At 33.7% G+C, this 72,089-nt stretch overlaps 3 protein-coding genes across 3 annotated transcripts; all 3 read left to right on the top strand.

Annotated features, from left to right (window-relative positions):
• The first annotated feature begins 1,699 nt into the window (after positions 1–1,699).
• Positions 1,700–5,442, top strand: LOC128556973 (uncharacterized). Its single transcript, XM_053543225.1, has 4 exons — positions 1,700–2,325; positions 3,461–3,553; positions 3,692–3,758; positions 4,103–5,442. The coding sequence occupies exons 1-4, from the start codon at positions 1,934–1,936 to the stop codon at positions 4,121–4,123; spliced, it is 573 nt and encodes a 190-aa protein (XP_053399200.1). The 5' UTR covers positions 1,700–1,933; the 3' UTR covers positions 4,124–5,442.
• Positions 5,443–5,587: 145 nt separating this feature from the next.
• Positions 5,588–9,624, top strand: LOC128556972 (uncharacterized). Its single transcript, XM_053543224.1, has 2 exons — positions 5,588–7,851; positions 8,152–9,624. Exons 1-2 carry the CDS (start codon positions 6,158–6,160, stop codon positions 8,228–8,230), a joined length of 1,773 nt encoding a protein of 590 aa, XP_053399199.1. The 5' UTR covers positions 5,588–6,157; the 3' UTR covers positions 8,231–9,624.
• Positions 9,625–16,242: 6,618 nt separating this feature from the next.
• On the top strand, positions 16,243–55,143 carry LOC128556971 (uncharacterized). The gene is made up of 2 exons (XM_053543222.1): positions 16,243–22,942; positions 54,832–55,143. Exon 1 carries the CDS (start codon positions 16,405–16,407, stop codon positions 18,160–18,162), a length of 1,758 nt encoding a protein of 585 aa, XP_053399197.1. The 5' UTR covers positions 16,243–16,404; the 3' UTR covers positions 18,163–22,942; positions 54,832–55,143.
• Positions 55,144–72,089: the final 16,946 nt, after the last annotated feature.

Here is a 72,089-nt window from a genome sequence, read left to right as displayed (position 1 = left end):
GGGGTCAAAAACTAGGTCATCCTGTCAATTCAATGGAAAAGCTTGTGAACACTCTAGAGGCCACAGTTGTGATTCAATCTTCTTGAAACTTGGTCAGAATATTTGTCTTGATGATCAAGTTTGAATCTGGGTCATGCAGGGTCAAAAACTAGGTCACCAAGTCAAATCAAAGAATAAGCCTGTTTACACCCTAAGGGGCACATTTTTTGCTCTATCTTCATAAAACTTGGTCAGAATGTTTATTGTCATGAATTCTTGGATGATTTCAAATCTGGGTCACGTGGGGTCAAAAACTAGGTCCCTAGGTCAAATCAAAAGAAAAGCCTGTATACACTCTAGAGGCCACTTTTTTGCTCCAATCTTCCCGTAACTTTGTCAGAATGTTTGTTTTCAGAATGTATAAATCTGGGTCATGTGGGGTTAAAAACTAGGTCACTAGGTCTAATCAAAGAAAATGCTTGTTTATACTTAAGAGGCTACGTTTTTTGTCCAATCTTATTGAAAACTGGTCAGAATATTTGTCTCCATGAAATCACCGTGATTTAGTAGGTAAAACATGTTTACACTGTTATGGTATGTTACTCAGGTGAGCGACCTAGGGCCATCTTGGCCCTCTTGTTCTCATATAAAAGTTTCTCCCTGACTTTCTTGTGTCCTTTGAAGATCACCGCGTTATTTAATTTTGTATGAACCCGTATACTGTATAGTTGTTGACCTTCCAAATTTCGGGCAGCAGCCTCAAAACAACCCAAAACTTCTCAGTCCTACCCACAACTAAATAGCTCTTCCACCAAATTACTCAACATTCTTAAAAACTACTCGGCACTACCAAAAACCTACCTCAAAAAACTACAACACATTACTACAAAACTACACAACACTACTTAAAAATACTCAACACCTCCTAAAACTACATAACACTACATAAAAACTACTCAACACTACCTTAAACTATATAACACAACCATAGAACTAGCCAACACTACTTAACACTACCCAAAACTACAGAACACTACCACAATACTACCCAACACTACTTAAAACTACCTACTCAACACTACCTAAGAAACTACTCAACACTACCTTAAACTACATAACACAACCATAGAACTAGCCAACACTACTTAACACTACCCAGAACTACAGAACACTACCACAATACTACCCAACACTACTTAAAACTACCTACGCAACACTACCTAAGAAACTACTCAAGAGTAATTAAAACTACATAATACAACCATAGAAACAACGCTACCCAAAATTACAGAACACTGCCACAAATGACCTAACACAACGTAAATATCTGTTCGTACTTATTTTGTTTAATACATTTTTTCCAGGATTTTATATGTAATAATATAATAAAAAAAGTCATTTTGAAATTGATTCAAAATTCATTAATCCCATGGCAATCTTTAAAATATTCCGCATTAAATATAAATAAACCTTTGGCTCGGTTCCTTCTGTGTTAAACTTTATGAATGAATTTACAGTGTTTACAAACATAAAGATACTCTTTTAACAATAAACTCTGTAACAATGTATCATCATTTAAAAAGGGGGGAACTTGAAACACATTAGTGTCTATTTGTATTGAATTTAATTTGAAACGGTCGCAAATATATTTTGAAATAATCCACAAACACAATGACAATGTCCGTGACGTAACTGATCTAATCAAACTGTAAACAAACTTTGCCAAATCTTAGTTCTTTTACAAACTTCTATTTATCATGATAGCTTTATTTTGTTTTATTGAAATCGGAGGATATCGTGAAACTAATCATATATATTTTACAGGAAGTAATCGTCGACAATCTGTCAGTGAAATATAATATTTTGCGGTAGAAAGCTGAGAACGAGAAGATATAATCATTGTTAGAACTAGTAAAAGACTGATTTATTGCTGATATAAATTACAAAACTAAAAATGGATATCTACAACCTACCCCGGGACCGTGTTAAAGACACGCTGAAGAGCCCACCAGCGAGACATGTGTCAGTGAGTGATTCCTACACTGTGTCAATGTTAAGTGTGAGGGATCCTGTCGCAGACGACGAATCGGATGTGAGTGTAACAGAAAGCGGAGACGACACGGAGTATCTAGCGGAAGCCTCGTTTGCAGGGGACGCGGATGAACACATCAAAGACCCTTGTGCAATTTGTTTTACAAATCGTAACTACTCTAAGAAAGCTACACATTTCTGCAGCGACTGCGGACTTCTTGGGCACTTCCTGTGCGAGCAGTGTTTGGGATTTCATAAGAAGTTTACCAACCACAAGGCTGTTAAATCGTTTGTAGCCGCAAAATACAAAAGAGGGTATGTTGCTAAATGAGTTTGATATCTTAACTGTTTGTGGAAATGCGACTTCAATGGAACTGGACGGGCAATTAACCTTAAGCCTGCTGGCGGCAAGTGATTCTGCCTTTGCGATCAGTGCAGACCAAGATCAGCCTGCACTTCTATGCAGTCTGATCATGGTTTGCACTGTTTGCTATTCAGTCACTAAATTTTCAGTGAACACCCCTAGTAATAATAAATGGTATTGTCCAAATTGAAAGATGGACAATGTCATTATAGAAATTTAGCAGGATAAGGGTTAATACATGTAGTTACATAATTATGTAATAGTTCCATATCAAAATCTGTTTCAGTAGGTGCGGAAATTTAAATGAATCAATGACAATATAAATACAATGTTCCTGCTTCCATATCAAGTACTAAAGTAATTCCTTTGTGTACTTACTATGTTATATGTTTACAAAAACAATAAAATCTGATTTAATAAAAAAAGAAAATATAAATAAGAAAAACACTCAGTCAAACGGACGGGTTCTGTTGTGTAACTTAGATAAGGGACAAATGTTTATCTTAAATTACTAAGATTTATAAAAGGAATTAAAACTGCTGGCAACTGGTACACCGCGTGCTAAATCCTTGCCAAAATTTCTTTCAAGGTTCTGTTTACTCTGCGTGAGAATGACTAACTTAAATCTAAATACGCAGTTAAAGTTTATCTTTTGTTCTTTTGGTTTTAATCCAGTCATCACTGTTCATGTTTCCTCTATTCCCGTGCGATTAATTTAGTAGTTAACACTACCGCATGTATGTTCTCATGCAACTGAGATACCCAAATTTAGAGAAAAAGGTGCAATAACAACATCTTCACCCAGATCAGTATATTATTGGAATAGAATACGCTTCTTTCTGCAGAAAATTATTTTTAAGTTCCTTTAAACAATTGTTTTCAACAAATATAGAAGAAAGATCCGTCCCATTTAGAGGTATACACTGGCAAGGATCTTAGCAGACTCCGAATACTAGAGGATATTGAAAATGTTATTGAACAGCTGTAAGTCTGGTATCAAAATTATTGTGTATACAATACATCATTTTTATGAGTGCTGCATTTTTATACAGTTTAAATCTGTAGTATTTTCTTGTTTTGTTTCAGTGGTAATATGACAGACACTCAGAAAGAGCTTGATAATGAAAGAGAAAGTGTTAAGGTCGCCAAACGGGAAGTTAGTGAAAGGAACACAAAAATGTAAGATACATTCATTTTATTTGATAATTATAACAGCGTCATTCGTTTTACTTTACGGAAGGTCTAGTTAGTCCAGTAATCAAGCATTTTCAACTACGGATCTATATACTTAGTAACATAATTATTCTATTTTTTCAGCAAAGAATTAGCAGTGGACCTGCAAACAGCCAATGTTCAGTTGAAAGTATTGCGTTTTAAGCTACAGGTAAGTTTTTATTACAATAGATCCAATAGATTCACTGTTTCCCTTTTTTTCTTTTTCTTTCAACGGCTTTCTTTCTTTTTGTTTACTTTTTATATGCGGATGAAGGTAAATATTGCGGAGACAACAACATTTGTGATGTGCAATAAATTATTGTTTTTACGCTATATCTTGTGCTTTCATTGTATTTAAAACGACCAAAATCAGTATTTATAAATAAATATTTGGTAAAAAATAAAAATGTTATATATTAGATTCAGAAACAAAAGTAAAACTACAGTATGGTGGTATTATATGCCTTCATTGAGCGGATTTTTTTACAACTGATTCTAACAAATATTTTACAGTTGACAGAAGACATGAAATAAAGAAGCCTGACTTAAAGGAAGAGTGGGCTTCTTCAAGAATTTACAGAGGATGGTGTTGTTTTACTGACACAAAATGGCAATTCATTTGATCTCCTATGATGAAGACTTAGTTCTATGAGAATGTAAACTGTTTAGCGTGCTGTTATTACCGCTGTTGCGGTAACTTATACGACATTAACCTACACAAAAATATATAATCGAAACCTGTAACGCCCCCTCGATACTTTATAAAATTATTTTTGATATTACATTTAGTACATTCATGAAATTTCCTACATTTGTACGAAAACAATGTTGTAAATCAAATGTTAAAATTTCAGCAAAATTGAATAGTGCAATGATATCATCTTATTTATTCGGCGACCACTACCCATTTTAAGTCAGGAGAAGGCTTTACAGGTGTAGATCTTGAATTTCCTCTGGTGTTTGGTCAAACCAAATCTAAAATACGATAGAAAAAAGAAGTAATTTTATACGCTGGTGTAACGGGACGTATTATGGAACACCTGCGGCGGCGGGCGGCGTGCTTCAACACAAATTGTCCGCTCTCTAATTTGAGCAGTTTTTGTTCAATTTTCACAAACCTTGGTTTGATTACCGGCTGGATATTACAAGTCTCTCTGGAGTTATGACCTTTGAAATACGCAAAATTGCGAAAATTAGAATTGGCCGCTCTCTAACTTAGCAATTCTTGTCCAGATTTCACCAAAATGACTCATGTTTATAGACATAATATGTTGGCCAGGTTCGACAACCATCCGGATTGTCCCAGCGGCTCTAGAATTATGGCCCGTGAGTTAGTAAATATTGCGAGAAATTGACAATGGTCTCCTGTGGCCCTCTAGAACTTGAGTAGTTCTTATTCGATGTTCACCAAACTTGGTCACAATGTTTATGGGCATAATATCTCTGACAAGTTCAATTATCAGCTGATTAGTCCAAGTCACTTTTTGAGTTATTACACCTGAATTACCCCAAACTGTGAGAATTGACAGTGCAGTCAAATAACTTAATCTAGTGTTCACCAAATTTAGTCACAAAGCTTACGGGCCTATGATTTTAGCCCAGTACGATAACCAGTCAGATCGTCTTTGTCGAAATTGAGAAAACTTATAACTAGGTTGCTTAATAAGCAGAGTATTTTTAAAGTCAAAAGTAACTTGCTGTAAGGGAGGTATATTGTGATAGATTGTTTTATGATTTTCTTGCCGTGTAAAAAAATTCGTTCGTTGTAAAATTTTAGACATTTTTTTTTATATTTGTGTGGCCTTTTAAAATAGGGTTGAGATCGTAAAGTGAATAAAATTTTATCTTAGCAATTATACTTTAGATTTTGTTAACATTTTTACATGTTATTTACAACAAATTGTTTTAAATGATAAAATTGAGAAATTTCATAAATGTACAGTATGTAAAATCACAGACAATTGCCAGTGTAGTGTACCAGTGTGTCTGGATATTGCATTTATTTTTATGCATATTTAAACGCCACACTATCATATTACTTATCAAATATATGTAATTCATTCGCTCAAATGTCTAGTAGTAAGGGTAAAATTTGTCAGCTTGCCAATTCAGGTGATATCCAATGTTTTATATGTATACTTGTCACATTGAATTCAAATTCCTCCTCGAAAATAGGCGCTAATGAAATTCATTATTTTTTGAAAGTGTTCCTGCTCCAATTCAATAATATCTGTTACTTCCTGCTCCAATTCAATAACAAGAACATAAATTATGCAGCTTGCAAAAAGTCCAGTATCAAATTTCAAATAAAGCGCATGCGTGAACAGATAAGAGATTAAACTATCGTCTTACCGTCGTAAAATATTTCAAAATGTTAATGTGTTTACACTGTGCAGATTTCAATAAAGTATATTTTATAGAAAACATTTGTTTCGATCATACGCTATACTCGTTTAATTGGTTGCATCATTGGACAATCGTTCGTTACCCGTGTTAAGATCGAAATTAATACCGCCGGATAAATTAATACCGTTGGAATTTTGTTGTTTTGACACGGATATTAAGGATATGGCAACTGCCGAAGTAGACGGGGCCAGATCGTCAGAAAGGACCATCAGCTTGGAGAACAAAGAGGAAAAGTTTGAGGATACTGAAAATGTAGGTACATTTTTGGACCACCACTGTCAACCTTGTTTTACTGAAGACATGACAGTCAAATCATCTAAGTTTTGTGTAGACTGCAATGAATTCCTCTGCAAAGACTGCATTAGAGTTCACAGAAAATTAAACTGCACAAGACACCATCAAATTGTGGACAACAGAGATGACATAAGCAACTTTCCTACAATGACGAGTGCAGGAATATGTTTTTATCACTCTGGTAAGCAATTAGATAGGTTTTGTGAACAACATGATGAATTTTGTTGCGTTTCATGTTTGAAAACCAGACATACGGCATGTAAGGCTAAATCGACCATAAACGAAGTTTCATCAAAACTTTCAGAGGAAGAAATTAATGACGTTGAAGAGAAAATAGAAAAGGTCATAGTAAAGTTGCAAGAAGTCAAAGCAACTCGCTCAAAAGACATGGATTTGCTGGTTACTCAGAGGCAAGACATCCTGAATTCCCTCGGATCAATAAAGCTTGATTTGCAGAATGTATTTGAGCAACTGCACCAAAAACATACAGAAACAGTTGAAAGGAAATGTGTGAAACTTCGAGGAAAATTAGAAAATGATATTCAAACATGCGTCGAAATGGAAGAAAGTTTAAAGAAATCTGAACTGGCACTGAAATGTGAAGATAAAACAAAGCAGTTTGTAACTATGAAACAACTCTTAAAACAACTTGTCATTGTCGAAACTACAGCAAATGCAATGGTAAATGAAGTTCCGGAAAAGAGTTTGGAGTTGAAGAGAACACCGCTTTGTTCAAGAGTACTGAATCAACCAGAACTTCTCATTGATTTCTCCGAGGATGTACGTTTATACAAAACAATTGGCGAAGCAGACACTGTATGCCAACGGGAATTAAATATTGCATCTTACAAATACGATGGGATACGTTTCACATGCATATATCGGGGACCGTCAGAGTTGGTATTTTCTGATAACTCATCAATTTCCATACATGACACAATGAGAAATCAAACTAAGCAAACGAGATTCCCTGTAAAGATTTCTGCTATAGCTGTGGAGAAAGATAAAATTTTCATCGCTCTGCAAGATCAAGGTTTGGTCGTCACTCCTGGGGTAAATGACGAAATGAAAACTGTTCTTAAAACTGTTGAGCCATGTGTTGGTATCATTAAATCATCCAACATGTTTTATGTCACAGTTGTGAGCAACCATGCAGGCCAGCTGCGGGAATATACCATTAAGGGAAATCTGAATAATGTTTTGAAAACAAACGATAAGGGAAAAAACATATTTACCGACGGTATCGGAGAAGTTAAAATATCTAAGCAAGAAAAGAAGTTGTATGTAGTAGATAGGAACGCTGGTGTCGTCATTGCATCTGTAGTTACATTCAAGATACTTAAGATCATTTCAAATCTCAACGGTCCAAAGGGAATTTCTCTAGTGGATGATATGTCTCTCTTTGTTCTGTTTGAAACTGGAGAAGTCAGACAAACTATAGATGAGGGAGAAACGTGGAATATTGTATTTAAGGAAGAGCCAGAGCCAAAAGGAAGAATGAAAGTTAGAACGCGTGAGAAAACAATATATCATTCTATCTGTTGGGATGGATACTCCTCAATGTACGTATCATGCATATTTAGAAAGTGCCTGAAAGTCATGCAATATCGCCTGGAATTCAGCCATATGTAATTGGTAGAATTACTATATACACATGTACATGTCTATCATGTATTTATCATTACTATCGTTCGAATTAAAATGTCATATATAAAGACAGGCAATGCGCACAACATTAACTGTAATAAAAATAACAAAGATCTATTATAGATGCTCAAAACCTCGGATATTCATATCAATAGATGACAATTTATAAGTGTAAGAAATGACATTTGTGTTGTCTAGTATCTTTTTTACCACAGTGCAAGGACTATCTATAGTGATCATCAGTTTGCTGTGTGGCCATCGTCTGTCCAACACATTACAAATCTCATTTCTTGAAACTAACTAGCCACAACTTAAGATGGCGGGTGGTGAAGTTCGTTAATAAGAGATTAAGATACAGTTTGGTTGTACCTTCTTGCTAGGTGTGCCATTTTTGCTAGAAGGTACACACCTGCTATTTATTGACCTTTTTATTATAGCTTCTCTTTATATGTTTCTTGTTATTTTCATTTTTCATATTTTCCACAAGCTAAAGTATCATTTGTATTGTTTTATTTTTCATTAATAATTCCTTCATTATTTGAGAATCGATCAGAAAACGATTCAGCACCCATTCGCATGCCATTATGATGTAAATACGTGATGTCAAAGTTAGAACACATGGATGTTCCAGTTCCTGCTATAATGACCTTGCTAAATGATGTCAACGCGGACATTCTAGTTCCTCGGGGTCATTATAAACATGGTGCATGAGGCACACTGTACCATGGTGTATCCTTAACAGCTTCCTTAATGACCGTTTTCAATGCCGTTTTTTTCTAACTATTTATAATAAAGTACAGATCTATAACGATATACAAAGTTCGTCCAGTAATGCTAGAGTATTTGCCATTGCATTAGTCAAAACGAGGTTAATTTACGGCATGGTTGTACCTTTTTGCCATAATGACACACCTGCAAAGTTTAGTGTCATAGATTTCCGCGGGCCGTAATGAAACTAGATGTGCCAATCTGGCTAGAAGGCATACAAGAGCCATTTATTGGCATTTTTATTATCCGATAGAGACTAAGAAACTTAATCTGTTACATTCAAATTAAAGATATGAGGCTTCTTGGTATTGTGGATTCTATTTATTTGATATAAATATATTTTAGTCAAATGATTCAAAATGACAGTATCTTCAGTCTTTGATGTTAATATCATAGATGTAATATATGCGCCTCTGTTCATTTTGTAATGAATTGATTTATTTTCTAGTGTTTAATTTTGACTGCACAGAGTCGTTTTAGAAAAATATGTGTAACAATGATTAAAAAATTCCCAGTCTGTTGTCAAAGGACATTTAAACTTCTTAAAACCTCATTTCTGCAAATCAAATTATTTGATATTTCATAGACATACTACTTAATTAACGTTAACATTTTAGTTATTAACGATAGCCTTTTAAGTGTTTGAGGGCTAGAATGAACGTTTGGTCATTTTATGCTACGCTTGCATGGTTTTATGTATTTGTTTAAATAGTTGCCAGCAAATCATGTTTGAATAATCCCTTCGTATTTGTGAAAAACGTTTTTGAATTGACTTTGTTATATAACTGTATACCTGACTTTTGTTAATGTTGATTAATACAAATTCAAAATAAAACGATAAATTAATACTGAACATTCAAATTCTTTGGATATATATCTGGTTTTGTAAGATTTTTACAATAAAAGTTTTTTTTCTTCTATATCGTATAAGAGTTATTTTTTTGTTTTCATTTTAAATGGGTGTAGGGGTTTCCGTTGTCAAGCGGTTAAGGTCGCTGACTTCAAATCTATTCAAATTTATTCCTCACCGATACGAGTTCGAGCCTGACTTGTGGTGTAGAATTCTCCATGATAGAAAGCCATCCAACTCGCTTACGGAAGGTCAATTGGTTCTTAGCAGGTGCCCGTCCGTGATAAAATAATGCCCGGAAGTGCAACTAGGGTCTTCCCTCACTATCAAAAGCTGGAAAGTTACCATAATTATTAGAACCTATAATTGTGTCGGTTTAAACACAGCAAAAACAGAATAAAACACAGTGTTAATTAAAGTGCTGTAGAATATCTGTAGTAAGATTGTATGTTTTAACTATAAGCAAACAATTCTTCCAGTTTTGCCACGATTCCTTTCTAAACGTAATTTTGAGACCATTTGAAAGAATACTCGAAACATTTGATAGTAAAAAGAAGAACTGTGATGCTATTTGTATCAAAGTGGCTTAAACCAAGTTGCTTTAGAATCAATTTATTTCTCCTTTCTCCTTAAAACCAACTAAAATGTATTTCAAAATGAAGGAGCGCGAGTTGTCATGCTTGAATAAAACCGATGAACAAGGAAGCTCGACAAAACAACAAGATTAAGTGAACATTGCATCCATTTGAAAGTAAATGGAGTCTAGAATCTATCCAGTAAAATATATATTCTTTTTTTGATAAATATACATGTATGTAGTAATTGGTTAGTGCAATGTTTGTAGAGGAAGATAATTTATTGCAATGAAGTTTACAATACATATATATTCTTGAATTACTAGTAAACTTGAAAACATAGACTGATAGTTTTAGGCCAAACAATGTTGCAAACGGTACAATCTTCTGTTTGAAAACGAATTTACAACATTATAGAGATAATAAATTAGTTATTAAGCGAGAGATTATAGTTATGAATTTCTGCATCGCAACTGGAGTATTGGACTTGTACAGAGGTCTAAATCCTCATATTCATGAACTGATGTATTTCACTGTAAACAAGTAACATAAGGAAACTATGTCAGGCCGTCGTCGTCTAGAATTATTAGCCTATTTGCATTCAGAATTTCTGTATTTGCCAAAGCTTTAAAATAATTACTGCTTATTTTATGAAGAAGACATTCTGAGTCGTAACTGTACAAGAACTTGACGTTTTATAAGATACCATGAAAAGTGGTTCCCTGCGATGGTAACGCAGCGTGTGGGAGACATTTCTATTTATCATCATACTGTTGCCTTTTGCTTTTAAAATGATGTGCAATAAAAAAGGTCATTATCGTCTCTGTATTTGACATAGAAGTTCAGTTGGTAAATCTGGTCCCTTTTAAGGTAAGGAAGTTATGTTGACGTGATTCCTGGTACATTCGGTAATTATGCAACAATCCTTTCGACATGGCGACGAGGAGCAGACGGTCGAAGTAGGGCAAGAAGGTATGTTGTCTCGTCGCCATCCCTTACAGATGTCTATAAAATCTGGAAAGTAGATCCATCGGAAGCACCGAAAACAATGCAAACAGTGAAAATTGCAGACTCGGTTTGATTGAGTCTGTTCGTGAGCAGTAATGGAAAATGCAACACTACCCACGCCCCCTAGCACCGGCTTAAGCAGTATTCAGTCTTCAAATCTAAATGAGTTGAAATGGGGAAAATTTACAATACTAAAATTAAAATCATCCCTCTTGTCATAAATTTTGGTATGTATAATATTGTCATAAATAGAGAGATGTAAATCTATAACACCACTTCTGAGTATGTCATCTGAGATGAATGTACTGTTGTCTATCAATGTATTTTGGTTGCTAACATTGTAATCAATAAAAATTATATTATCAAAAATATGTTAATTTAACGCTGGCAGAAAAAAATGTTACGAACCTTTGTTACCATTTGATCTTTGAAGTTTTATAAGCGCATATTTAATATTAAATACAAAACGCCTGTTGATACCAAAGGTATAACTGGTTAGTTGGATACTGACAATAATTGTGTGCATTCTGAATGAATGGCTATTTTATATAACTAGAAGACCAGAATAATTCTTTTATAAAATGACCACGGCGAAACATGAGCTATTTTCGACATTTTTATCTCTGCTGTGGTGAAACGAGAACAAGTATTCCATATTATTGAAGTGTGAATTTGTCATATTGTCTATAATCGGGTTCGAAACTTGAATTAATCGTTAAAAGTTTCTATATGAAAATATGATGCGTTACTAAGCAACTCGATACATGTTGACTGAATAGACTGATTTCCGAAAACAGTTGGGCAATAGATAAATGCCAATAGTCATGTTTGCGTAGAAAATGTACAGAAATATAAGAATATAATAAACTTGAATTAGATTGGGAATTAGATAATAGATATAATACCAAAACAGAACCCTGTCACTTTAACAACTTGGGCGCATTTTACTTTCAAACAATTATTGTTTTAAAAGTTCAAAGTGTGTGTGTGTGTGTGTTGGGGTTTGACGTCTTTTTCAACAATTTTTCAGTCATATAAACGACGGTGTCTACTTGTAGAAGTGAGCAAAATGCCCAACTTTATAGTGCTGCATCACTGGAATATCACGCCGTAGACACGTGGCATGATATCACACCCAGTCACATTATACTGACACCGTGCTGACCAGTCCTAGCGCTATCCCCTTAATGCTGAGCGCCAAGCGAGGAAGCTGCTAGTACCAGTTTTTACGTCTTTGGTATGACGCGGCCGGGGATCGAACCCACGACCTCCCTCACTCGAAGCGGACGCTCTACCACTAGGCTACCGAGGCGGTATTAAAAATCGCATGAAAGCTGAGCACTAAAGTAATAGAAAACACTCAACCAGCTGTAAAACTTAAATCAAGGCAGAAATTAATATTTAAATTACTAAGATCTATAAAAGAAATGAAAACTGCTGGCAACTAGTAAATCCCGTGCTAATTTCATACCAAAATTTCTTTCAAGGTTTCTTTCACTCTGCATGAGAATGACTAACTTAAATCTAAATAGGCAATTAAATTTTTTTTGTTCTTTTGGTTTGAGTTCATATTTCCTCTATTCTCGTGCGATTGATTTAGAAGTTAACACTACCCCAGGTATGTTTTCGTGCAACTGAGATCCCTAAATTAAGAAAACAATGTGCACCCACACCTGTATAGTATATTGGAATAAAACACGTTTCTTTCTACAGAAAGGTAATTTTAAAGTCCTTTACTCACTCTATGTCGTGAGTAAATCAATTATTCACTAACTTCATGTTCATAACTACAATAACAACAAACAAAAATATAGGATACAGGTCTTAGTATTTGACAGCATTCCAATGTGTAAAAAATACGAATATATTTGTCTTGCAAATATCAGATGGTACGATTTTGTGCGATGTGGTGATGATCGACCAGTAAATGTGGGGTAAATGTGGTTATCTTTATCTTTGTACACCACTCAGCCTGAAAACATACTATCAAAATTTAAGGCAAACATGCAATCAGATGTACATGAAAATCTAAACTGTAAAAATGTCTTTTCTATTATGTCCCGAATGAACCAAATGCAATACTAGTAACTTGAACTCATGTAATCTGGAGTAGTAAACAGTATATAAGATGGCCATTCTGGTCTCTCTCAGCTTCGTTGAACAACCAGAAAATAAGAAAAAATGTGCAGTGTGTAAAACATAACATTTTTTTCAAGGTAAAATCAAAATAAAATGAAAACTAGCTAAAAAGAGGAAAACGGCAATTTTCATTTGATAACGAAATAATAACTTTGCATGGGGAAAACAGCAAAATATATATTGATATAGAATTAAATGCGTGCTTGTGAATGTCACTTTTCTAAATGTAGATACCGAGTCTATCTTGAAGAATTCAAATGTTCTCATATAATGTTAAATGTATATCTGCCTTTAAAGCTAGTAATACATGAATACTCAACAGTAATTATCAAGGAACTGTTCATGTCTAAAGACCCTTGAAATATAAGGTACGTAACTGTGAACCTTATTTTCTATCAGAACATAAAGGAGACGTAATGTCTGGCCTGAAGAATCTCTCTAGAACTAAATGATTACTTTTGTTTAAATCACAGTCAAAAAGTCAAATCTGCCTTTAATATTCGAGTATTGCTACAAGTCATCAGCCATAACTATTAAGAAACTTGAATTGTCTGTAAGGGTGGGTGGGAGGGAATAAACAAATAATCAAAATACTTGTTATGCTGTCAAATATTCAACCTCGAGTGAAGAATATCAGTTAACAATCACTTACATAGTGCACTGATAACATGAGAAAATCGTGAATTGCAAGCAGAAAACGCGGCAAAATAACAAATGGGAACTGGAGAAAAAAGTAGTTAGCAGGCGATGAAAAACGTGACTAATTTAATTTAAACAATGGTTTTCAACAAATATTGCAGCTAGAAAATAGTGTGCATAATTGTACTACCTAAGCTTAATTAGGACTATTGACTGAAACATCTGTTTAAAAGTATTTCATATGTACTGACCAAATGTAAATGACCTTCAATAATTCAGAATATGGCTTAATTTAGCGCACACAGCCAGCAATATTTCTAGAACATTCTATCACATTAATGCTAAATCCGTCTCATATAGAGGCATTCATTGACTACGAACAAATTAACAGACTCCGAATAGCAGAGGGTGTTGAAATGTTACTGAATAGCTGTATGCCGGCCTATATTTTATTAAAGGGTATCAAATTTATTGTGTATACAATACATCATTTTTATGAGTGGTGCGTTTTTATACAGTTTATTACTCAGTGGTAATATGACAGACACTCAGAAATAGCTTGATAATGAAAGAGAAAATGTTAAGGTTGCCGGACGGGAAGTTAATGAAAGGAACACAAAAATGTAAGTGACATTCATTTTATTTGATAATTATAACAGCAGCATTCATTTACTTTACGCAAGGTCTAGCTAGACCAGTAAGCATTTTCAACTATGGGTACTATACATAATTATTCCATTTGTTTTTTTTTTTTCAACAAAGAATGAGCTGTAGACCTACAGGCAGCCAATGTTCAGTTGAAAGTATTGCGTTTTAAGCTACAGGTAAGTTTTTATTCCAATAAATTCACTGTTAAAACTACAGTGTGGTGGTGTCGTATGTTTTTCTTGAGCGGAAAGTTTTACAACAACTTGTAACAAATATTTTACAGTTGACAGAAGACATGAAATAAGAAATCCTGAATTGACGGAAGAGTGGGCTTCTTCGAGAAATGACTGAGAACGGTGTTGTTTAACTGACACAAAAATGGTTATTCATTTGATCTCTTATGATGAAGACTTTGTTCTATGAGAATGTAAACTGTTTAGCGTGCTCTTATTACCGCTGTTGCGGTAGCTACATACATAAAAATATATAATCGAAGTTTGCTACGCCCCCTCGATACTTAAAATTATTTTTCATATTACATTTAGCACATTCATAAACAATTTCCTTACATTTGTAGGAAAATATGTTGCTTATCACATGCTAAAATTTTAGCGGTAGTCACAATGTTTATGGGCCTATGATCTTAGCCAAGTTCGATAATCTTTCAGTTAGTCTTTGTCGTTTTTGAGTAATCGCCCTCGAATTAGTCGACATCAAGAAAATTTATAACTAGGTGCTTATCAAGCAGCCGGCTAAAGTAAGTTGCTGTGACGGAGTTATATTGTGATAGCTTGTTTTATGTAACAAATTTCGTTCCGTGTAAATTTTAGACATAATTTTTATATTTGTGTGGCCTTTTAAAATAGGACCGAGGTCGTAAAGTGAATAAAATGATCTCTTAGCAATCATACTATAGATTTTGTTGAGATTTTTTAATGCAATTTACAACAAGTTGTTTTAATGCGTGAGAAATTTCATAAATGTTCAGTGTGTAATATGACAGATAATTGCCATTACAACTCAATTAAATAGTTTATTTACATCTCAGCATATGTATGTCACAACAAAACATAATAAAATCTAATTAAAACAAATATGCCATTCTTAACAGAATTACAAGAGACGGGCAAGAAAAGCTTATATTATCAAATGAATAAACATTTACATTTATACAGGTCATACATAAAGGTATCGATTAGTGCATTTTTCCTCTAACTGTTTTCTTCTATTATTTTGCTGAACTCAATTCCGTTTTATGCACATGTATCGATTTAAACCAGAGCCCACTGAATTTACCAGCAGCATGTGTGCCATTGTGTCTGGATATTGCAATGCATTTAAACGCCACACTATATTATATTACTTATCAAATACACGTTATTCATCTGTAAAAAGAAATCGGCTTTTTGACAGCTGCCAGTGCACATGATATCATATGTAATCTTGTTTCATTGAAATCAAATTCCTCTTCGGAAAAAAGCGCTAAATGGAATTGCAAATAAATACATTATTTTCTGAAAATGTATCACTCTGTTACTTTACTTCCTGCTCCAATTCAATAACATGAACATGATTTATGCAGCTTACAAAGAAATCCTTTATCAAATTTCAAGTAAAGCGCATGCATGAACAGATAAGAGATTGAAATATCGTCTTACCGTCGTACAGTATTTCAAAATGATGAAGTGTTTACAGTGTAGAGATATCAGTCGCGTACATATTTATCTAGAGAAAACTTTACCTGTTAAACTGGTTGTATCATTGGACAATCGTTCGTTATCCGTGGTAGGCACAAATTAATATCTTTGGAAGTTTGTTGTTTTGACACGGATATTAAGGATATGGCGACTGCCGAAGTGGACGGGGCTAGATCGTCAGAAAGATCTATCAGTTTGGAGAACAAAGAGGAAAAGCTTGAGGATACTGAAAATGTTGGTACAGATCTTGACCACCACTGTCAGTCTTGCTTTACTGAAGACATGACAGTCAAATCATCTAAGTTTTGTGTAGACTGCAATGAATTCCTCTGCAAAGACTGCGTTAGAGCTCACAGAAAATTAAACTGCACCAGACACCATCAAATTGTGGACAAAAGAGATGAAATAAACAGCCGTCCTATAACGACGAGTGCAGGTTTATGTTTTTATCACTCTAATAAGCAATTAGATCAGTTTTGTGAACAGCATGATGAATTTTGTTGCGTTTCATGTTTGAATACCAGACATAGGACATGTAAGGCTAAATCCACTATATACGAAGTATCATCAAAACTTTCAAAGAAAGAAATTAATGACGCTGAAGAGAAAGTAGAAAAGGTTATAGTAAAGTTGCAAGAAGTCAAGGCAACTCGCTCAAAAGACGTAGATTTGCTGGTTACTCAGAGGCAAGACACCCTGAATTCCCTCGGATCAATAAAACTTGATTTGCAGAACGTATTTGAGCAACTTCACCAAAAACATACAGAAACTATTGAAAGGAAGTGTGTAAAACTTCGAGGAAAATTAGAAAATGACATTCAAACGTGCGTCGAAATGGAAGACAGTTTAAAGAAATCTGAACTGGCATTGAAATGTGAAGATAAAATAGAGCAGTTTGTAACTATAAAACAGCTCTTAAAACAACTTGTCATTGTCGAAACTACAGCAAATGCAATGGTAAATGAAGTTCCGGAAAAGAGTTTGGAGTTGAAGAGAACGCCGCTTTGTTCAAGAGTACTGAATCAACCAGAACTCCTCATCGATTTCTCCGAGGATATGCGCGTATACAAAACAATTGGCGAAGCAGACACAGTCTGTAACAGGAAAATAAATATTGAATATAAAGAATACAAAATGTTGCGTTGCACATGTATATATCGGGGACCGTCAGAATTGATATTTACTGACAGCCCATCAATATCAATACATGACACAATGAGAAAACAAACTAAGCAAATGAGCTTTCCTATAAAGATTTCGGCTATAGCTGTGGAGCAAGATAAATTTTTCATCGCTCTGCAAGATAAAGGTTTGATCGTTACTCCAGGGGAAAACGACGAAATGAAAACTATTCTTAAAACGGTTGAGCCATGTGTTGGTATCATTAAATCATCCAACATGTTTTATGTCACAGTTGTGAGCAATCAGGCAGGCCAGCTGCGGGAATATACCATTAAGGGAAATCTGAATAATGTTTTAAAAACAAACGATAAGGGAGAAAACATATTTACCGACGGTATTGGAGACATTAAAATATCTAAGCAAGAAAAGAAGTTGTATGTTGTAGATAAGAAAGTTGGTGTAGTTATTGCATCTGTCATTACATTCAAGATAATTAAAATAATTTCGAATCTCAACGGTCCAAAGGGGATTTCTCTAGTGGATGATATATCTCTCTTTGTTCTGTTTGAAAATGGGGAAGTCAGACAAACTGCAGATGAGGGAGAAACGTGGAATGTTGTATTTAAAAAGGAGCCAAATATGAGATATGGATTTGGTTTAGACAGGAATACAATATATCATTCTGTCTGTTGGGATGGATACTCCTCAATGTATGTGTCGTGTTCATACGGTCCGTATCTGAAAGTCATGCAACACCGCCTGGAATTCCACCATAAGTAATGGTAGGGAATTCAACCATAAGTAATGGTAGAATAACTGAATACAATGTATACACTTACTTTTAAAAGTGTTACCGAAATAAGAACGAATTAGACCGTGTGTCCATTTTACTGTTAACACATTAGAGAGCTCATTTCCTGAGCCATCTTTAGGTCTGTTTACACCAAGTACGAAGTGACTACACAGTGTTACATGTGAAGTAGTCCAAAATGTAGTTCCATGTTGTTGATGTTGTTGATGAAATCTAGTATATAGTCATATAAGGATGTGGTAGTTATATTTTTGGCTTAGTTTTATTGCTTTCTCTAGCTTAAGAGCTAGACCATTTTCATTGTGCACTTCTAGGTATTAGCCCTATTCATTGAGAAAATGTCTACATACGCGTAATTGCTAAACGTCGGATTTCGTTGGAGCATTTTCTGACGTTTCTCAGAACAGATTATTTTTCTAATATGTAACATAACAGCTCAATACTTTTTTTTTGTATTTTTGGTAAGAAGACATGTTATACTAAATGGCTGTTATGATTTTCATGTCATTGAAATGCTCTAAAGTACTCAAGATTGTTTATATGAAATAAAGAAGGTACTGAAATGGTATAATGTAACCTTTATGAAACTAGCAATAGAACATATATGGCCGGTCAAGTTCTTTAATAGGTAACTCTAGGGTAATTATCAGAATTGTCATATTTTATATTGTTAACCCATGCGAGATCTTATTTCTTGAACGTATACATAACGTTTATAACTACAAGATCTACCTTAAATTCAATAATGTGCAAGATTGCTCCGGTAACATCAGAGTTATGACCCTTGGAATAATTGAGAATTGCATTATTTTTCATTTTTTAAACATAGTAGCTGTCATATTTCTTAAGCAATCTTAATGAAATCTGATCAGACTGTTTGTCTGTATTGAATTTAGTTCAGTTTTGAAAACTGTTGCACATGGAGTTGAAAACAAATTAGTGTTTACCCTAACTTTTCAACCAGTCCCATGCAAGACTAATTTTTCGAACAGCTATTCATGAACAGAACAGAACATAGTTTATTCAACTTGTACACATATACAGGTACCTCGTTGTACAAAACATTCATACAATAATCATAATGCACATGGTCATTTCAAAATATATGTTATATCGATGACTTTACAAACAATATTTTTTCTATTACACATACGATCTTTCATTATATCAGTACTTGTTTAAATAGTTAATGTCTCTTGTTGTAACAAGCACAGTGGAAAGAAAAATAATTAATTTGCAAACTAAAAATAAAATAGTTAGGATTTGGAGAATGAACTTTAAGGTCAAAAATTTAATAGAGTGTATTTTCTCTTTTTAAGAGCTATTTTACTGACTCATGTAATTATAAAACTCATACACACACAAACATACTACGTACTAAGCTTCAAGATTCAATAAATCATTTCTTTTCTTATTAGCTTGAAGAATGTATTTAGCGAGATTTCTAATAACAACTTTATTTTCTGACTTGAGTAACTGAATGAATTTGTGCATACTGGGACGTCTATAAAAATACGATTTTATGAATTGGTGTCGTAACTGCTCATATACTTTACATTTAATGACAAAGTGGTACTTGTCTTCTATGTCACGCGACTCACATAGCTGACAGATTCGTTCGACCCTTTCGATACGATTTCTACCGTGCCTACCTGTTTCAATTCGCAACTTATGCGCTGAAACACGCAATTTGGCTAGTGCCTGACGTAAAGTTTTTGTATTAAGAACGTGAAGATAGTCACTTGGGACAAATTCGTCTTTTACATAAAAATAAAAGTTGTTAAGAACATTGTTACTTTGTAAATCTGCCCGCCATTGTTGGACGTAACAGTCTATATTTGTTTAAAAATGGGAAAGAATGTTTTGGAAATTACACTGTCCTGATAATTCCAGACGTCAGGAAAGCCATACTGACATAGCAAGTGCTTAACTTTACTGGCCCAGTTAGCTTTACCATTTAAGCATTTGTTAAACGAATTATTATAAATGTATTTTAGTAGTATGTTATTTGACGAAAGAAGTTGTAACCAATATTTAATAATTTGAAAATGTCTCGAGATAAACAACGGATACCGTGCCAATTCGCCGTATACGGCCGCATTACTGGTGCTTTGTCTTACAATATTTTAAGTGCACGCGTTCTATTTCATGAAGGGTGAACATAGACGAGAGAGGCTGATCTATATATCGCAGAAGTAGTAAAACACAAAGTCGGATAGAGGCAATGAAGTGAAATTTTCATCATTAACAAACCGCGGTCGGTCGCTGAGTTCCCTCCCTACTGGTTTATTAATGATGAAGGTTTCAATTAATACCTTCTGTCCTATACATAGCATCCTTGCCTGGAGCTCTTTGAGATTTGTTGTAGTGGTTCTTTTTCAAACTTAATCTGTAGTATTCAAATTCACGGTCAGAGGAGCGACTCAATGCCCTGAGTGACCCTCTTCTTTGATATCATTTTAGACTAGTGGCTTGTTTGGTACTTAATCAATGTTTGGTACATAATTAAGCATTTGAAATTTTGTGTATTAGCTTAGTTTTAAATGAATACAAACGGACATAAGTAGAATTTCAATGCATTGCACCAATAAAGTCCAAAGTCGCCGAAAACGAATTAATTAAGAATTTTTTTTTAAAGTAATTAAAATTTATTTCAAAATAAAGAAGGGTCAGTTTTCTGGCTTGAATAAAACTATTTGATAAGAAAGCTGGACAAGGATAAGGGCCGATTGTTGCTAAGTGATTTTGTCGAAGTGATTTTCACATCTAATGGGTAATATTTCATGATGGGTACTTAGAGCACAACATTGGGCATTACGATTCAGCAAATACAGCTTACAATAATTCTTGCCTATGCATTTCTTGTACAACAAAAAATAAGTTAGTTTTGAAGCAAATATTAAACTAAATAATCTTACATTCGTATTTAAATTTATCTAATTCATTACATTTACACGCAATGCTTATCAAAACTATTGGCATACGTATTTGACATCATTTGGCGTATATTGGGAGAATTTCAATTTCACTCTTGATCTTTGTAGTGGCTTAACAAAATTACGACATTAGATACATTGTATTATTTCTGTTTATTTTCTACGCTATTTAACTACTAGTATTATCGTAACATTTTTGAATGAAGTAACAAAGTTTCCACGTTCTATTTCATTCAAGGTTTCAAATTTATTGGCTTATCGACAATATAAATAGCCTTTGGTCATTTTACATCCATAAAAAAAATGAGGGGAGCATATAAATTTTATTCCTGACTTGTATAGTGGCCTAACAAAATTACGACATTAGATATATTGTAATATCTCTGTTTATCTTTTATTTATTGTAAATGACAGGTAATAACGTTGGAGATCCTTATATACTCTACTTACCTATGTTTTGCTTTTGTGAAAATACCATTGTTTGTAATTATTTTTGTGTGAATACGATGTTAGTATATATTGTCTAGGATTTGCTTATTACAAGGGAGAGAATCTTGTTTATGTTAAAAATTATTCTGATAAGATTTATCTTTCTTCCACTGGATATATATGCCGAAGTTGCATATTCATCTCAAAATATTTTTCATAACTTAAGTTTACAGTATCAAATATCGTATTTTATTCTATACCTATTTTATCTATCCAATCGCGAACGTTCATTTGCAACACGTGACCGTACAATATATTACGGTATTTGGATGCACGTGCGTACAAAAATCCTGTATTTTCTGTATTTGGACGCACGCGCGTACAAAAAATCCTGTATTTTCTGTATTTGGACGGTTCAACAGTCCCATGTTAAACATACGATAGATAAAGCCCGAAACGCGTGAAAATGTTCCGAATGTAAATCGGATGAAGTTGGCGCTCTGTGTACAGACTTTGATTATGCGTCTTGAAATCTGGATTTAATTTGAGTTGTTGTTTTTTGTTTACAACACACAAAAACGATTCAAGGGATAACAATGCTTAGCAGCTATCTGATTTAGATATTAAAACGTTTGTTAATAATCAAAAACTTAAAAATACAGTAAAAAGGATCATCAGATGTTGGAATATTTGAAAGTCGCTAAAAGAAGCCGTTCCGGACGAAACCTAGAAATTGGTATTGATCAGCCCTGACTATCTGAATAGCTACCTCAGCAGTTTTTGTTTAACGGTTAAGAAACAAAATGGAGAAGATTATAAATGGCAGCGGGCGGTCAGCATCCAAATCATGTCTGCTCTATAATTCAGTTTTCGTCGGCTCTTCACCAAACTTGCTGAGAATGTTTGTGGGCATTACATCTCGGCCAATTTCGATAACCAGCCAAATTGTACCAGGCACTCTTTGATTATAGTCCTTCAATTACTCGAAAAACGGGGAATTTAGCCTTGTCCGCTCTTTTAAGTCGAACAGTTTTCATCCGATCTTCACCAAACTTGCTGACAATGTTTGTGGGCATAATATCTCAGCCAAGTATTATTACCACCCAAATCGCCAAATGGCTGTTGTAGGGTGGTTGCACCATATACTTTTTTTAATGATGATACGCAGAAAAAACAACATTCAATGAATTACGTATATTACGTATAAAGTGAAATAAATATAGAATAAAAAGGATATTTAAGGTCTAACATTGTTCTGTATAATATATATTTGCACTCGTACCAAGCTGGGAAAAACTAGAAAAGGCAGGAATACAATATTCAGTGAAACATTTTTAATTTAAACTATTATTATAGTAAGATAAAATAGATATAGAATAAAAAGGTTATTTAACATTGTACTGTACAATACGAGATATATTTGGACTCCTACCCAGCTGAGAAAACCATATTGAACTCGCCTAGCGGCTCGTCCAATATGGTTTTCTCAGCTGGGTACTCGTCCAAATATATCACCGTATTGTATAGAACAATGTTAAATAACCTAATAGTAATACCACATTATTACTACTTCATATGACCCTGCTAATATCTTACTGATATAGAATATTTTTCTTAACTATATCTAACGGATGATACTAAATCCTTGCGCTTTTTCGGATTTTTTTCCTTGTCGTTTTCAAATAACCATGATCTGTTTTGTAGCATTATATGTTGTGCTGATCTGTTTTGGATGTTCACCCGACCGTCTCTATGTCATTCTTGTGCACCCTCTTGTGCAATTTTTCTGTATAACATTACACTTCTTTAGTAACCGATGTTCGCTCATTTTCTACACTTTTGTGACAATATATCCTAATGGGTGACGATTTAAGCTTATGGAGAGCGGCAATCGGTTCACATTATAACAGGGAACAGTTGAACACGAAAACCTACTGCTTTAGACAAAGGTATTTTGATATTTCTGCAATCACTGAAAATTTAGTTAAATTAAGAATCACTTTTCAATATATAAATATCAGTCTGGCTTTCTCCAGAGTCATTCAACTGTATATCAACTTATTGATATTTATAACCAAATATGTAAATCGTTTGACGAAAAACAACCGACATGCATGGTATTTTGTGACATCTCTAAAGCATTCGACAGAGTATGGCATTAGGGTTTATCATATAAACTTAGACAATATGGTATTTCGGGTAATATTCTCGAATGAATTAATTGCTACTTGAAAGACCGTTCTCAAAGAGTTTTCGTCGGACAATCATATTCTAATACAAAAACTGTAAATGCCGGTGTTCCTCAAGAGTCAGTGCTCGGTCCTTTATTATTTTTAATTTACGTGAATGATATCGCTGAGTCCTTAATAAGAACAACTCGATTATTTGCGGATGATAGTTCCCTTGCAGTATCTACTACCGACATAACTCTCATGGAAACAACGTTAAATTCTGACCTACAAAAATTTTCCTCATAGGCCAAACAATGGCTAGTTAAGTTCAATCCATTAAAAACCGAAGTGATGTTTTTTTTTTCATTATCTAATACAAGGCTGCCCTCTCTTACCTTTGAAAATAACGCCCTTAATTTTGTTGATTACCATAAACATCTAGGAATAACTCTCAGTCAAGATGGTAAATGGCAGATCTATTTATCTTACTTAAGACCCCTAATAGAATATGCGTCAATTGTCTGGGACAGCTGTACACAATACGAAAAAGACTCGCTAGATAAAATTTAATATGAAGCAGCTAGACTAGTTACAGGTCTCACGCGCTCCGTATCAATTGAAAGGTTATTAAACGAAATCGGCTTGGTGTCACTTTCAGATCGCAGAAAAATACAAAAATTGACATTAATTTATAAGTGTAAGCACGGCCTATTGCCGGAATTCTTAAACGATCTATTCCCAAGTTCAGTTGGAGAGACTACCCCGTATAACTTAAGAAACGACACCAATTTTGTAGCTCTGTCTAGACGAACAGAAATATACTCCAGATCTATTATTCCGTCATCTCTTGCGCTATGGAATAAACTTGAGTATAATATTCGCGATTCACCAACTCTGTCGTCATTTAAATCAAATCTAAAAAAAACTGTTTAAACCACCCGAGGTACCATCATTTTTCTTACACGGTGATAGATATTTTACAATTCATCATACCAGAATGAGAAATCTGTGTAGCAACTTGAATAATGACCTTTTTTTAATCATTTAAGAGAAGATCCCAACTGCCAGTGTGGCAACGGAATAGAAGATGCAGAGCACTTCTTTTTCAAATGCAACAGATTCAGAAATGAAAGGCTTCAGCTGTTTCATAACACTCACACCTTCCATCCATTAAGTTCTGAAAAACTGCTTTTTGGTGTAGCTAACTTGAACGACGCAGAAAATCAAACCATATTTAACGAAGTACAAACATATGTAAAGAATACAGGTCGATTTAAACCAACCTAATATTTATTTATTTCATTTGTTCCCTGTGGAGTCCTCCTATTAAAGAGAAAACGCATTTGATTTGAGGTTTGGGTGGTTGACTGAGGTCCAACCCATTTGCTGTTCTTTTCATTTCAATATATGATTATTTATTATGTATGTTATGTATATATGTAGAAATGAAAATTATATGCAATAAAATATGATTAAACTAAAAAACAAAAAATAAAGCAAACATTGCATTCATAAGAAAGTAAAAGGAGTCTAAATCCTATTCAGCTGCCTAAGCAAACGACACACTCATAGCTAAATAAACATAACATTAACAAAATTATTTTGTTACATGGGTTGTTGATGACAGAATACGGGAAATAGGCAGTATAATTTGCATTGATCCAGAAGGTGTCTAGGTGATAGTTCTGTAGTCCGATGTATAGTATTAATCGCTGTGTCCGATATTCAAAGAAAGATCAAGGAAAAATCTTGAGATATTGTCAGCCGACAATTATCAACTAGTATGCCCTTTTCCCGTTATGTCGAGCCCCTTAATTGGTATTTCGGCTGTTGTCATTAATAGATTTAAAGTTCAAAAGAGGTTTTGTTATAGTTTGATACTCCAACATTTAAATCTAATAATCTTCTAAGGATTGTTGTCAATGAACAATCGAGGCTTTCACATGATGACCCTCACCCTCTAAAACAGTCAGATGCTTTCTCGTTGAACCGAGACTTGTGATCATTTGTACTAGCTCTAAAAAGTAAAATTCTTTTTTAAAATTAAGAGCTGATATATAATTGTGTTTGCAGACAAAAATGTTTTACAATAAGTGGTTACTGTTTCTTATAAGAAGGTTATATATTACCCAGTGATTTTAGATAAGCAATTTTGTGCCAAAATTCTCTGTTGTGTATATTTCTATTTTAATGTATATAATACTGTTTTCTTTTTATTCCTTTTTCACTGTCATATGGTTTGCCAAAACATGCATACAATTTAGAAACAGGAAATAGCTGCAGTGCTTATTTTCCCTAAAGGCTCGGATCAATGAGAAAGGCTCAGAATTACGAGAACGAGGCATACATATTCTTTGTAAAAAGATAATATAAAGAGATATGTATAATATGTATCTAAAAATTGTTGCCATACCTGTTTTGAATGTTTTTGTTTATATTGTTTTATGTAACTTGAAACATGCCATCGTCGAAGGACATTAAACTTCTGACAACCTGATTTTTGCAGGTTTCATATTCGTACATAATGTAGCTAAAACGTACCTTTTGTCATACTGTGGACGATTAGCGACTCGTTAAGTATTAGCCATTTACTATTGTAGTGTTACATTAGCATTTTTTGTGAGTGGTTAGAATGAAGCAGGATGTTATGCTACAGGTAGCAAGGTTTTATGCATTTTGTTTAAATTGATGCCTGCAAGACATGTTCTAATGATCCATTCTAATTACTGTAATATGCGTTTAAATTACTTTGTAACTTAACTGTCTTTTGTAAATGTTGATACAATGTCATAATAAATCAATTATCTTGTTGGACATATTGAACATGCTTTATGCACACTCGTTTGATATATAACAGGTTTCTACAATAAATATTGATTCCCCTTTACTAGTATTTCGTTTTCATTTAAAATAAGCCTACCAGATGACAGACATATGGCTAAAGGCTGAGTTTAATATTGCTGTAAAATATCTCTAGTAAGTTTTGATTTAAATTAAAAATAAACTCTTCCATTTTTGCCTCGATTCCTTTCCTAATGTAATATTTTTTGGTAGTTTTAATACGTTGATCAATTGCTCATCTAACCGTAAAGCAGTAGAATTTTGATGCTTTGTATAAAAGTCGCAAAAAACAAGCTAATTTAGATCCAATTTCTCTCGTCTCCTTAAAATCCACTAAACTTTATTACAAAATGAATAAATGTTAGTTGTCATGCTTGAATAAAACTATTGAATAAGGAAGCTAGACAAAAATAAGGGCAACTGATATTTAATGGATTATCTATCATTAAATACAGCTTGCAAATATTCCCAGATATGTATACAACAAAATACAGCGAACATGGCATCCATATCCTTTCCGCAGCCTTAACGTACTAAAACGTATTAGCGTCTGATGGCCCTTTCACGCTTCCGTAGAAACAACATTTATTACACGAAACTTATTTTGAAAATATTTCTGAAATGTCTAGGTCTGCAGCTCTCAAATACGGTTATATCTTACATCTGAGGCATATACTGACACTCTAGGACAACATCAAAAATGACATTTTGAGCGATTTGATGAAGTTCCAAAATTATCAATGTACCCTTGGTCCGTTACGGACCCCTGTGGGATTTCTGTTTATCCAGAGCTCAAATATTTTTTCATAGATTAAAAGCTGACATGCTGTACTAAAGCCCAGGTAATTTCAATTCGTAATAAAGTGCTGAAAATTGGCTCCCCAGTAGCAAAAAAAAAAAAAAAAAAAGAAGTCCACGCGCATACATTTAGACGGGGTGACCCCTGCGCGTGACCCCTGACTATCTACGAATCAAAATGCGGCTTTCGTTTTCAAGTTTAGCATTTCTACTTTCATTTTATTTACTTCCGGAAATAGCTGAGGTCGAGTGACGTCATTTTCTGTGTTGTCAAAAACATACATATGCCTGGCGAGATTGCATAAATATGTGCTGGCCGTCCTAAGGTTATACCCTTGCTCCGTTACGGACACTTGTGGGATTTATGTTTATTCCGTGTGCAAGTATTTTTCATAGATGAAAAGCTGATATGTCGTGCTAAAGCCCAGATATTTTCAGATTGTTTGAAAGTGCTGAAAATTGACTCTTCATTAGCAAAAAAAAAAAAAGAAAAAAAGAAAAGTAAGTCCACGTGCATACATTTAGACGGGGTGACCGCTGCGCGTGAACCCTGGCTATCGAACAATGTAAATGCGACTTTCGTTTTCAAGTTTAGCCTGTGTTTTTTCCTTTTCCTCACTTCCGGGAAGGTCATTTTCTGTGTTGTCAAAAACATACGTATGCCTGGCGAGATTGTATAAAAATGTGCTGGCCGTCCTAAGGTTATGTAGTGCTATCAAACGTATTATAAAGGCATATCTGACCATATTTACTTCGGCATGAAACCCTTTTTGTAACTCTTATTTCCATACCTACCAAATTCTTATTGACTATAATAGTCAATTAAATATTCATATTAGATTCGTTTGCACGAGCGTATTTGCATAACGCCGCAGTAAGATTGCTATAGATACCGAATGGTAATTATATAGTTATCAGTACATGGAGAAAGTTGAAGAGCATCCTTCCTTGATTGGTAATAATCACTGATATTTTGTGTTTAAGATTTTATTCTTTATTATAGTCTCACCCACATGCATATGCATTATAAAATCATCAAATGAACACAAACATAAAACGTACATAGTCGTTCTACAATAACAGATAATACTAAAATATCACATTCCCAAGAACATTTATATCACATACTACAGATATCATTTTATTAGTTAGTAGGAAATGCTTCATCAAACAGCGCATCCATATACTAGTACACATCGCCATCATATCAGTTCCCAATCAGCGGCGCCTATTTATTTTAGCAAGCAGCTTTTGAATACAGATATAAGACACTTATCAGCATATGAACGGATAGGGATACCTAATGGGATTTAGTTGTCCAAAAAAGAAATGTCAAACTTTGAATTATCTACAACACTACTTGCATGATTAAAACTGAATAATAAATGCTAATTGCTGTGTTAAGATTTCCATTAACTAACTTTTGAAATAATTGCACTACAACGTAATCGATTCCTGCAGACACACGACTACAATGGTAGGAGTTAATTAGCATTTAATACACAAATGTTATAAAAAGGTACCAGTAGACAAACTGTCAAACCGTCAATTTTCAATGCGCATTAGAGCAACTCTAAATTCACGCATTCACGCAAATTCGATCTATTACATTTTAGATTATCATGTTACAGTAATTTTCAAAACATAGTCCTGTTTAAATGTACAAACCAACTGCTTACCAACATTACTGTCATAAATGTGCAGTAAATTTCAAGGTATTAGCTTAAGAATACTTCCGAAAACCGGACCTTCTGAAAACTGGAAACCTTTGACAACCACACGAAACTAAAGGTCTCGTTTTTTTCTGTTCTTATTTCTATATATTTCTAACTTCTGAAAACCGGAACTTCCGAATTCTGAAAACCGGACGATTTTTGAAGCACCGTTTAAATTTTAACATTAAAATTGACTTCCAAAAACCGAACAGCAAAATATTTGCTGGATTAAAAGTGTCACCTGATAATCAGATATTGCTGTCAACATGTTCTTTTGTTTATCTATTAGCGGCGCGCGCTTATTTTGACATGCTATATAATCACAATGACCATTTTATGCAAAAGTAAGGAAGTAATCAGCGATAACTTTCATTTGTATTCAATTTATGAAAACGTGATGAATTAAACATCTTACGTGTTAAAAACTTTCTTAATGTTTGAACGAAAGAAAGGTGTTTTAATTGATTTAGTTACATCGATTAAACTATGCATTATCAACATTAATTAAAATTTAATGTTGATGAACTCCGGACTCCAAAGATGGTAAAATGAAAGTGGAAAATGCTTGCGTAAAATTGCGTAAATGCTTAGTTATCAAAGATGTGTTGTTTCCTTTTATATTTGTTATTTATGTATTTATTATCCTCAATGTTTGTAATGTAATTAATTAATTAATCAATTAATTAATTTCTTTATAAAATTAAAAAGGATAATAATCTCCTTCATCCTACGTGTAAGAAAACATAACTGTTGTGCACCACATCCACTTTGCCTACAAACTTTCAAACTTCTAAATTCCGGAAACTTCCAAAAACCGAACTTTTAGGCCGGTCCGGAGGTCGTTCGGTTTTCGGAAGTTACACTGTATACACCTATTTTAAACTCCTTGATAACCGTCGATATACTTCTATGCTTATCTACCGTTTTCTGTGAAAAAGAAATGAAAGTCCTTTTTAAAATGAATATCGTTATGTATACAAATTGGAAAAATATCAATACGAAGTTTATTTGAAAAAAAAAACAAAAACAAAAGCAAAAACAAAACAAAACAAAACAAAACAAAAAATCATGTTTTATGACGAGAAAATGAGAACATAATTTTACATTGGTCTAATAAATGTTTTAAATGTGCTAGTGATTATTGACAACGGCCTGGAACTTGAAAGTCCACTGTTATGTATCCGCGTGGGGGAGATAAAAATAACAAGTAAAATGATATGAAGCATGTATTCTATAAATTTGGTGAGAAAAGACCAATAACCTGTACATGTATGTATTATTTAAATTTTAGCAAAAAGACCACTAATACAGTGCAATTTTGTATTGTCCAACAAAAGACAATCTTTCAGTTCACGATGTTGTTTAAAATCACTATTTTAAATGATCTCCGTTTTTCTTAAAACTTCTAAATATTTTGAAATTGATCTAAATTGCTGGATCTGTATTTCTGTGCTTTTGATAAGTAAGACAAATTTTAATTAATATCAGCTGTGCACATAACAATAATACTGTCAGTTTGAATCGATATTTGAGCGTGTACATGTAAGTAATAGGTGCATGCCTTCATTCATATCGAGTAATACTACCATGTGTTTTTTGTATTATTTTCAATGTCCTTGGTCTCGTGTTGGTTAACACTTTCTATTTCTTGATTTACAGCTATTAGATCAGTTTTACTTACATTTTATTATATTACTGTGTAATTGATACTGTGATAATTTGACAGTTACCACAGTGAGGAAGCTCTTAATGCGTTGGCTTTAATTTATTCACTTTAAATAAAGTCATATTTTCACGTTTCAAACATTGACATGGATATATTCATTACTCGTGTGGGTGTTGATGATTTACTACTAGACAAGCCACTGGACTGATAATAAAGAACATGTCACAAAATTTCAACTTTAGTAATCAAACGGAACTTCAATTAATCTTCATATTATATCAAAGGAATGCAAACTTTAAAAGTTTAAGTTTAGAATTTGTGACATATGATTAGATCAATAAATTTTATGATTTAACACTAACTATTGATGTTAATCGTTTAATTTTCCTTAAATCTTTGAACAATTATAGGTGCATTGATAACTATACTGAGACTTTTACTACATGACAAGGAAGGAAATATCATTGTTGTTCTAGTTTGCACTAAGGAATAATTATACGTTGGGCATATATGAAAAGCATTATACATATACATTCGTTTTCCTTTTATAAATATGGAATTTAAATACAAGCAATCCACTGGACGCGTAAACCAACTGATACGTGACTATACCTATGCGGGTTCCGGATCGGAATTAAGCGTGAGAGGTGCATCTACAGAGGATGTCTCATGTTTAAGTGTTGCAAGTGGAGGAGAGGATTTAGAATCCTTTGCAGCGGCATCCTTTGCTGGGGACGCTGATGAAAACGTTAAAGATCCTTGCGCTATTTGTTTCACAAAATCTCGAAAGCGTGGAGTATATGCAACACATTTTTGCGGTGAATGCGGACTTCTTGGACACTTTCTTTGTGGAGAATGTTTAAGTTTTCATAAAAAGTTTACCAAACACACAAATGTCAAATCACTTCTGGTTGCTTCGAAGTGTAAGGACAGGTAAGCATAACAGTGTGATGTTGTCAATAATTACACATTTAAACAATTATTCTAGTACAATGTAATGTTTCACTCCAGAATGTTTTATGCAAAGTTGTTTTTATTTTGTACTTAAACACTTGTGTTCGTCTGCGATATTGATAAAATGCATTTCAGGTCATTTGTATGTACACAAAGGGTCTTTTATCATTAGTATGCAAATAAACTCGTATCAAGAAGATAATAAATTGCCATGTTATGAATTATGTTGTAAAATCGACCTGTTTCGACAGGTTACATTATTGAATATATAAAGCTCAAAATGCGCAGATTCATATGACCCGTATTTGAACTATAGATAGCTAAGATAGTGAACAATTGCGGCAGATTTCAATTTTGGATTGCAAGAGCGTGAAGTTATGTTAAGGATTTCAAAGAACGTAATCAGTGTATTACAACTTCTTCAGCCGGACCACGGCTACTATAAATTGCGTAAATATATTGCTAAATTATACTTTCGTAATTCGTATTTAGTTTAAAATTTAGTATTAATTTAATTACACTTTCTCGTCTATCTTACATTGTCCCCTTTCCACCTTTACATTAATAACGAATGATATTTCATGTTTTAGGCTATGTTTCTAGTCCCATTAAATATTTAAGCCCGATATGCCTTTACAGCCCGCGACGGAGAAAATTTTTATCCTGTGTTACTTTGATCAAAGTATGACGTATGTATTAATGTATGTACTTTATTTTTGAGAATAAATATGTTTTAACTAAAGACACTTTTATATCAAAACTTAATTTCTGTGGGGATGTTGTTTTCAGCCTTCGTAAGGTTTTGGTCATAACAATTTTCTAATTGTATTTGCAAAGTTGAAAAGTTATAAAACATTTTATTAAAAGAGGTTATAACCTGACTGTTTACAGCCCATTTATAGTTGGGCTCTACACTATTCCCTTTGATTGTGTATGACGAACAAATGGAGGACTCCATGACCCTCTGCGACAGTACTGTTTTGATACCTACGAAAGACCCGTGGTGACATTTCAGCTTCATTATTTCACGATTTCTGCTTCCTGATTTCACGATTTCCACTTCATGAATTCACGATTTCACGATTTCCACTTCATGAATTCACGATTTCACGAAGAAACTTCACGATTTCTTGATTTCACGATTTCATGATTTCACGATTTCTTGATTTCACGATTTCCACTTCATGAATTCACGATTTCACGATTTCTGCTTCCTGAATTCACGATTTCCACTTCTTGAATTCACGATTTCACGATTTCCACTTCATGAATTCACGATTTCACGAATTCACGATTTCACGAAAAAACTTCACGATTTCTTGATTTCACGATTTCCACTTCATGAATTCACGATTTCACGATTTCTGCTTCCTGAATTCACGATTTCCACTTCACGAATTCACAATTTCACGATTTCCACTTCATGAATTCTTGATTTCACGATTTCATGATTTCTTGATTTCACGATTTCCACTTCATGAATTCACGATTTCACGATTTCCACTTCACGAATTCACGATTTCCACTTCACGAATTCACGATTTCACAATTTCCACTTCATGAATTCACGATTTCACGATTTCCACTTCACGAATTCACGATTTCACGATTTCAACTTCATGAATTCACGATTTCCACTTCACGAATTCACGATTTCGCGATTTCAACTTCATGAATTCACGATTTCACCATTGTGAAATCGTGAAATCGTGAAGTGGAAATCACGAAATCGTGAATTCATGAAGTGGAAATTGTGAAATCGAGAATTCGTGAGGTGGAAATCGTGAATTCATGCAGTGGAAATCGTGAAATCGTGAATTCATGAAGTGGAAATCGTGAAATCAGGAAGCAGAAATCGTGAAATCGTGAATTCATGAAGTGGAAATCGTGAAATCAAGAAATCGTGAAATCAAGAAATCGTGAAGTTTTTTCGTGAAATCGTGAATTCGTGAAATCGTGAATTCATGAAGTGGAAATCGTGAAATCGTGAATTCATGAAGTGGAAATCGTGAAATCAGGAAGCAGAAATCGTGAATTCGTGAATTCATGAAGTGGAAATCGTGAAATCAGGAAGCAGAAATCGTGAAATAATGAAGTTGAAATGTCACCACGAGTCTTTCGTATCTAACGGAACAAATGTTGTGTACGTGTAGCTCCAAAAACCCAACGTCTACATTCTAATTATATGCAAAATACAAAAAGTGGGGAGGAGGGGTAAGTGGTGGATAAAAGGGTCGGGTGTTGGGGGAAAGTTGAGCAAGGATGAATATTGCAAAGGGAAAGTCACTGTCCTTAAACGCAGTAACCCTACAACGTAAACCACATCGGTACAGGCAGTCACATAAAAAAGACAAACACACACAGAACTAACATACATACAACGAAGAAAAGACACTGTGGAGTACCGCCAAAGACGCACAAACAAGCAGGAAAGAATAATATAAAGGAAACTTGGGGTTTAAACGCGTTTGGGGCACCAAACTCGCATTTACGCTATTTTCAACAAGTTAGACAAGACAATGTAAATAAAAATACTCCCCGCTGAGAAAGGCTCTCACATTAGCGACAAAATACCAGATCATATCGAGTAAAACATAAAATTAGGATCAATCTAAATGGGTTTGTTACACCAATGTACTCAACAACTTGTCTGAAGTCAAGAAAATGACCATTACTAAGCAGTAAAATTACTCTTTATACTGATTTTGGCTTTATTTGAGTGGACGACAGAAGCATATTCAGCAAATTTCTACCAGCCCACCTACTATAGTAGATACTAAAGTATGTTTGATCACGCGCATATGCAGAAACACTTCAGCAATCTTATTTCTAACTTATAATAAGGTATCATAGTAACATGCTCCTCGTTACACAACTAAAGGAAGTGTACGCTTGACATGAGAAAAGCGGTCCCTCATTTCACGATATATTTGATAAACTGGCAAAAGTAACCACATTTTATAGAACTGGTATGGATGAACGGAAATGGTCAAATTTTGCTTGAGAATCAACCACATCACTTTTAGCAAAATGCAATACAGAGGTTAAAAACAGAAAAAGGACACAGATCCGTTTGCAGAGGTTTTTGTGTTTATTCAGGTTAGCTTTCTAAAGGGAAGGTACTTGCTTTTTCTTCAGAAGCCTGTGTCAAGGTGGTGTATTGATGTCTCTATTGGTAACTCAATGGGAAATTAATAGTTTATCTCAGTTTTATATTATTGATTATAGCAAGTCATCAAGTTATGCCCAAACTCTCGTAATGTCACAAAATTTGAATGAATGTTTTAGAGCAAGTCTTTAAACTAAAATTTGATACAATTAATTTCAAATCATTTATCTTATATTTCATATAGCCAAGGAAATTCATCTAAGATTCACAAACCTACACTGAAGAAAGGACTGCTTTATGGAAAAAGCGATTTCTCCATCAGAAATGTGAATGCATATGACGAATCAAATGAATCACGCAACGAACGATAACCGCCATTTTATAGACAGTTAGGAAACACAATTTATTACTCTCATATGAACTGGTTGCATCTGTCTAGCAAGATATTTGCATAAGTCTTCTTAACATGCTTTCATTAGATCATCGCCTAACATAAGAAAAAAGCTACAAATATTGCGCAAGCTTATGAGGCCAAATGCCTTTTTTGTCGGCTATCATTTTCATTGTAGCCTTTTCCTTATGTTAGGTGATGATCTAAACAAAGCATTTTACGAAGATTTATGAAAATATACTTTTGCGTTAAAAATGAAAATCTGATTTAAAAACCGTCAGCGTTACAAAAGAAAAGCCGTATAATGTATATGTAATACTCGAGAGTTAAACAAAACAGATTTACATGAAAAAGTGATCCATATTTACAACCATGCGTGAAACAGGTACTATTTTGCTTTATCTTTAGTTAATAGCAATGACAATTCTGCGAAATAGCTGAAAATAAATCACTACTTTGATTTAATCAGTTAAAGATGCATCTTCAAGGTTAGAATTAAAAGTACAAAATGTTTCCTACCTGAAAAATATATCATTTTTAACCTAGAATACCGCTAATGCATGTTTGTTTTCTGTTAAAGCCTCAGCGGGTAATTGCCCAGAATTTACAAATGTCATAACAGGAAATGACATGCAAAATCCATACATTCCTGTATGATATATTTAAGGAAACCACAGTATAGGCTTTCAAACATATCTAACATAGTGATAACAGATAAAGATATAACTCTCCTGTCGCGATTCCCAGTATGAAATCTGGCATGCTTTTATTCCCTTAACAATAATAACTACCACCATTTTCAAGCAAAACTTTAGGCGAAGCTGCATGTCTGTCACACATAACCGGCTGGATACAAATGCCTCATAAATCATTAAACAGTGGAACAAATGCACTAGAATTGTTCATCTAGGCAAATAAAGAGTTATCTTTGTTTTCTATGAAATTCTGCTGTCAACTATACAATATCTACAAAAGCCAAATGAGCTGCACCATGGTAAAACCAACATAGTGGTTTTGTGATCAGCATGGATCCAGACAAGCCTGCGCATCCGCACAGTCTGGTCAGGATCCATGCTGTTCGTTACGGTTTCTATAATTGCAATAGGTTTTGAAAGCGAACAGCATGGATCCTGACCAGACTGCGTGGATGCGCGGGCTGGTTTGGATCCATGCTGGTCGCCAAGCCACTATGTTGGTATTCTCATGGCGCGGCTCAAATGTCCATTTCTCGTGTTGAAATAAATCAATTATAAATTTATCTATAAACTTGAGTTCTAACTGAACACGGATATTACCTGGGTAGATCTGTGTTTTGTTTGAAGATCTCGTATAGCTTAAATAACTTTCGTTGCGACTTCAACTGTGCAACGTAGCCCATAACGAAGCCGTTAATATAAACCCGACATACGCTGAGCGGTTTTGCAAACCCGCAGTGTTTTGAGGTTGTGCCCAAACTTATTGGGATTATTTTGAATTATAATAGTAATAAATGTTTGATACCAAATTTGAATGTAGTTTTAGATATTTTGAAATATTTCATGCGTGAAAATAAATAAGATTATTACATGACTGTATTCTATTGTTTCTCTGATTGGCTAAAAACGGTTCGAAAAGTAATGAGTACATATCATATCAACTTATCTTGCGTTATGAATAGTAAGAAAATAAAAATAGATTGAAGTAGGTGCTTGGAACACCAATATCAATCTGATATGGTCTAAATTTATATTTATTTCCTTATTTCTTTATTAAAGATACAATTGTAATAACAGACGTGACTATACATTCATCCATGTAATAAAACAATTATTGACTTTTTCATAGGTTGATATCAGGATTTATCAACCCGAAAAGAGTTATTCGGCTCGGTGAATATAACTCTTTTCGGATTGATAAATCCTGATATCAACCTATGAAAAAGTCGATAATTGTATATGATTAAGTGAGAAAAGCATGTAATATGTGAGGTCAAACGGATGAAAATTTCATCTCTTACAGCAGCTTTAATATATTTTGTTGATTGCGCTATTTTTAAAAACAATGTTTACTAAGGGTAATTTTACACCAGTTTAGAGAAAGTTTTTCATGCATATTGACGGGTATTTTACACATTTTATATGTTTCAAACGATATGATATGTTTCCTTCTTGTAAAATGTTTTAACATTTATTTAATTCAACCTCAGAACGGAAAACAAAACATGTTTAATGACAGTCCTTATATATAATCTATTTAGTTATGAACTGTGAGAGGTCAGTAAAACATGTCAAGTGATACGTTCTGTTTTTTTTTTTCACGAGAATTTGTTTATAGAATAAAATAATAATGCATGTTCTAATAGGAATGGGAATACTGTTGTCTACAGCTACAATGATAGACAAACCATTTCTAAAAGGAATGTAATGGATCTGGCTAGACAAATAAAGCCAATTTATTACGTAGCAAAGAATCTTGTTTCCAAAACTGTCTGTTAATGGCGGTCACCTTTCACTGTTCAGCGTTGTTTCAATACTACTTTAATGTAATAGAGATGTTTTATAGGAAAATGTGTCTCCGTGTTTATCTCTAAATGATCTATTGACAGATCTATATACAAATGTGCAACAAAGATTTATTGTGGTCTGGACAGTTTTCGTGTTATTAGACGTAATGTTTTTTTTTTTTATTTATACTTGAAGCTTGGATAAAACGTCATGTTACTTGTGGTAACATGATAACAAAATTAAAGTTACTTTCGCATTTTCTTATAATATATACATTTCTAGTTTGCCTAAAAAATAACGATGAATTATTCACCACGATTAAAAGTAACAAAAAATCACTTTCTTTAATTTTAGTTTGCCAGTTCCCGTTACGAGTCACTACAATGAACAAGCCAAACATGTGCCACAGATAACATGTCGCCTGTCTATGATCAGGGGCCAGCTTCACAAAAGTTTGAATTTATTAGGCACTGGAACTAAAGATAAAAAACTTCAAGTAAGCACTCTCTATATTAGATATATGTGTAGCTAACTGCATCAAAGTAAACAGTCTGAAAACAATTTTAAAATATCATTATTTTAATTTTTCTGAAAAAAGTTATTTGAGCTAAAAATGGGTAAAATATTTGGAAGAAATGGGGGCAACACCGCTAAAACTTTATTGAAGACTGAGGTGACTATGTACATAGTATCTAATGCAAACCATGCACGTTTTACCTCTAGGTATGGCGAACTCATGTATAATTACTGCAAGGATAAGCAGTTTGTAAAGGAAACTAAGTAAAGACCAAAATCTTTTAATTTCTCAAGGTAAAGTATGTTGATAAAGTTGGAAAGAGAACAATCTCTGCTACCAATATATATGCGTCAAAATATGGGAAAATATCTAGAAATATAAGAAAATCGAAACCAATTTTAGATGCATGACTGTGTAATCCTGCTAAGCAGGTAACATAGATAGCTTTTTTCCATTGCATTGATATAACATGGACAATATTATGATTGTCAAACGGTGTTTAGTCAACAATTCCACTCTATAAACATACTGTTTCCCTTGTGTGAAGAGGGCTTAGGGTAAGTCTTTGATTTATGATATTTCTTAGGAATAATTTACGGAAAAAGCTGTTTCACAAAACTGATTTAAATAGATTTTTAGTAATTCTTTTTTTTTAAAGAATCCACTGAGGCTATAACAGAAAACAAACATACATTAGCACTATTCTAGGTTAAAAATGTAAACGAGCTAAAATAAAGTCTAAATTATGTCGTATGCCGTCCATTACCTTACAGTCTACTTTAGTTACGCGTTGAAGGAGGATCGTTATACAATTACGTTGCGTTGATGTATAGAAAATAAGTATCAACTACAGTGTAAGATTTGAAAAGACACGATGAGTAAGAACACAGCATACCAAGCTAATCATAAGTTTTGGCAAGCATCGTAAGCGGTGTCAATAAAAGTAACAAAATTCGGTCAATTGTCTGTAATCATAAGGGATATTTACTCTTCTTCCTGTAGCAGTAAATTACTCTCTTACAGACAAACATTGGCAATGATTTTTATGGCATACCGACCTTCTTGATATAATTCCAAATTTGCCAACCGTGTCAAAGTATGTACCGTTCTCTTGCTCTATGACTAAGAAACGTCTAATGTGATCTGATCTATGTTTCTTTGTCTTATTTTCCGTCTCTGATAACTCAAACACTGGGTATTAGCAATGCTTTGCGAAAGTGTGAAAAACTTGTGCAAAATAAACCGATATAACCGAAACAGACTTTTAAACGCTTGTAATATATTGTTTAAAATGTGCAGTCAGTCTTGTTAAATTAGTTGAGGAAGCATAAAGTTCTTAATAGAAAGGGCAGTTTCTTACATTTTCCATTCAGTTGAAACGGGAATAAATGAAATCTTGTTACAAATAAGTCTGCTGCATCTATTTATATCATTAAATTGATCTTCTTTTTACAGTGCAAGAACCTTATACAGAACCTCATGACATACTGAGAAAATATAGCCAATAAAATTGATTAGGTTTTTCTGTTTTTTATTTGTCTGTTTAACAAGTTTTCAAAACAGGAAGCTGTGGGAAAGTTACAGGTTTCAAAGACATGAATTAACCTACTGTTATTGTCTAACAATAACTCACTACAACAAATATGTACTCAAATATACACTGCGCATGATAAGCAAATGATATATGAAATATGTGGAGACGTATGCTATTCAATATAATGTATAACTCAATATAAACAAGAAAGTTATAACCCATATGTTATATATTGACGATTGCGTTATAAATATACACTTGGACAAGAGCAAATCTTTAGTCCTGAATTTAGGGATACCAAAAGAGAAGATATGGTTTTTTTTTACGGTATACTCAGCACAACAGCACTGGCATTATTGAACATGAATGTTTATTGCTAAATCTATAAAGGCTGCCAAATTATAGAAACCACTGCACTAGTGAAGGCCAAGCTCATTGGAAATTATAAAAACCAACTCGCAAAAAACCAGGACAGCACATAAATACTAGATGCCCACGGGCAACATGTCGAGCCCGTCAGCTGTCAAAAGGACTGGGAGTTGCACACGACACTCTGTCTCATCGAGGCAAACATTTATGCCAAATAAAAAAAAGATTGCAAAAAGTTACAATATAAGTTATTTGTAGTAACAACAAAGGGAAGTAAGCGTTAAAAAAAAAAAAAAAAAAAAATTCTAAGTCCACACAAAAATTCTAACCAGTAGAGATAGGTCAAAATACATCTCAAATTATAGAAACCACTGCACTAGTGAAGGCCAAGCTCATTGGAAATTATAAAAATCAACTCGCAAAAAACCAGGACAGCACATAAATACTAGATGCCCACAGGCAACATGTCGAGCCCGTCAGCTGTCAAAAGGACTGGGAGTTGCACACGACACTCTGTCTCATCGAGGCAAACATTTATGCCAAATAAAAAAAAGATTGCAAAAAGTTACAATATAAGTTATTTGTAGTAACAACAAAGGGAAGTAAACGTTAAAAAAAAAAAAAAAAAAAAAAAAAAATTCTTAGTCCACACAAAAATTCTAACCAGTAGAGATTGGTCAAAATACATCTCAAAATTGGATGTAACATGCATGTTGTACTACAGAAAAGTGGTCTTGATTTTTCCCTGTGACCAGTAATGAAAAAGTTACAATATACTATTTATAGTAACAACAAAGGGAAGTAATTCTAGATTTTTGCGAATGGCACTCCGTCTCATGATGGTGAACAATTGTGCCAAGTTACATCAAAATCCCTCTATGCATGAAAAAGAAATGCTCCGGACAATGCCATTCTTGTATCTGACCTTTGACCTCTTAAGTGTGACCTTGACCTTAGACCTAAGGACCTGGTTCTTGCGCACGACACTCCGTCTCATGGTAGTGAACATTTGTGCCAAGTTACATCAAAATCCCTCCTTGCATGAAGAAGAAATGCTCCGCAAAAAGTTGTCATTCTTGTAGCCTTTGACCTCTAAGCATGACCTCCTTGACCTTAGACCTAGGGACCTGATTCTTGCGCAGGACACTCCGTCTCATGATGGTGAACAATTGTGCCAAGTTTCATCAAAATCCCTCCATGCATGAAGAAGAAATGCTCCAGACAAAGTCATTATTGAATTTGACCTTTGACCTCTAAGTGTGACCTTGAACTTTGAGATAGGGACCTGGGGTTTGCGCATGACACTCCGTCTCACTGAGGTTTACATTCATGCCAAATATAAACAAGATTGCTCCATGCATGTCAAAGTTATGGTCCGGACAAACAAACCCGGACGGATGCACCCACTGACGCACGCACATACACCGAACAGCCATTTGGACAACTATGTCTTCGCTTCCGCAAGCGGGCTCGACAATAAGGGTATTACAGCATTCAATTGTTAATAAACAAATTACATAAATAACTAAAATTGGATTTAGAGCTGATAAAATTCTGTTTCACAACCAACACTTATCTAAATGCCCATTGTGATTTTACCCCCCTCCCCAAAAACCCCGCCACATTGCTTAGCCGAAGGAACTAAAAGCGCACGTACAAGCTATAAATATAACAATAAAATGTATCAAAATGCAGTCGTTTACATGTTTTCCCTTATAATCTAATGTAGGTGGAAACTTGAGAATGTTATGTTGTATTTAAATTCTGCTAAATGACATGTTTTATCCAGGCCCGAGCTTAACTTTTTCTCAAAATGGAAACTTTACGACAATGCCATAGTTGCAAAGGGAGGTTAAAAATACCACCTTTGGTCATCAACAAAGGTAATAAGATGCTAAAATTTTAATTCAATCATGAGCCCAGTGAAAAATATAATTATTTTGATATTACAAACGTCTCTACCATATATTTCCCATCATAACCGATCAATTTCCTCAGCTTCTGTGTCAGCAGCAAACCAGGGGTGCGTTTGATTCGGGTAGAGTCGAGACTGTAGGGTTGGATACCGGGTCCCGGTATCGGTACCGTACCGAATAATCACTTCGAAAAGTACCAGTATATACCGTTTCGTAAAGAACCGGTTCCGATTTCGGTATTTCCATAAAAGTAAATAAACAAAATAATTACCAAATCCGCGGCAAAAGAAAGCAGAAAATAAGCAATTAGTATTTGAAACACAGTAATAACGCGATCAACATTGTTTACTGTGACACCGCTCCGAGTAACATGGAGAGCTGGTCTTGCGAATAAGTTCGTATGCTAAATATTATTATCAAAACTTCTTTTCCCGTCGTTTTAAACTACGTAAATCATACTTAATTGCAAAATATACGACATTTTTTGCTCTTTGTCATATTCTATCAAAACAAATGATAAAAAAAAATTATTTGAAAAAAAAGTTACGAAACTAAGCTGTAACCTACGTAAACAAGTCATCGGTTTTCGCGAACTAATAGAAATACGTTTCAAGCGTTTTCAGGGTTATTTTTCAATGAAAATTGTGTTGAAAAAAATGTTGCACTTTAAATACATTACTAGTTAACCTGGTTGAAGATTTATCATGAGTGACAATGAGTCTGACTTGTTAAATGGGTTAATTTGAAAGCTAGTAAGTGTTGAATTTAACAGTTCTCGTCAGTGCTGAGCAAGCATTACTACAGTCAGTGAGTCCTTATTGAGCGACGTATCTACTCTTTTTTTTTTTTGAAAAACTCTAGTCTGTAAGATATGTTAATTTCTTTTACTTTTTCATAGTTCTAGTACAACATCAAATTAACAGACTTAAAATGTTTATATATCAAAGCAATTTTTTCTGTATAACTACTTAAAAGGGTGTATTTAATACTAACCAAATCATTGCTTATGTGATGTACTTCAAAGCTTGGTATCGGTATCGTTAAAAATACCGTATCGTTTCGTTGGTATCGGTATTGGTATCGGACCGCTTCGTCCTTAACGATATCCAACCCTAGTCGAGACTCGAGAGGAATTTTAACACTACCACCAATCAAACGCGAGTCGTGCAACACTAGTGTTGAGGCCACAAGCTAAGAACATGCTCCTCCTGTAATGGGGAGTGTAGTCAATCAAATATGCACTTGACTTAATTCTAAATGGCGGCAGCAGTAAGTGAATGATTAGAACCGAGCTAGTACAAACTCTACCGATTGCAAAAATTAGATATTAGATTCTAAGATCACGTTGTGAAACAATACAGATTTTTCAAATAAGTGGAGATGGGTGATTTCAGCTAAATATGCTCAACTTTACCCAACTCAAAAATTACTTTGCCTGCAGTGCATATAAATTAAAACCAAAATGACTTATAAAGGGAAAATGAAATGTTGTTTGTTTTTTTTTAATAATAAAAATTATAAAAAATATTGTTTGTCTGCAGTGCTCTAATATAGATGCTTTCCCCCATTTCTGCCAACACAGACATGACAAAAATACAAAGAAAATTCAAGCTGTCAATATTTAGGCTTATAATCATAATGAATAAATTATTACATTCTACAGAAATAAGTAAATAGTTAATACAATTTTTTCTGTATGCCAGGGCTTCCTGCTAGGATTTGAACCTAGAATTCTTACTGAAGTAAGCGTGTTTCCTTACACCACAAGAAGTAACCCCACAGCAACACAGACATTTTAGAGCATCCTAACACTTTCATTTATATAGAATATAAAAGTGCAATTAGTTCCCAAATCTGCAATAACAGATGATAACAGTTAACTGAAAAGACATAGAATCTATGCAAAACGGCAACCTATATATTATATATGTGACGGTGACACTTGTAAATATATTGTAAATATTTCAACGAAACAAAATTTAATACATCATGAACTGTTGTGATATGTGCTGATAAATTAGCAACACTTGGTAGTCTGTACATGTAAAAATAGCAAAACCAACCGTGCCATGAGAAAACCAACATAGTGTGTTTGTGACCAACATCCGTACAGTCTGGTCAGGATCCATGCTGTTCGCATTCAACGCCTCTTGCAATCAGAGAAACCGTTAGCGAACATGGATTCATGCCGGTTGCAAAATCACTATTTTGGTTAGATCTATACATAGATCTCTGAATTCGGCTACCCCTGTCAAATAAAATACAATAAAATACCCTCAGTCAGATAAAATACATGTGATCAGCTGTTTAGACCGCATAGAAGCTATGATTATGAATATATTTTGGTCTTCTCAATCTCATGGTGCAGCTCAAATGAAAGTGAATTTTGTTGTTGTTGAATCTATAAGTGTCAAAATTAAAAATACGTATCATATTTATAAACAAACAGATGCGGTAACCGGATCCCTTGACCCTATGTCTACCAGTCTGGGTATGTTATAATTTAGTAAATTTAGACTGGTAATTATTGGGAAAAGCTGAAGTAAGTTACCATCAAAAATGCCTCTTTCCATTTGTTTTTTTAAGAATCTATACATTTGTATGAAAAACAAATATCTATGAGGCGTTAGACTTGAACTTAGATAATTAAATGAATGATTAAATCAATTATTCTGGGACGAACTGTCAAAGCAAGAGCGAGTAGACTGGGGGCGAATCGGCAGTATGCCATTATTTACGCGTATTTTTAAGACCTTCGTCTATTTAACATTAAACAAACAATGAAGAACAGCAAATCTATAACATTTAAATGAAATGGGATTTGTAACTGCCTGTATTGATTTGAACAAACCTACATTTCGTCAGAAAATAAAAATTCTCGGAAGCTTACCTCAGCCGCCGCCATATTTGTTTACCAAAATCCCATCAGCCAATCAGGCTACAGAAGTCGCTGGTGGTTACCTGTCGTACTTTTTAAAAGTTCGCAGGGGACCAGTCTATGGGACGGGGGGTAGAACAGTATTATGCTAAATGTGTAAAACTTTCACACAGCTCGCCCAATCAGCTGCTTCTTGGTGCGTGATTAAAGTGCCGCCATTCTATTCAACTTTTTCCATGCACATTTTCATAAAAAATAAACAATGGCTAAGTGGTAACTATAATATCAATAATTTTGCCACAATAATGTTGTAAATATGTATTTGAAAATATGCATGTAAAAGGATTTGCATTTCACTACCTGTATTATGCCTTTATTTTATATTTTTCTCTGGCCAAAATGACAAAATTTGCAATTTTACATGAAGTCAAACTCGGTTATATATTCAGTCATGTAAAAAAATAATTACAGCGTATTGTAAAGCAGACCATGAAGAACAAAGTCTTAGGGAATTATGTTGAAATTTTACCTGGTCAGTGAAATATACACAAAAATTCAAACACTATCAATTTATCCAATTTGTTCTATATCTGTTCACACATAATTTACAGTTACATAACTGTGATATAATGTACAATAAAAACCATCTTATCTCCCAATATAAATCAATAGAGTTAGTGTAGTGTTGCAGTGGTTTTTCTGGCTACCTGTGGTCAGTGATACATGCACAAACATTCCAAATTAAATTTGCATGGGGTTGTATTTTTGTGTCAAAATCAAATGCAACAACCATGAACAATCTGGGAAAAAATTCCATAAGAGTTTGTAGTCTTTTAAAAAATAACACACGGCATTTTAATATTGTATATATATTATCTGATGCACTTAGCAATATATATTTGGAGTCAAAATGTTAAAAATTCCGGTTTTAATTTTTTAGTTACAATGTCTACAATATGTAACTGTCCGGCAATGAGAGCCTTAATGCATGAATATTTGATCACCACCCGAAAGTGGCGAATTCACCCAGATTTCCCCTTTTGAATAAAAACATATGAAAATGTACTTAGAATGTGAAACTCCTTATCTAATGCATTGTTTTATAAGAAGACTTATAATATTTTCTACATGTTCACAAGCACAGGCAGTAATTGTGGTCTAAACTGAAGTAAAACTCTTAAAAATTAAACAAATTCCTTGAAAAACAGTACAAACTATTATCTGATGAATTGTTCTTCCACCGCTATAAACCATTTATTTACCTGGTACTAACAACATACCGGTAATTATTGGTTTTTAACCGATATTTGCGCTAAGTTCAGTGATTTGAATATTACTTCCTTTTCTTTAAAACAATGCAAAATAGCACTTACATATCTTAAAGACGATTGTCTCCAAGTGAACTGAAAAAATAAGGCAATTAATTTAGATGGCAAGATATGGGAACCACAAACTGTGGTTTAAAATGAAATGATAATAATTTTTACCAAAGTGCTCCCTGTAATCTTTATGACTTTATGACTTAATTTTGCATGTCGATAACCATCTGGCAAAATCAACACCCGTATATACTTTTCGTTTCTAATTAATACTTAGACTTTAGTATAAGTATTTTTTTCTTGAAAATTGGCATGCACACGTAGAAATATATTCTTAATAAAAGCTTAAAAGGATTTTAAAAAGTATTCAACACTTTAGATTTTATTTTGCCTTTCACTTGAGATTTCTTCGCATATAAATTCTGTCCAAATCATCACTCTCAAACATTTTTCGTGAATACAACCTTATTATATAAAATGATTCTTTAAAAAATCATCACTTTAAATTTTATATCTTGATTTTGCCTGTTACTTAAAATTTGCGTATACAGTAGAATCGGGTGAAATCAACACCCGTATACGTTTTTCGTTTCAAAACCACCTTATATATAACTATTTTTTTCTTGGAAATTGACATGCAAAGTTCTCTCTTGATGTGTTACTGAAAAGTAAACAATTTGTTCGAAAATATACCATTTAAATTAATTCCGTACAATGCAGTTCAAGATGGACATACAATACTGTTTTTAGAGCCGTAGGAATAGCCACCTGCGGGCTATTTCCCTACTCTTACGGGAGAGCCGTAGGAATAGCCTGTGAGGCTAATCTTACGGGACCGTAGGAATAGCCACTTCCTTTTTCCAAATATTTCATCCGAGCTCATTTTTTTTTTCAGCTCAAGTAACTCTTTTTCAGGAAATGATATTTTAATAATTTTTTCAGTCCTTGTATTCTGATGCAGTTAACTTCACATACATATAGAGAGCTCCTACTTGAAGTTTGTATTTTCAGTTACAATGCCTACGGGCCAATGAGACCAGAAAATGCTTTGTAAACACAAAGCCTCTGTAAAACTTATGACGCGATACATCATTTACGCAGATGCCCACGAGAAATAAAGTCTCTGATTGGCCGCTACATATCACGTGGTACATAAATATAAACAACATAAAGTAGGTCAATATCTACTTCACACCTTATAACCAAACTTCCTAACTAAAAATGACTGAAAATAATACTCTTACCCTTATTTAATAACACATAACTGCCACAACATTTCTTTTATTAACATTAATAAAAGGTGTAAAATTCCCAGCCATAAACACATGCACATATGTCCACAGGTGCTAGACACATAATCTAATATTTTACTTAATAGGCCTATATATATCATATATATACATATATAGGCCTATCAGTAAAATATATATTAGATTATGTGCCTAGCACCTGTGCATATGTCCACGGCTATGTCCTATCGCTATATAAACATCAAGCCTTAAAAAACCCTACCTTCAAGATATCAACAACATCATAAAGCATAACATATACATAACAGTTCCATATATATATATATATATACGTACCTACTCCATTTCAAACAATGTTTTCCATTTCCTTTCACTTTCACAAAAAAACTATATAAATAAAATGGCGACAAAATTTTCCAGTAGACACCTACTAGACCATGCGCATAATCCAATTCCACGTGACCGTTCAACAACCAATCAAAATGTTTCAGATATTTAATTACTTTTATAAATGGAAAATACATAAATCAAATAAACGAACATATTACATACCAACACTTTATGATAACATCTATTGATTCTCTCAATAAAATTATACTTTGGCACCTCTATGTTGCAATTACACGCCATCCTTCTTGACACATATACGCATGCGCAAAAACTACGTCACTAGCTCTGCTACAAAATAATATGACAAAAGAGAAATATCCATAGGTACCTATGTAAATAAATACCCTTCAATAACTTTCGTCATGAAAATACATTTACGCATTTATGGTTACTTTCAGCAACACATATCAAGCTAAAATATTCCCAGCTTTTGATGGTGGATGATGCTACTCCACCAGGCATTGTTTCCGACCCTGGCGGGAACCTATGTAGAACCACTGGCCTTCCGTAAACCAGTTGGATAACTACCTCACATGAAGAATATAACCTAAAGCGAGGTCTCGAAACAATTTCGATTGGAGCATATGGTTTGAAGTCAGCGATCTTAACCACTCTTCCCCAGTATATTTCAAATAAATAATTGTAATATAAACATTATCTCTCTCTTAGATGGATTATTGTAAATGAATCGTATCTTTGGACATTTCTATATAACTGATCGTGAAATTGAAGTAACAGAATTATTCTCTCCGCTATTGCTTCACTGCTTTAGGCAAACCAGGGCGAAATATAAGAAGATCAATCGAAAATCTACGGAAGGGATCGTATGCCATGCTGGCGAGGTAATTGCAGCCGTTAGTTTGTTTCAGGCCACAATTTAATCTGTGAATGCAATGAAGTTATATGGAAGCGTATAGCAAGACAGAAGATACTGGTAAATGTTCTTCATTCTTTTTACTAAGCGCCAGTAATGAATGTGGCGAGACAAATACAACCCATTCATCTTACAGTAATGAATTGTGTTTTCCTAACTACCTTTTAACGGCAACAATCTTTCATTCTCTAAAGCTTTGCATCAATTTTACCTCTTATACTGATTAATAGAGATGTTGTTTGGAAATGTGTCTGCCGAGCGCTCGTTATCGTCTGCAATAATTGGAATTATGTAATGCACGGTTCATGTTGCTGCAAAGAGATGACACTTAAAGTATTTAAAAAAAAAGAAGAAGAAAAAAAAAAAATAGAACCGTCAACACAACTTTATGCAATACTTGGTTTGCGTTTGTGCGACGCTTTATCTGAATTTGAAAGATTTGACGCCAACCACAAATGTAATGAAGTGATGATTCTAACTTGCAAATTTATTGCAGGTACATAAAAACCAACTACATGTATATAACACTTCCAACTTAATGTATTTGGCTTCCTTGACATAAACTAGATATAGTACCTTTACTTTTAGCAGGTACAACAAAAAATAAATATATATAAACGAACTCGTATATGAGAATGTTTTTGCAATTTTGTATTTTGTATTATATTTGTTTACAAAAATCATTGTTTGTTTTTGTGCCAGCAATGTGGACAACTGTTATCTCTGGAAGGTTTTATTAGGCGCTTGTCATTTCTCAGTGATGCTTTATACAGTGAAAGGGAGATCATAATTGAGAAAATAAATAACAAGAGGGTCATGAAGGCCCTAGAATACTCACCTTATTTACACTGCTTACTAGAACAGTTTTGAAAGATTGTTATGCAAGAAAAATGTCTTTAAAATTATTCTGAAATAGTGCCAGTGTTTTCTGAAAAGAATATTTTAGAAGTTTTTATTTAATAGGTACAGACTGGTAATGTGTGTGTGTTGGTGGTGGGGGTGAGGGTGTGGTAAGATGTTTATGGAATGATGACATAGGATACTATTAGACAATATCAGACAAGAAGATTTATAAAGTTTCCAGAATGTACATATCGGGGAAAGTGATCCCCACGCCCTGGTGGCCATGCTTTTGACGAAACGATATAAATTTAACCATCTTGATGGAGAGTCACACAGGGACCATTTAATATGCGAAATCATTTAAAAATCGGACCAGTGTTTTAGTTTTATTTGAATATGTCTGATCTTTGTGTCACTGATACTGATGTTTCTGTTAGCTCATTAGATGCAAAATAAATTTAATTTAATAGTTCGATGTTGAAATACTGTAGTACATGTTATTTAACAAGCCAGATACGATATTGTACCATTGAACAAAGCGTAACGGCTTTGAAAAAAAATAAAATCTGAAAAGTAGATCCCTCGGAAGCATCGAGAACAAGGTCTTACATTACACCAAAGAATGAACTAGTAAAGGTTTAACTATTAAAATACACTTCAGTCTGTGGTTGATATTGAAAATGAATTAATTTTGTCGTTTTCCCGTCAAAAATGCCAAAGTAGCGTCATATTTTACATAAGAAAGTACTTGTATTATGAATTTTCATTAATATAACTATGAACTATACATTAAGTGGTAACAAAATCTCCATTCGATATAATTATATATAGTTTTGCAATAATGTCTAGACATATTGACAATAAAACAACAAATGATAAACTGAATTGTTCATCTAGACACAATAAAGAGTCGTGTTATGTTTTCCATTAGTTTTAGCTGTCAGTCATGGAAGTAATCCAGTTTAGCAGAAAACTCGGAGACGGAATGGTAGATTATATGTACATTTATTTGTTTGATATGTGAATAAACACAAATGTTAACGAAACTACAATCTCTGCTTTGTCCCCAAAACTGTTTTTCTTTAACCAAAGAGATATTGGAGATGTATTAACAAGTAATAGAAATTAGGAATAAAAACAGTACAAACTTATTCGTTAAATTTTTTTCAAGATGCATTTGAATTTGTTTTATGTTGCAAGGTTTAAAATACTTTTGATAGATGTGAATGTTGTTTTTAAAGCAACCTTTATAATTGTTAAGCACAGAGAATTCGATTCATTTGCATTTGATTTAGCCAGCTTGATTCTACTTTGCAAGAGAAGTTTCTTTTGGATGAGAACATTCTAACATCCAATATACAAAATGAAGTTTACTTTTGTTTGTCTAAATTTGTTTTTCTGTGAGTTGTTGCATGTCATAGGCAAGTATGTGTAGCACTTCGTAAATGATAATTAACATGAATGTGTAGGAGCCAACAGTCCATCCTTTCCAAATATCTTCTTTGTAGAATGATTTGCGTAATTCTTAATAAAATATATTTCTGTTGCTCCCGCATCATCAGCATTCTGAATTAACTTTTATCAAAGTAATGTACTTGATTATAAATGACATTGTATTTTGGTTTGACAAGCACATGCTGTATAATCGTCTTGCCTTAATAACAATTACTCCTCACAGGCAATATAGAAGTTATATTGTTGAGACTTTTCGTTTTTGATCTGGGTAAATATTGTTCTTGATTAAATTTATAATGTTGTTTTAGATTTATAATAAAGATCTTAACAACTCGATAAGATTGACTAAGTCCCATAAATAGATAAAAAAAACGTGCACAGTTAAGTAATGTGTTTTGTCAAGCTTTCAGTCGGGAATTTGTTAATCCGCATACTGTCTACATAAACACAAGGCAACAGTTTTACAGAGTGGAAATGAAAGATTATGCTAGACAAATGAAGCCAATTTATCACAAAGAAAAAAAATCATGTATCCTTAACAATCTTTATAATGGTGGATATATTTCACTTTGTCAATAATAAATGTGATAAATGATGAATGACGATACTCTGCACGGAAGTATGTTTTCTGCAATTCATCAATTAAGGAAGATATATTACAAATGCAACCAACTTGTGGCGAGAGATGCTCACGATTTCATGGAACATTTAGGAAATAAAGTTCATGTTATAATAAATGAACAACAAGTTTCCATTGAGCAGCAATGGCATATACATTTGTACGTAACACTGTAGTACTTTACATACTGTCTGTTAAAGGTCCATTACTAAGGGAAAGTGAGTTGGCAATTTTTTTCATAGCCAGTGCATAGACTTCTGCAAGACACTAAATAATGAAGATTGGCAGGTCAAAATTTACAGAAGGTCTTTGGAACTCAAAGAAATGTATGTGTATTATGTTGAAATTTCAATGAATCGACAGAATGACCCCCCAGGTCTTTTTAACTTTCTTCATACTTCATAGAAAAATAATTGTACATATACTGCGATTTATTTCGACTTTCTACATACCAACTTTCATTTTCCAATAAAATGAAATAGTTTCTGTGCTTTTTAAAAGAAATTAAAATGTTCACTTTCCTTAGTATTGGACCTTTAACTAATGAATGAAAATTGAAATGATTTACATCGGATTGCCAAATCGATGAATCGCGGTACGCGGACGTCGTCAAAACAACGGCCCGTTATCACTAAGCAGCGTTGTTGTAAGTATGGCGCCTTTCCTTTTGCTGTACATAGAAAATTGAAACGAATAGGACGAATGTAAATGTTTTTATATTAACTGGTATGAATTAAATGTACTAGATAGCTATATTCAGTTTTAATGTACTATATATTTTGATAAATGCTTTCGTGTGTGTGTGTGTGTGTGTGTGTGTGTGTGTGTGTGTGTGTTCGGGTTTAGCGTCTTTCTCAACAAGTTTTCAGTCATATGAACGACGGAAATGCTTTCGTGGACCTTTCTTAGATATATATGCTAAAACAACTCCAATTACCTTTTCCTGTATGTAACATTCAGACAGTACATATAAAATAGACAATTATCACTGACACAAACGTGAATATGGAACTTAACTTGCTTTCTTCTTTATAGCTTGTTTTAATATATACGAAAATACGTGCCACTGCAAACCTCATCAAAATACATTAAAGGGAATATTGAAGATGGGCATATTAAATGATTGCTTGAATAGTTATTTACAAAATTACATTATCCAGAATATCTCTATGTACAAACTTGGAGCAAATTGTATATAAAGACGATTTATATTTGTTACAATACGTCAGTAATGGTTTAAATAGTCTATAACGAAAATATCTAGTATTGCAGTCCCCTAAAATGTCTTCAAGAATCTCTAGTCAGTTTCTCTGTACTAATTTAAACAAGTATTCATGAGGAAACATTTTATTTTTATTTGATTTTACATTAAAATGTATTTTTTCTAAATCTATTCTATTGTATATTTTCTGATTATGTATTTTGTGTAGAGATAATTCTTTACAAATCCAGGCGGTTTAGTGTTTGAAAGACCGAATTCTTTACATGCATATTTATTGTGCCGTTATTGCATTATATAAATCCAAACGTGTCTATACCATTAGTTGTCTAACAATAGCAATCATTTATTTTCGGATCCTTTTATTTTTACGATCAATGCACTAAATCTAAGAAAATCCAGCAATAATAATAGCCGATTTTTTAGCTATTTTCCAGACATATTGACATTAAAACATACAATGATATATACGGAATTATTTATCTGGAAATAACAGAGAGTCATATTTTGTCTTCCATCAAAAGTAGCTTTCATCCATAAACAATGATCTGATATCAAACGTCGATTAAGAATATTGTTCGGTGAGAAGACATATGTTCACGGTGTATTAGTTTACGACACTATAATGTTGTACGTCGGCTTCGAAATATATTTTATAACAATAATGATTTAACAGATTACAAACGGAGTCACTACCTATTTAGCCGTTCCTCATTTTCAACTATTTTTGTTTTTTTTGTTGCTATGCACGTGTAACTGCAGCATATATCCAGTCCCACTTCGGCTGTATAAACAGTTCTTTGAAAGAATTATTTGGTTACGTAATCGTGATATGCATTTAATTATTGAAATGGTATAGTACGATAAGACTTTCCAGATATTCCTGTTCTTTAAAATCCACTATGTTATTAATCAGAATGGTTATCTTGAGTATTAACCGCTGTATTCAATACTGAATATAATTTTTCTTCTTGTAAAGTAGAATACATCTTTTTATTCTATACCTATTTTATCTATCCAATCGCGAATGTTCATTTGCAACACGTGACCGTACAATATATTACGGTATTTGGATGCACGTGCGTACAAAAATCCCGTATTTTCTGTATTTGGACGCACGCGCGTACAAAAAAATCCTGTATTTTCTGTATTTGGACGGTTCAACAGTCCCATGTTAAACATACGATAAAGCCCGAAACGCGTGAAAATGTTCCGAATGTAAATCGGATGAAGTTGGCGCTCTGTGTACAGAGTTTGATTATGCATCTTGAAATCTGGATTTAATTTGGGTTGTTGTTGTTTTGTTTACAACACACAAAAACGATTCAGTGGATAACAATGCTATCTGATTTAGATATTAAAACGTTCGTTAATAATCAAAAACTTAAAAATACAGTAAAAAGGACCATCAGATGTTGGAATATTTGAAAAGTCGCTAAAAGAAGCCGTTCCGGACGAAACCTAGAAATTGGTATCAGCCCTGACTATCTGAATAGCTACCTCTGTATTTTTGTTTAACGGTTAAGAAACAAAATGGAGAAGATTATAAATGGCAGCGGGCGGTCAGCATCCAAAACATGTCTGCTCTATAATTCAGTTTTCGTCGGCTCTTCACCAAACTTGCTGAGAATGTTTGTGGGCATTACATCTCGGCCAGTTTCGATAACCAGCCAAATTGTACCAGGCACTCTTTGATTATAGTCCTTGAATTACTCGAAAAACGGGGAATTTAGCCTTGTCCGCTCTTTTAAGTCGAACAGTTTTCATCCGATCTTCACCAAACTTGCTGACAATGTTTGTGGGCATAATATCTCAGCCAAGTATTATTACCACCCAAATCGCCAAATGGCTGTTGTAGAGAGGTTGCACCATATACTTTTTTAATGATGATACGCAGAAAAAAACAACATTCAATGAATTACGTATATTACGTATGAAGTGAAATAAATATAGAATGAAAAGGTTATTTAAGGTCTAACATTGTTCTGTATAATATATATTTGCACTCATACCAAGCTGGGAAAAACTAGAAAAGGCAGGAATACAATATTCAGTGAAACATTTTTAATTTAAACTATTATTATAGTAAGATAAAATAGATATAGAATAAAAAGGTTATTTAACATTGTACTGTACAATACGAGATATATTTGGACTCGTACCCAGCTGAGAAAACCATATTGAACTCGCCTAGCGGCTCGTCCAATATGGTTTTCTCAGCTGGGTACTCGTCCAAATATATCACCGTATTGTACAGAGCAATGTTAAATAACCTAATAATACATAACAGGATTCGATTCATTCATTCCTATTCTAAGGTATATGAGGAATGATGGATTAGTTGTTGACAAGGTAAGTTTTATCAACCAATGAACTGCACCGACAATGCCGTGATCGTAGGCCCATACGAGGGACTCGCCTTTAGACGTTGTCGATATTTCGAAGTTTAGAAAAGTACTCTCATTTAAAAGTAATTGAATTAATAAATATTTACACGAAATATTTAAGTAAATGCTAACGAATACAATTAGAGAACTCTCGTTGAGATTTTAAACTATGTAAAAACAGTCTCGCGTTTGTCCCCACAGTAAAACAAAATAAAATTAATGTAATGAATAACAGAAAATTGAATTCAGATTTACTTTTGCCATCACATGCACTGGCCTAAACAAAATTGATGTACTTGTTTATGTTGCGTATGAAAGAAGTAACTCTTTGTTCTGAAATATTTATAATATTGCAATATACTAGTGTGTTTGTGTTTATCTGAAACGATTCAGTCACAACATGTTATGATGCCGTATGATGATATCTAAAGTTAGTCGAGGGGGCCTCCGTAGCCGAGTGGTTTAGGTCGCTGACTTCAAATCCCTTGCCTCTCGTCGATATGGGTTCGAACCTCACTCGGGGCGTTGAAATCTTCATGTGAGGAATCCATCCGGCCGGCTTACGGAAGGTCGGTAGTTCTACCTAGGTGCCCGCTCGTGATGAAATAATGCACGGAGGGGCACCTGGGGTCTTCCTCCACCATCAAAGCTGGAAAGTCGCCATATGACCTATAATTGTGTCGGTGCGACGTTAAACCAAACAAAATAAACAAATAAATAAAGTTAGTCGAGAGGACGAGACCGTTATAAGGTTTTTACTTCAATTTATGAAATTAATCTGTCGTTCATCTTACCCAGAGTGACGAATGGCGCTTAAGTAATACTCCTTTTACAGCGCCTAATTTTCCTAGTAAAGAGATGCATCAGTTTTACTTCTAAAACTGATTAATGGAGATTTTGTTTTAGGAATTTTGTCTCCATATTCTTCAATGTATCCATACAAAATTGTACTTTGCTGATCTGGAGAAATTCTTTACACAATTAAGCTATTTTAAAAGACCCGCCCAAGCGACGTTATATAAACAAAAATGCTGAATTCTTCACAGATCGATATTCTATTATTCCTTAACTGTCAAGTTAATGGCGGCTACCTTTCACACTGTCAATATTACTTGTAAGAGAGACTTATTGAGGTGTATGTCATTGTTTATCATTTAATTATACAAGTACCAATACAACACAATTTATTAGTTTTGAAGACAGTGGACACTTTGTTGGAACGTTAATGTTAATGTTTTCGTTTTACAAAAAGCACTAGACTAGTACAAAATGTTTCATGCTGCTCGTAATTATCAAATATAGTCGAGTTATTATTGGTACTATGTCATGTATGTAATATTGTGTTACTTTGGGGTATATATTATCTTACATGTAAATGTTTATGTACAATAATTGCCAGCAGTATATTTCTGTAAAATTATATGATCATGATAAATTATTATTTCCGAACTTGCCATATAATAATTATTTACTTTTCTTATTTACTTAAATACTTTTCTTATTTTACTAAACACATTTGATACGGAAACGAACAACGTACGATACTGAAAAGTAAATAACACATTCGGTTATATCCGTTCGAATTATTTTATAAATAAAACTCGTCTTCCACGCATGCCGTACATGATTTCCCGTGTTTTCGCCGGTACTTGAAAAACTCGTCTTACACACTGTGGTGTAATATATGTCTCTCTTGAAGTAATTTATGAATGAATACGTAAATTGGTATGTTTCTCTTATAGAATAGTGTTTAAAAGAAAACGCTTTTTGAATATTTTTTCTATAAGCTGAAGCAATCAAATCAATATGCAAGAAAACGACTACACCACTGGTTATATGTGTGGTTATCATACCTGACTCGGATAACTGTACCTGTTGTAACTGGACAGATTAACATTTCGGCCAAAACAGATACTATCAAACCAGATATTTCAATCCGAAACTTCAACAATCTGATAACACTATATCCTGAAAAGGAAACCATATAGTTTGTGGTCAACAGGCAGCTACATTGCATAGTTTAAATTGACTTCTGTTATCCAAAGGCACGTCATGTTAACAAATTCTGTTGAATTGTCAAAGATATTAGATTTGAGTCGGAAGACCTACACATATTTCATTTTAGCATAAGTATAGTCCGACATGTTAGAATACAAGAACTTATAGTACAAGAATATCAAACTTACACATTACACGCTGACATATTAGATAACAATCTAAGTAAAACAGCAAAACCTTTAAAAATTCTTACGTTCTTATTATGATTTATTTACTGAATACTTTTTAGATAGTTTGAAATGCTTCAAACTGGTCTAGTTGAATAGATGTCATATGTCTTGTCGATCAGGTACATGCATTTAAAGCCGAATATATGTTGAAAAGATTAAATGGACGCATTGTTGTTAGGCAGACAATCGGTTAGCGTCTACATGTATCGTTATGACAATAACAGTTCATTTTGACTGAAATATCTTATGGGCAGTTGAAGATATGACTGTATTGTGTCGTTATTGCATTTCCCAGTTCAGAAATCATCAGTGATCCTATCATAGGAATCGCTCAGTTTTTTAACCTTATTTTAGATATTTCGGTCGAGGCATTTATAATACTTAAATTGTAAATAATCCAATCATATTAATAGCCTATTTTATCTCATTTTGTCCAGACATATTGACATAAGATAAGAATGATAAATGGCATCGTCCATCTAGAAAAAAAGATCGAGCCATATCACGTTTAGTATTCCATCAAAATTAGCTTTCTTCCATAAATAATAACCCGATGCTAAGTGTCCATTCAGTGACAGAACAAACATTTCGCTTATGAATATATTTATGCATACGATAATTTCATTAGAATGCCTGTTTAAGAAATTATAACTTAAATAGTATTGCAAAATAATGCCAATGCAATAGGCATTATTTTGTCTTTAACATTTCTTCATTTAGATACCGACTCTTGCAATGCAGTTTAAAACAAATTCAAAATATTATGGTACTTCTAATATGTCAGACGGAAATTTAATCAAAGATGAAGAGAACTGTTAAGAAGTTTTTAACTTAATTCACGATATGAATCATGCGAGACAAATACAATTCGTTTTAATAACGCCTACCTTTTATTACGGAATTTGATGCACCCAATAGACAAAAACTGAGATCTTTTGTAAGTGAGAGCCTCTCTGTTTTACACTACAGTCTCAATTTGTAACTATAATGCTGTCTCTATCTGTTGTTAAGAATTTCAATAACACTCAACTGTCACTTTCAAAAGAACCGCCTACTGTGTTATATGAACAAGTAAACTGTATACAATGTACACGCGTAGACTTGGCAACACCGATGCTTTGTCTGCATGAGAATGTTTCAGGTCTTTGTTTTCCTCACACTTGCATGCATGTGTCAATGACACGCTTGGAACAAAAAGGTATGTTTCTCATTTTGCATCTCATCATAGAGAAGCAAGCAAACCCTAAACACCGCCCCCCCTGCCACCCCCTCCCCCCTAAAAAAAATCCAGTAAATTTAATAAATATAATATCATCTTATTATGGTTTAAGTTTATAGTAAGTTTCTGAATAACCTTCAATGCATAAACAAGTTGTAGACTAGAGATGGAATTTAAGGATGTCTGTCTTGTAAAATAAAATAAATAAGCAAACTATTTGACTTCTGTGCTCTCGACGTAAGAGCTAGCCATCTAAATCTTATACTCAAAATTGTGAATGTTTATGCCAAGTTATAGGAATATTCTTCCATTCATAAAAATGTCAAAAGAATCGCCCATTGGCAAGCGGCGTTATATCAACACAAATACTAAAACTACTGGCAGCACAGATATTGTATCAGATTTAGAAAGATGAAGGCGGAAATCGTTTTGAAATATCTAACTAATGATCAATAAATCTGGTAAAAATTCTGAGGTCATACAAAAAAAGCGTTTCAGGGTATTCGTGGTAGAGTGAGACACGAGGTGCCCCTCCAAGCACTATTTCAGGCACCGATGAATATTGGGTAGAATCAGCCAGCTAAATGGCTTCCTCTCATGAAAAGCGAGGATTCGAATGCACATTCGTGAGAGGGCAGCTATCTTAATCACTCGGTCACGGAGGCCCACATAATTACTCGTGACCGTGTGTATATATATACTACTTTGTAATGTTTCGGGTGTATATGTTTTACTCAAAGATGGAAAAAGAACATTGCTTATATTGTTTCTTGTACTGCTATCCACAACTTTGACAGAGCTAACTCGTTTTTGGTCAGTGGCGTGTATGTTTTTATTTGAGCCAGAGTTACATTAATGGCAACAGATATATAACATTCCACTTTTTCAAAAAACAACAAAAACACCCTATAATTTTCTTAAGTATAAATAAATTACGCATTTAAGTGTATCAGCACTACGAATTCTCATGTCCATACATTAATACATGTTCTTGATATTTCTTCTTCGATTTTCATAAGTGCAGGCCATGGTATCAAACAGTGGTGCACTTGAGTGTGAGTCGTTAAGTTTCTGTACTACATATTCTCCCATGGCTGGTTTTTATACGTTTAGCAATTCTTGAGTTAATGTAATACATTAAATTTCTAATGTCCTTTAGTCAACCAGGATGTATTACATTAAATTTCTAATGTCCTTTAGTCAACCAGCATGTAATACATTAAATGTCTAATGTCCTTTAGTCAACCAGGATGTATTACATTAAATTTCTAATGTCCTTTAGTCAACCAGGGTGTATTACATTAAATGTCTAATGTCCTTTAGTCTACCAGGATATATTACATTAAATTTCTAATGTCCTTTAGTCAACCAGGATGTATTACACTAAATTTCTAATGTCCTATTGTCAACCAGGATGTATTACATTAAATGTCTAATGTTTTTAGTCAACCAGGATGTATTACATTAAATGTCTAATGTCCTTTAGTCTACCAGGATGTATTACATTAAATTTCTAATGTCCTTTAGTCTACCAGGATGTATTACATTAAATTTCTAATGTCCTTTAGTCAACCAGGATGTATTACACTAAATTTCTAATGTCCTTTAGTCAACCAGGATGTATTACACTAAATGTCTAATGTTCTTTAGTCAACCAGGATGTATTACATTAAATTTCTAATGTCCTTTAGTCTACCAGGATGTATTACATTAAATTTTTAATGTCCTTTAGTCAACCAGGATGTATTACATTTAATTGTTCAGAGTCCTGTAATAATACAGGATGTAATACATACAATTATAAGTGACTCAGTTTGAATATTTCTGAACCTCTTGATCAAAACTAAATCTTATTAAAGCAAAATTAAAATTGGAACACTATTGAAAAATGTATGACATTTAAAAAAATATCTAACCATGAAGGAAACCATTTTAGTGTGTTTATGAGTTCATTTATACCCTGCTAAATTATATGCATGCATGTAGCAAATTCTCTTTGAAATAGTGAATTTGCTACATGCATAAGTTGATGGTAAAAGTTTGATTTAAATAGTCTACTGTCTACGGTCAACAATCCCAACATTTATATCAAATGGAAAAAATGATCAGACTAGCCTATGTTTCACATAGAAAGAAATAGCGTATACGAAAATGTCCATTTAATAACGGCTGCTCTTCAATCTGCCAGTATTACACGTAACTTGAGATTTATTCAAATGGTCTTGTAAGAAATAGGTCTCAGTGTTTATCATTTAAGTAGGTAAGTACAAATACAACACAATTTATAACTTTTGTAGATTCGTTTTCTTGCATACTGTATTCTTCAGTTAATAGAGGAAATAAAATAAACCGATTCCTTTTATGAGCATCTTTGTACTGCTTTAGCGAACGAAAGCCGTAGGCTATTGCATCCTGAGTGCAAGACAAGCTTTTTCAACACCGGCAAAGCACGGCATGCAAGAAATATGTAATATTGTATTATTAGAGGGTATATATATATATTATGTTCCATATAAATTTGTATTGTATGTACAATGAATGTAAGCATTATTTTTCTTTAAAAAATAGAAAAATGTTACTTTAGGTCTTACCATATGAAATTTATATATACTTCCTATTGTTCTAGGAACATTTGACGAGCAAACAAATACACAGTGTAGAACAGAACAATACATTACCTGAAAAGTAAATAACACGTTCAGTATATCCGTTCGATATATTTCATAAATGCCATTCTCTCATTCAAATGACATAGTCCGGTCACCGCCAACAGAGTTACCTAAGAGCCAGATATATCAATCCGTACCTTCAACCAGTGAACAACTTTTTATATTCTGATATACCTATATCTTCGATGAAATAAGACAATTTTGTTGTGGTCAACAATCAGTTTCAGTTCTATGCAAAATGTGTACCAGTCTGCTGATTTGTCAAATATACTGAATAACAGTTTGAGGAACTACACATAGCTCGTCTCAACATAGGTATTGTCAGCTAGAATACAGGAACTTATACTCATAGCCTGTTAGATAGAAACAAAAACGAGTTGAACACGTACAAAACAAACGATATATTACTTGATGCATTCAGTGTTGTTATATGTTCTGGTCCTTTGGGATCATGGAGTCCATTCATTATCGCAGTAATAGACTTCCAGCTTAAGCCCAGGTTAGGAGGCTGGCTTGAGGGATGTTGCACTTCCCAATATCTGTTATGAACAGACTCAGTCAAAACGAGTCTGCCACTCTTTTAAAACTTTGTCTATTAAAGATACATTACTTTTAAACTTGATTTCTTTAACAACAAAATAATTAAAAATTTAACGCCCTTAAAATGATTTCCTTATTAAAAAGATAGTTATCAAATTTTTTAAGTTATGAATGGATGTCATACGTCTTGGAAATCAGGTATTCATAGCCGAATATATATTGAAATGAGTAGATGTATGTATGCATTGTAACAGATATATATTGTCTTTTTCATAAAAATATCTCCAATAATCATTATGACAATAACATTATATTTTGTTTGGAATAAATAGTTTACGTGATAAAACTTTGTTGCCATTTTCCAAAAATCATCAGATGTACTTTAGGAATCGCACATTTTGGGTATCTTTATTCTTAATCTTACGATATATGCATTTACTAAAATTGTAAACAATCCAACGAACCACAATAATGGCCGAGTTTCTCTAATTTTCTCCAGACATATTGACATAAGATAAGAATGATATACGGCATCGTTCGTTTAGAAAATATAGGTCGCGCTACATCACGTTTTGCCTTCCATCAAAATTAGCTTTCAGCCATACACAATAACCTTATGCCAATTGTTCATTCAGGTCTGTGACAGAAAAAATCTTTCGTTTATTAATGTACAAATTCATGCGATTCTTTTATGACAGGTACCAGCTTAAGAATTAAGTTTAAAAACCTACTTTGATTTAAGTGGTTTTTAATATATACTTTATTAAGGACTGAAGTTTGTTGGACTGTATTGTGTTGCTAAACATGCCACATCAAGTTAAATATAGACTCGTGAGCCCGCCCGCTTAGCTCACAGCTTAGGGAGAGCGCGTGATTGGATACCCGGGTGAGGCGCATGTTCTCCATCACGATTTGCTAAAAGACATTGTGTCTGAAATCCTTCGTCCTCCACCTCAGATTCATGTGGGGATGTTGGCAGTTATTTTCGGAGAACAGATTTGTACTTGTACAGAAAATAGTAACACCAGGTAGGTTAACTGCCCAACGTAAAATAATTGAAAGACTGTTGACATGTATGTCTTTATTGAAATACATTGATCGAAGGCTCATGTAGGTTTATAATTTTATGTAAAAAACAGTAAAAACCTTAAAAAGCCTTCTTTGCATGAACTACTTGATCTTCATCAAACTTGGTCTGTAACATCATTTAAAGTTGTTCAAATGGGCGCATTTTTGCCCCTTTAAAGGGCCTCTAGCGCTAAAATAGAAATAACGTTAAACAACCTCTTCTGACGAACCAGGAACACTGGTTAGGTTGCATAACTGAAATACTGTTGGACAACGGCTTTAAATTCAAACAAATCAATCAATCTAAGAAAATATGTAGCAGGATATATCATACAAATGTTGTATAAATATAAAATGAATATCTCGTAACTGCACATAACTACGTTACGTTCAGGACGAATATTGACTATTAAGGAGTATTAACTTTAAAAACAGATCTATCGTCTTGGCAACATGACTTTTTAATTCACGACAGAGCTGTCTCTTGCAATAAATGTTAATTATTTCTACTCAAAAACTATTTTCGGAGACACAATATTTCCATATGTAATGTACACCTTAGGACTATCTCAAGACTGCTCGGTTAGCTTCTTGTTAAAAGACAAACATTTGACTATGAAAGTGCTTTCATGACGTAATGCCCTCTTCACAGCTAAATCAGCTTGATGTTAAACATCGCCACAACCACCAATCGAGAAGAAATTTGCTAACATTAAATTGCCTGTAAAGTTAAATCAAATCTGCATTGCTTACCATTCCCCGATTTTCGACACTCGATACAAGATACAATGCTAGTAAAAGTACTAAAAATATGATGACACTCACCTTTGTTGACGTTGTTACTCACGACATGTACTAGCTCGGATGTTGCGACAGAGCTATTTACCGTATACCTCTGAAAGAGGTTGCTCTGTTGTTTCCAAGGCGATTGTACGTTCTGGTAAATGATTTCAATTCTCCATAATTAATTCATTTCTCGCAGTTCAGTTTAAAACTCTTGCAAACTATTTTCGTCATTTTCTGATGTCAGACGACCATTTTATCTAAGATGTCGAGAAAGGTTATGGAATTGTCACCTATGTCCACGATATGAATCTGGCGAGACGCATTGCATTTATTTAAGTAAACAATCTTTTCAATAGCGCCAACCTTTCATTATGTAATGCGATGTGCCCACCTTTCATTATATAATGCGATTCAACAAATGCACTTCTTAAACCGATTGATAGAGATCATTTGTTTGGCACGTACGGCGTCTCGTTTTAATCTACACTAACTGTTTCCATTTGTAACTATATTGCTCTCTGTAATTGTCGCAAAGTAATTCCATTACACAATACACAATCGATTGAGCTTATCAAAGGATCATTTACACTGCATTATATTAATATAAGTTCTATAAACCGCTATTTTACCTGTTTAAGAGTTTCAATTGGCTATCAATAAAAACAGTCATTACATGACAACACGTCTCATAAATGGTTTATACATAAATATTACGTATTTGTTTTAGATACTTGATTCCCTTGCAAATACATGCATGCTCCAGGGACTCTTATGAACTGAAAGAGAATTACTCCCATTTGGTACCTCCTTAAACAAGGGCAGAATTTAAATGGAAAGCCACCTTCAAAGGGTGCATCTGCCTATACAGCATTTCACGTAAATGTATGCACGTGCACAAAGGCTGAGCACATGCACACCACTTCAAGTTTCATTTAAAATACTTAATAACAGCTAAAACTAGAAAAAGATACCGACATGCTGTAAAATCTTATTTTTGATAAATCAACTATATTTTATGTCAGTTTGTACAAATTTCGGTAAGTCTTCCTTAGCCTGATTGAATTTAATTTACCTTTAAATCTGTCTGAACGTTTCAATAGTACACTGTTTCAAATTTCTAAAGTTTGGCTGTTTTTCAAACATTTTGTATTCATACAGCCCAGGTAGAATAAACAAAAGTAAAATCGAGTTCTCCTAATAAATTATACTTTTTCTCTACTGTACTTTTCTACTTTGAAAATTATGTTCAACCTTGCGGAGAAGACACCAAAAACCAGGACAGAATAGTTGAATAATTCATTGTCGCCATATTGAAATACATAGCATAATGAGAATAGATACCAGTAATCAACTGCAAAATAAGATAATAACAAACCAAAACATATGCCTAATGCATCTATATTTTCCAACACTGTTACAGTGTTCATGAACGTTAAGCTGGTTCAGTATTCTAGACCAAAAGCTGTTGCAGTTGTCCAGAAGCCAACCAGCTGCAGTGTACCAGAACGCTTAATTGTTACAGTGTTTTTGAACGCTATGCCGATCATATCTGCGTATTTAACAATTCTTTTAATTTAGTCAATATTTGTGACAATTTTATATAACTAGTTAAAAGAGATGTTCTGTTGAAAAACGTTAGCTATACTTTCTCTATGTTATGACAGTTTTGGAAAGCTCTGAAGTGATCTTTCTTGTAGATGTTAAGAGGTTGACCATTGCAGAAAAGAGGCAGGAATTTGTGTATATGAAGATTTATGCATTACGTGGCATCCGAGTCCGAATATGGGATGACAATTTGCAGCAGCCACACGGCACTTATCTACTGTTGCGTTATAGTTTATGCACTCTATATAAAGATACAACATGTATAAAAATCTTGCAACATTACATATGAGTTTTGTTAATATGCTTCATGCGAGGATAGGAGGATACTATCTTTACCAAATGAAAACATGATGTCACTTAATCGCATATAATATATCATGTTTCTTGGACTATCATATGTCTGCTATGTTTAGGCCTTCTAAACGATGCGTCAGTATTACTTGTAAACGTGATTGATAGACCTGTTCTGTAAGATAATGTTTCTCCTTAATTATAGTGTTTATCTCTAAATTGCCAATTTAGAAAGAAATACACAAAGGGCAAGAAAGGGCTGTATAGCTATGTGCTGTAAACCGTACGTTTTATTTTACTGTAATGCTTTATTTATACTACTAACTAGAAATACCCTTCATTTGTACACTGACTATCATGTTCGGAGTGCAATCAACCTGATATCGAAATTGTACTGTGAAAAGTATTTTCATTACAAATTGTATTGGTTTGGCATGCACCATTTGACCAGTTGACGATGAAGAAAAGGAATGTAGTTCCATTTACCTTTTATAATGCCCCTCTACCCATTGATTAAACCAACATACCACATATACACCACGAAATATAACTGACGATGTCCGGACGCTTTTCGTCGGAATACTTCTTAAGGGCTTACCCATGAAGAACGGGAAAATATTTTTTTTTTCTCGTAGACAAATTATAATTGAACACTTTGAAATCAAATATTTTGACAGAAAAATGTTCGAGAAATTCAAAATTAAAGCATTGTACTGTTGACAGATTTACTATTTCTTACAAATACATATACTTTGAAAATTTTTCAGTTTTCCGTCAAAAATAAAACTAATTCGACAACATAGTACTTGAGTATTTTAATTTTATATGAACGTACGGAAAAGTGGTATATGAGCTCGGGTATAACATTTATAAGCTGATTACCATACCTTCGTCATAAAACTGGCTTACATTGAAAACAAATAACATCGACGGACTTCAGTAACGTTCCAAGAAAACGACGTACTGCTATTGATCCATCGCTCGTATGGTACCACGTCTGTTTACCGACATAATGACAGATGCTAGTCAAGTAAGGAGTTTCCTTAGAAACGTATAAAGGCACTGAATTCCTGATTTAGGCTTTACAATGATTTTCCTTTAAAATTGAAGTTTGGTCATATTATGAAAAATAGAATATGAGCTTTTGTTTCTAAACTATCTTTAAAATGCCAAATCAAGTACAAAATTATGCCCGAGTTGGGCATTGAACCAGGGCCTCCACGGCAATAAAACTTCCCGCAGTCTTGACCAGTTCACCACGGAGGAATATGTATTTAACGATCGTTAATTATACATACATGTATTTATAACTAAGACAGTTTACCTCGAGTAAAACAGTCAATAACATATTGTCTATCAGTAATTAAGTTTCAAAGCTTTCTTAAGAAATATAACATTAATTTCCCGATACCTAAAAATGTTTCTTTTTTGTTGTCGCATGATCTGGAGGCCAGTGCTTAAAAGGCGTGTTTATACTATAATAACGGGGCAAAGGTGCGGAAAAGTGTACGGTTCATCAAATAAACACTGTAGAAATCAACATTCAAAGAAGGAGTTCCTGGAGACCCTCTAGGAAAGCTTTAAATCGGATATGGGAAAAGTTTACTATTACCGTGCCAAAAACATTGTGTCGAAATCATAAACATATTTTCCTATAAGTAAATAAAATGTAGGCTGTCTTTCAGCTGGCAATAAAATTTTATTCAATCGTGCTGTGCACTCTATTTATAACGCATCAAAACTCACTCCTTAACTGATAAAATAAAGCAACATCTTTGTCATTTCTTTATTTGAGTGCATATGGCCATGTTTCATTCCGTATGACAGTTGTAAGACCTCTTCAAATGTTCGATAATGATTAGAATTCGGCGACATTGACTAATCGGCCACGAAGGTCCCTTCTCTATTACTCGATCAACTGAATCGGTTACTCTTGGAATATCAATCTTGACAGACTAAGTTGCTCTGTATGAATTTCGTTGGTCTCTTTTTGCATAAGATGTATTGATTAAATAGAGCAAGTGTTTGACATTTTGACAGATATATTGTCATTGCAGAGCGTTTTGTCTGGAAGCTTCTACAATGACGGGCATAATCTGTTTCATACATCACTGACTACTTTCAATATAAGTAGATAAAAAATCATCTTTCGCTGCCGTTTTCAGTCTGTTGTCTGGGTTATAATTTTCCTAACATTCAGGGAAATCTAGTTTATATAACTCTGACCTCTTCAATGATCTATTTTCAAATTTTATTCGTATGTAAATGTGTATACAGAGATCTATCTTTCCATAGGCCTTATTTTTTACACGTTTTTACTGGTTATGAAATGAAATAATAATTCTATTTGTATAAATGATAATATTTTTTAAAAACATCCCTTGGTAGCATAGAATGCAACGAAACAACATAATAGCAGATTTGGTTTGACTGAGCCGATCTGTTTATAACGCGCAATGAATGGTGCAACACCTTTTGCACCCAAAAGTACCGGCTAAAGCAGATCTCTATTTTAGTCGTTAAGAAACTGGTATGACTGAATTCAAATACAAAAAAATTGTAGAATAAGTCTACCACAAATAAACACTAAGTCTTAGATTAAAATGTTTGCTGACAGTTTAAGAAAAAAAACAACAAAAAAAACCACACAACATATTTCAAATAAAAGAATTATAAGGTATTATAATGTTTTGAAAAACACTCGTTTCGAAAAGCGTAATAGTAGTCTAATCTGGTGGCTGAAAGTACGCTTAGTAACATTTTTCAAAATCATTAGTCCCGCAAAAAAGGTCAATCGGGTTCCCTATAAAATAGTTTACCCGGTGTAGAAGAACACAAACTATGTTGCACTTGAAACTTGAAAATAAATGTATCTCACGATGTGGTCATCAGTATTATAAAAGTCGAAAGAACGAATTCTAGTTGTCTGATATGCGATATTGTCAACTTTCGAGCTATAAGTACTCTCTCGGTCACATGTAGTTTCTTGGCAGTTGTTTATTATGCTGTTAGTATCCCATGTATTAATAAAATGCTATTACATGAGACAGTCGTTTCTATCGTGGTACATACATTTGAATTAAATGATAAATTTTTGACTGCTAAGTTACTCTCATAACCCCTACCTCCAATCCGTTTTTAAATTCCTGGACTTAATTGTTGTCTTGTCAGTTCTTGAAAATATTTAAAAATGAGTAATTTACAAAATACAGCTCAGAAAAGATTTTGAAATATTGATATATAATTTAAACAACAAAAAGCATAAAAGCTATTGCCAATGTTTTGATAAAGATCGTTAGTTCGGTCAATGTCCTACATTTATAAGGATAATTCAACCTATCACTTGTTGATCTTGCAACGTATCGTATCGGAATATATATATTATTATCATTCTGGTGTGCCGACCTTCGTGATATAGTTCCATATTTACTGTACTGATCAAATTTTGTCTGATGAGTATTTACATTAAGCTTGCCCTATGACTTAGAAACATCTTAAACGACCTGTTTTGTACATCACGTCAAGTTCCCTGTCAAAGTATTTTTTTCTAAGGACTCAGTAACCTAATTTTATAACTGACGTAGCGGGAGACGTAAACCTACAAAGATATGTAAAGGAAATATAATAGACAACCGACAACTGTTTTGTTGCGTAATACTCACTTTCGTTTAATTCACTGTCATTTAATACCAATAACAGTTTGCCCGAATAAATTGTACACAAACTTTTAGTCAGTGTAGGCGTTTTCTAATGATGAAATCTTATAGAAAACATTTTGCTGTCTTGTGTTTGATTGTAGACACACCATAGTAACCGTGATTCCTGTTGGAAATATATGTTAGCTGACCGGAGTTGCTTTATCGGATAATTTAAATTGAAATAACATTGAAGTACAATTCCCTCTGTGACTTTTCCATTTATCCAATAGATGAAGCCAGAACAAAATTATGAGCAAACAGCATGGAAGTTAAAAACTGGTAAAATCTAAGGTTACCTCATCGAAAACCCACTGGAAGTACATGTACTTCATGAAATGCTAAAGATTGAGAAAAAAGCTACATGTGATCTCCTGATTATGAAGTGATTGTTTTACCAATCTCAGAACTTTAGCATGTTACGGACCTTTTTGAGCACAATTTTAATGAATCTAGCGGAAGATTTTGGGAATAGTTAACAAACAGTTTGAACATTTTAGACCAAATATTGGGAAGGGAATTGCATAGGTCACGCTAGAAAGGATATTAGAAACATCGACCTTCTCACGAAACCACTAATTGCTTTACTTATATTTATAATTTTCTCAAAAATACGGACGTTTATTTGCACACGCAAAGTTATATCATGTTAAGTATTAGCATATAATTATACTTAAGTATTGCGATTTAATTCCAGAGAATTGACTTGTGCATTCTTTCTAATTATTTTGGCTATTACTGTCAAGTTTAAAACTATATTTACATTGTAACTTTGGTACCGGTATTAGCCGGGTAAAAATCTTAATTGAAGTTTTGCCAGGGACCATTCCCGTGCGGTACCTGTCCCATTATTTCTCTTCCATTGTTAGTCTTATCTTTGTTTTCCCATTGCTTTTCTTTTTATGTGTATTTATATGCAAATGCAAATATTTTACAAGTTTATGAATACACTTCTGTAAGGTTTCGTTTTTTTTTTGTGTGTGTGTGGGGGGGGGGGGGGGGGGGGCGGTAGCGATCTTCGAACAAGGCCATTGGATCTATTGGATAGCCATTCATGTTTTTTATACAAACAAGTTTCATTTATGTAAACGGAAGTACAATTGCCCTAAAATATCTTTGTTTCACACAATTTTACAAGACTGTCTTTTTGTTATGAAGTTTAATAGTTACTGTTGTCACACATGCAAAAACGAATAATCCGACAGTATTGGTTCACTTTCTTGCCACATTTGTCTAGACTTATCGGCATGTAAATGCAAATGATACACGAAATTATTCGTCTAGAAATAATAGATTGTCATATTATGTATTATTAGGTTATTTAACATTGTTCTGTACAATAAGGAGATATATTTGGACGAGTACCCAGCTGAGAAAACCATATTGGACGAGCCGCTAGGCGAGTTCAATATGGTTTTCTCAGCTGGGTACGAGTATTGTACAGTACAATGTTAAATAATCTTTTTATTCTATACCTATTTTATCTTACTATAATAATAGTTTAAATTAAAAATGTTTCACTGAATATTGTATTCCTGCCTTTTCTAGTTTTTTCCCAGCTTGGTATGAGAGCAAATATATATCATACAGAACAATGTTAGGCCTTAAATAACCTTTTTATTCTACATTTATTTCACTTCATACGTAATATACGTAATTCATTGAATGTTGTTTTTTCTGCGTATCATTATTAAAAAAGTACATGTATATGGTGCGACCTCCCTACAACAGCCATTTGGCGATTTGGGTGGTAATATTACTTGGCTGAGATATTATGCCCACAAACATTGTCAGCAAGTTTGGTGAAGATCGGATGAAAACTGTTCGACTTAAAAGAGCGGACAAGGCTAAATTCCCCGTTTTTTCGAGTAATTCAAGGACTATAATCAATAAGTGGCTGGTTATCGAAATTGGCCGAGATGTAATGCCCACAAACATTGTCAGCAAGTTTGGTGAAGACCCGACGAAAACTGAATTATAGAGCAGACATGTTTTGGATGCTGACCGCCCGTCCGTTGCCATTCATAATTTTCTCCATTTTGTTTCTTAACCGTTAAATAAAAACTGCTGAGGTAGCTATTCAGACAGACAGGGCTGATACCAATTTCTAGGTTTCGTCCGGAACGGCAACTTCAAGCGACTTTTCAAATATTCCAACATCTGATGATCCTTTTTACTTTTTTTTTTAAGTTTTTGATTATTAACGAACGTTTTAATATCTAAATCAGATAGCATTGTTATCCTTTGAATCGTTTTTGTATGTTGTAAACAAAAAAAACAACAAAAAAACTCATATTAAATCCAGATGTCAGGACGCATAATCAAACTCTGTACATAGAGCGCCTACTTCATCCGATTTACATTCGGAACATTTTTACGGGCTTTATCGTATGTTTAACATGGGACTGTTGAACCGTCCAAATACAGAAAATACAGAATTTTTTGTACGCGCGTGCGTCCAAATACAGAAAATACAGGATTTTTGAACGCACGTGCGTCCAAATACCGTAATATATTGTACGGCCACGTGTTGCAAATGAATGTTCGCGATTGGATAGTTAAAATAGGTATAGAATAATCCATCATACTTACGTTTCAGACATAAACAACAACCTGATATAGACCTAATATAAAACGTTGATTTAGTAGAATATTTCGTCGTAATTGATTTACATAGAGTACTGAACTTTGGCTGTTATGTTAGCATTACCTTATTTTATACCAGTTTTAAT

This window comes from Mercenaria mercenaria, chromosome 5 (genome assembly GCF_021730395.1).
Source record: "Mercenaria mercenaria strain notata chromosome 5, MADL_Memer_1, whole genome shotgun sequence".
NCBI classification, from domain to species: domain Eukaryota; kingdom Metazoa; phylum Mollusca; class Bivalvia; order Venerida; family Veneridae; genus Mercenaria; species Mercenaria mercenaria.
Note: the sequence above shows the minus strand (reverse complement) of the source record. Positions and strands in the feature narration are given on the sequence as shown.

What these genes read in the sequence shown, in the direction of transcription:
- LOC128556972 (XM_053543224.1), top strand. Translation starts at nt 6,158, where the DNA reads ATGGCAACTGCCGAAGTAGACGGGGCCAGATCGTCAGAAAGGACCATC. An exon ending in TGGGATGGATACTCCTCAAT is followed by an intron (nt 7,852 to 8,151) that starts GTACGTATCATG and finishes TTTTTACCACAG; the next exon opens with TGCAAGGACTATCTATAGTG.
- LOC128556971 (XM_053543222.1), top strand. Translation starts at nt 16,405, where the DNA reads ATGGCGACTGCCGAAGTGGACGGGGCTAGATCGTCAGAAAGATCTATC.
- LOC128556973 (XM_053543225.1), top strand. Translation starts at nt 1,934, where the DNA reads ATGGATATCTACAACCTACCCCGGGACCGTGTTAAAGACACGCTGAAG. An exon ending in GCCGCAAAATACAAAAGAGG is followed by an intron (nt 2,326 to 3,460) that starts GTATGTTGCTAA and finishes GTTTTGTTTCAG; the next exon opens with TGGTAATATGACAGACACTC. An exon ending in AGTGAAAGGAACACAAAAAT is followed by an intron (nt 3,554 to 3,691) that starts GTAAGATACATT and finishes CTATTTTTTCAG; the next exon opens with CAAAGAATTAGCAGTGGACC.